Consider the following 70,821-nt stretch of genomic DNA (forward strand, 5'->3'; position numbering starts at 1 on the left):
AATTATGGCGGAAGTACAAATAGCTTCCCCCACAGAATCCCCGGAGAACCATCGCGATGGTTACTTCTGTGTGTACGAGATTTATTTCAAGGGTTGCGGGCTGACCTTTCCTCTTCCCGAAGCCCTAGTTTTATACCTAGCGGCTCTTGAAATCGCTCTTCCTCAATTAACCCCCAATCTTCTCCGTACTATTCTTGGAATTATAACAATCGCGGCGGAGGCCGGTTACGTTATCGGAGTTGCTGAACTAAATGAGCTTCTGAGCGTGAGAAGTTCATCGAAGAAAACGGGGTATTTCTCAGCATATCCTAATGCCAACAGGAACATCATTTCACATCTTCCGAACAAGGATGAAAATTGGCATCATCCTTGGTTTCTAATTAAGAAAACTCCCGCTTCGATTGGAAATCTCGCATATTTTCTCCCTTCGAAGTGGTCTGCGAAACCCGGTAGTGATTAGGTTGCCCGTATCTTTCCCGATTGTTTCTTTATCTTTATTGACTAACACCGTTGTTTCATTTCGCAGCTTTCATCGCTTCCAATCTCCCATCTGAAGAGTTCATCGAATTCTTCAAAATAATTCTTGAAGGGGAAACCCTTTGGAATTCCTTCACTCTTGAACGATTCCTAGAAGCTAACCACAGACTCAGGATGAGTCCGCCTGGTCATCTTCACCAAATTCCTCCCCCTCCCTCAACTCAGGGAATGTCATCTCGGGCCCTTGCGGCCAAGCGTAAGTTGCTTTCCAAGCCGATGGCTGAGGCTTGCGAGGAGAAGAAAAAGTTTCTCGCGACTTCTATAGACAAGAAGGACTACAGTAGAACCTTGCTGGTTGATGATGGCAGCACCGAGGGAGCTCGATCTGTCGCTTCCTTCAGATTAACTCCTCGTCGCGATCGTCGCGACTCACGTTCTCCTCGGAGGGATCAATCTCCTCGCCGTGATTCACCTCGTCCTCCCCGAGATGATTTTAGTAACGAACCAATTAAGAACTTGGTTCGCCGGAAGAGAGACAAGTCCTCTCGCAGCGATTCTTCTCCGCGGAGGGAAAAGTCGAGGGCCCGGACTGACCGCTCACCTCGATCATCCCCTCCTCCTGAACCAATGGGTCCTCCACGACCGGTTGATATGTCTTCCTCCTCCCAGCCTGATAGTGGAAAGACCGCCCGGAGTGCGTCTCCGAAAAAGGGAGATTCTGAATCTCGAGATACTTCCTCGAGGTTAAAACCTGCTCTTGTCCCTCAAGTCAAATCGCTTTCAGGTTTGGTGATTCATACAGTATTCAACGTTTTTTTTTTTTTTATATTTCCATTAAGATTCCGATTTTTACAACTCCTCTTTCTTCGCAGCTATGGAGAAAGAGGGTAGCGTCTTCCGATGCTTCAAGACCCGATCAGGTTCGATCTTGCCAGATTTCGACAAATGGCGCCCTGCGATTCGTGAACGCTATTTGCTTCACGAGCATCACTCATCTCGGGTTAGTTCCGTTTTTTTTTTGCATTGCCATTCTGCGAATTGACTCACCATCCCTGGTTCATGTATAATGCCAGGCTCATAGCGAATTTAACGACATGATCGAACATTACGAAGGGTTGGTCATTGGTCGGGAGAAGGAGATTGACATGTGGAAGAAGAAATTCTCAGCTCTTGAGGCTGACCTCAACTCTTCTGCTGGCTCTAAGCACGATTTGGAGGATAAGGTCGATAGGTTGACGTCGGAGCTGGCGCAGGTAAAGGGGGAACTGCAAGACTACTATGACCGGAATTACAAACTCCAGGACGAACTGTCTGGTGTTCAGGGTAGACTTCATGAATCCGAATCAACCGCCGACACCCTGAACAACCAACTTATCGAGCTTGACGCGAAGTACAAGGCGCTAGCCAAGTTGCGTGATTCTGAGTTGGCAAGGTCGGCATCGAAGGCCAGAAAGGAGGTTAAGGGACGCGGGATGGAATTGATCCAAGGGGCCATTCGCTTCATGCAAACCGAGAAAGCTAGGTCGGACTTGGAGTCAGACATCAAGGAGCACGAAAGCAACCTGATTCTGCTGGATCAAATCCATGAAGCAGATTTCTCCGAGGAGCAAGAAAGGACCGAGCTGTCGACTAACCTTTCTGAAAAACGGAGTCGCTTGGCAGCTCTTCCCACTTCGGCCTTCAACCCGCTTGACTTCGAGGCATTCTTTACTGAATCACCTCCTATAAGTGAATCGGGTTTAGACTGGGCAGGTAACGCTTGGCTCCTGTGGCTTACCTTTTTCTTACCTTGTACCTTTGATTGACTGGAATTATTATTTCTAGGTTCAAGTGAGATGGAAGACGTTGTCCCGCCCGCAGCTCCTATGGTACCAGAGGTCACTCCGGAGGTTGGTTGTACCGCGGAGGGTGGTCAGGGAGCTTCATCTGATCAAGCACCAGTCAAGGAGGTGAATGAAACTTTGGTTGCTGAGCCGGAGTCCGGGGTGGAGATCACTCCGTAGTGGCTGCGTCCACTTTAAATTGGGGATTTTCCCTTTAACTTTAAGACTTAATTTCGAACTTATTTTTGGCCTAAAAAGGCTTTATTGTTTCTTTTGAACAAGATATTTGCCTGAGGAGGCTTTTAAACCTTTCTAGGTTGTGACCCCAGGGGGTTTGGTTAAAATTATATGCGGGTTTGCAAAGTCCGCTTTTAACCTTTTGTGGCCTTGTGGCAATGCTTTCGAGATTTTTAGGCTGATCAGACCTTTCTCTTTAGAATGCGAGAGCTGAGCTCGGCTTAAAGCGAGTTCCCCACTTCGGGTTTAGTCAACTCGGTAAACTTGTTGGGCTTGGGCCTTAGAAACTTTTGTAGTTAATGCGACGGTTGCTCTTTCCCTTCTCAAGGAAAACGGCTCGTCTTTTAATGCAATAATTGCCTTTTCTCGATTTTCCAAAAATGGTTTAACCCACTCGGAAACGCTACCATTAATGGATTTATGGTTCCAAGACAAACCCTAAATCATTATAAATAAAGGCTTACCTACCTCTAGGCTTTATTAAACATGACTCTAGAATCTTACTTGAGAAATATTTTAAGAATGGAAAACGAAATAGTAGCCCCCGTTGATCCCGGCAGTCCACTCTTCTTGTCCGGCGACGGCTTTGAACCGGCCGGCGTTCTCTTCCCTCACGCCGTCTTTCACTTTCCTCCGAAGGAGAAGAAAGAGGCTTGCGATTTTATTGACAAGGTAAATATTAAAGTTTTTGATTTAAAACTTCTTGTTTCGTCTTATTCACTCATTTTTATGCTAGGTCGCCGACAAGCACCGTCGCTTGTGTGAAGAGAGGCAGCGGCTGGGACTCAAAAGGCAGACGCTCGAGGCTCGCATCGCTCGGTGGAAAGGAAGATACGGGCTTTGGAGAGTGATCCCTTTCAATGGGAGTGGCGGAACTTCGATTCCGTTGCTGAGATCCCGAAGATGCTTCGGATGTATCTCCGTGCTAGAGGAGTCCCGGGTCCCGTGAACGCCCCTGTCTTCGCCGTTCCATCCGACAGTGAAGAGGAAGAGGACTTGGAGGAGGAGGCCAGCAACTGCCGGAAACGCGTTCGGGATCGTTCCGAAGTGGATGCCAAAAACAAGGCGTCCACTTCGAAGACTAAACCGGCGATGAAGGAGCCTGTTCCTGAGCCTCTCCCATAAATGTTCTTTAATTTCTTCACTTCTTCTTTTTTTTTTTTTTTAAAACTCGTAATGGGCTTCGGCCCCTTTTTATTTATGGAAATATTTGCTACTTTCCTTTCTTTCCAAATATTCTTGGAGATGCATCTTTTAATGCAAGATCCGTTCGAGGGCATAAATCTCTCCGCGAATCATTCCATTCCTTGGATAGAATCCGCAGCTTGCTAGGGATATGAGGTTCCTATAAATTATAGGTTCAATTCCCCTTTACTCCTCACCACTCTCTTTTTTTTTATTTTAGCAGGTATGGAGTTCAATCTACGCTGTTCAGAATCTATGCCCGACTTCTCCAGAATCGGAATGATGAATGAAGATGTTCCAAATGAGCCCAACAGGCAGCCTCCTCCACTTCGCGGCTTCTTGAGATCTCAAATCCGAGCCCCATGTGCTTTGATCAGGGATCTCCCAATCAGAGACCAAGGAACGGCGACGGCGTTCATAGAGGCGCTCGAGCTTCAACACCGGAAGCTTACGTCGGAAAAGAGGAGACTTCGGAAGAGGATTAACCGGATGCAACGCAGGCTTACTACAGTGTCAAGAAGTCTTCACATCCTTGAATCTCACCCCGGAGAGTGGATTGAGCTTGGAATTTCTGACTTTGCTCGAATTCCGGACTGCATGATGCCGATCCTCGATCTTGCTGGTCAAGGAGTTGAAGTGTTCTGCTCATCAACAAGATTTCCATAATCCGAAGTGTACGATGAAGGACATTCCGTTTTTTTAAATAACGCTCTATTTCCAATCTTTTGTATGTTCGCTTTAGCCGAACCTTCTATTTGCTTCACTTGTTCGCACAGTCGAAACTTTTTCTTTTAATAAAGAAATAAAACAAATTTTATTAATAGCTGAACTCGTTTTCGAGCTGCCTACGTACCCATCTCGGGATCAAGCCACACCGTAGTTCATGAACAATGCATGTAGCTTTAAACATAAAATTTCTTTAGGTTGATCATATTCCAAGGTCGCTTGACTGGATTGTCTTCTAAATCTTTCAACCTGTAAACACCGTTCCGAACCACCTCGGTAATAATGTAAGGTCCTTCCCAATTAATTCCGAGTTTACCGGCACCTTCTTCTTTTCTGTTGTCAAAGACGCGCCTTAATACATAATCTCCCACGAAGAACGGCCTACTTTTAACCTTAGAATTGTAATACCGGGCTGCTGCCTGTTGGTAATTCTGGATCCGAATTAGAGCTTGATCACGCCTTTCGTTTATGGTATCTAGTGAATCATTAAGCATTACTGAATTTTCTTCCTCATTTAATGGTGCTTCTGTTCGGCGAAGTCCGGGCACATTGAGTTCAGCTGGTACTACCGCCTCCATGCCGTAAACCAAAGAGAATGGAGTTTCTCCTGTTGGTCGCCTAGGGGTTGTACGATAAGCCCATAGGACGGGCTGGAGTTCTTCATACCATCCTCCCTTCAGATGACTTAAGCGTTTCTTGAGGTTGCTTAATATTGTCTTGTTCGCGGCTTCAGCTTGACCGTTTCCTTGCGGATATCGTGGAGTAGAATAACTAACTTTGATTCCCCAGTCTGCACAAAAGGCATCAAACTCGTGTGAAATGAATTGTGGTCCATTATCAGTGACTATTTCGTACGGAACTCCATGTCGACATATAATGTTTTTCCAAATAAAGGTCTTCACCGCCGAATCCTTGATACCAACATACGCCTCAGCTTTAATCCATTTCGAAAAGTAGTCCGTAAGGACTAGAAGGTATTGTACACCTCGAGTTGATTTGTGCAATGGTCCAATGATGTCCATTGACCACCTCATAAACGGGTATGGGGCGGAAATGGAGGAGAATAACTCCGACGGCTGATGGATCAATGGTGCATGGAGTTGGCAGCGCTTGCATCTTTGGGCGAACTTAACACTATCTGTGATCATAGTGGGCCAAAAATACCCCATTCTTTTAACTTTAAAAGCCATAGCTCTTCCTGATGAATGACTCCCACATAATCCTTCATGCACCTCACTCATGATGATTTCGACTTCGGGCCCAAAAATGCATAATAGGTAAGGGTCACTGACACCTCGTCTATATAACGCATCCTTTGACAGACAAAATTTTGCGCTAACGACTTTCATTTTCCTGGCCTGCCATTTATTCTTTGGGAGCTCACCCGTCATGATGTAGTGCTTTATTGGCTCCCTCCAGTCAGCCCCCCAGTCTTTAGCCGGAATTTGGCCAACTTTGTGAAATATTCGTGGCTCTGGTTCGGGATGCTCGTTTGGTTCAAGAATATCCTCCTCGATTAATGGCTCGGTTTCTAACATTGTTTCTGGAACCACTTCTTCAGCTAAGACAATTGGTTCCTTGTTAGACGCATTTGATCCCCTTGACTTCCTGCGTTTGTTGGGTGGCGGCTCGATCTCTGGTTCGCCACGGTCGCGTGCCGCTGCTCGAGACCTTGTAACGACGAGGGTTTCCTTGCTGTCTTGAATACTTCGCTCCGAGATGCATTCTACTGGAATAACTCTCTTTAACTCAGGATCTGACGTTGACGCCAATGCGGCAAGTGCATCCGCAGTTGTATTCTCTCCCCGAGGTATGCGGATTAATTCAAATTTCGAGAAATTTTTAGATAGATCCTTCACCACTTCGAGGTACGCTTCCATTCTTGAATCTTTGGCCTCATAGTCTCCATTAAATTGGTTAACTACTAATTGCGAATCGCAATAAGCCATAATTTCCTTAGCTCCAACTCCTTGTGCTAGTCGAAGTCCGGTAATAAGGGCTTCGTATTCTGCCTCGTTGTTGGAGGCATTGAATAACAATCGGAATGATTGTTCTAGAATTTCTGATGTTGGAGATTCCAACTTGATTCCCACTCCGGATCCTTGTTTTGTTGAAGACCCGTCCACGTGTAATTTCCAAGTTTGGTTCTCCGATTGCTCTGTCGTTCCAGGTATTGGTAGTTCGGTCAGGAAGTCTGCTAAGACCTGAGCCTTCATACTGATCCGGCTTTTGAACTCTATGTCGTACTCGCTTAATTCCACCGCCCATTTCGCCAAACGTCCGGACTGACTTGGACTATGAAGTATTGTTCTGAGTGGTTGGTTAGTTAATACTTCGACCGGATGGGACTGAAAATATGGACGCAGCTTCCGAGCTGAAGTTACCACCGCGAGTGCAAGCTTTTCCATCATTGTGTATCTGGTTTCTGGATCCGTCATTGACTTGCTCACGTAGTAAACTGGCTTCTGCTCCCCACGGTCTTCCCGAACCAAGACTCCACTAACCGCGTGGTCTGAAACTGATACGTACAAGTAAAGTTTTTCATCCACTTCTGGTTTGGACAGTATAGGTGGAGTGGTTAAGTATGCCTTAAGCTGCCCAAAAGCTTCCTCACACTTCTCATCCCAAAGGAATCCTTTGTTCCCTTTTAGAATTTGGTAGAAGGGTAACGATTTATCTGTTGATCTTGAGACAAAACGATTCAAAGCCGCAATCCGCCCCGTCAACCGTTGTACTTCTTTGAAGTTTCTTGGGGACGGCATATTTAGAAAGGCGTTAATTTGATTTGGATTGGCTTCAATCCCTCTTTCTGTCACGATATAGCCAAGAAATTCTCCGGATGGGACTCCAAATGTGCACTTCGCCGGGTTCAGCTTCATTTGATATTTATTGAGAATATCAAAACATTCCTCTAAATGCTTAACGTGATCCTCTTTCTTTAATGACTTAACCAACATATCATCTATGTAGACTTCCATTGTTTTCCCGAGATGATTATGGAACATCTTGTTAACCAACCGTTGGTAAGTTGCTCCTGCATTTTTCAAACCAAAAGGCATTACCTTGTAACAATAAATACCTCTATCAGTGATGAATGACGTCTTTTCTTGATCTTCGGGGTTCATCATTATTTGATTATAACCCGAAAAAGCGTCCATGAATGTTAACAGCTCGTTCCCAGCGGTGGACTCTACAAGGCGATCTATATGTGGGAGCGGGAAACTATCTTTGGGGCATGCTTTATTTAGGTCTGTGAAATCGATGCAAACCCTATCTTTCCCATTTTTCTTTTTGACGACGACAGTGTTTGCTATCCATTCCGGGTATTGCACTTCTCTTATGGATCCTATCTTCAAAAGTTTATCTACTTCGTCATTTACTATTTTGGCTCGCTCCACTCCGAGCTTTCTTCTTTTTTGTTTCACCGGTTTGAAGCTTGGATCCACGTTTAGTTCATGACAAATTACACTCGGATTTATGCCAGGCATGTCCGCTGCTGACCATGCAAATGATGCTTTGTTTTTCCTTAAGAGTTCGATCAAAGCTTCTTTTATTTGGCCAGTCAAAGTTGCTCCAATTCGAATTTTCCGATCTGGTTTGTCTTCTTCCAATACCACTTCGACTACCACATCCTCTTTTTCCTGCCCACTAGGAAATTTCTGCCTTAGTCCTTCTTTTGCGGGCTTTGTTAATTGCTATTGGATCTTCAAACGGTGGCTAGCTAAGTAACACGTCCGTGAAACTTCTTGATCTCCCCGAATTGTTTCCACCCCATTTGATGTTGGAAATTTGATACATTGATGATATGTAGAGAGGACTGCTTTCATTCGATAAATCCAGGGAGTCCCGAGGATAATATTGTAAGCTGCGGGCTTATCGAAGACAACAAAGTCCACGATCTTCGATACCTTCTTGGCAAGGACCGGTAGCTTGATTGTTTCGAGAGACATGGCTGACTCGCTTGTGAATGCAACTAACGGAGATGGGGGTCCTACTATGTCTCCTCGGCTGATTCCCATTTTTTCTAGAGTACTTAAAAAGATCAAGTCGACCGAACTGCCTGTATCTATAAGGATCCTTGATACTTCGAAGTTAGCGACATCAAGGGTAATGACTAGAGCATCATCGTGCGGTCTTTCGAGGTGCCGTGTTTCTTCTTCGTTAAATGATATTGAGGCACCTTGAAAATCAATTTCTTCGCTCAAGCTTGCTTTGAGTAAGACATTTCGTCTATGCTTTTTGATGGAACTTATTGAATCTCCGCAAAATCTGGAACCTCCTAGAATCACATTGATCTTACCCTTCGATCTTCTTGGTTCTTCCTCGTTGGATAACCTTGGTCTTTTGGAATCTTGATCTTTGGAGTTTTCCTTTGCTTCGTGGTATTCCTTCACAAAATCTTTTATATCGAATTTAGAAAGATCGCCACTAGCCCAAAGCTTTGCGAGGTGCTTTTTAAGAACGCTGCAATCCTTGGTTAAATGTCCGGTTACTTTATGAATGTCGCAATATAGACTTTCATCACGGACCCAAGTGTTTGATCTTCCTTTCCCTTGGAATTGCTTCCCGACGGTATTGTTGAAGGGTTGCGACCCAAATTTCTTTGGTCCCTTGCTCTCCCTAGGCTCAAACTTCCTGGTAGGGACGGTGATCGCCGACTTTTCTTGTTTATTCCTTTTGGCAAAACTTTCTTTTTCGTCCTCTACCTCCATCCAGTTGTTCGCGCGGAAGAGTGCATCCTGAATTGTGTCTGGTTTATGAAGTATTAAGTCTTCTTTAAACCTTGAATCATGTCGCAATCCTTTTCGTAAGGCAGATAAAGCTGATTGCTGTGAGATTCTTGGGAGTTTTGACAGCACTCCTTTGAATTTGGTGATGAAAACTCGAAGTGACTCATTAGATCCTTGCGTTAAGTTCCAAAGATCGGCATCCGAAACGCTTTTATCCATAAGGATGGAGTATTGCTTTAAGAATACGGCCGATAGTTCGTCGAAATTGCTGATCGAACCCGGCTCTAATTGGGTGAACCACATTAGAGCTTGGCCACATAGATTCTCCGAAAACAGCTTGCAATAGCCTGCGTCCTCATCAGCTTCATCCAATTCGACTCTTCCTGCAGCGATCAGAAAAGTTGCGAGATAGCTTTTTGGATCCTCCAATCCGCTGTAAGGGTCCAATTTGAGTTTCCGGGAATCTTTGATCCTCAAACTCGCAATTCGCGAGATGAAAGGTGTTCGCCTAGCTTCTTCAATGACTCGATTGATGTCTGGCTCTGAACTTGTAGCTTGATGAAATTTTGATTTCATTTCTTTTAATTCCTGGCTAACCTTCCTCATGGTCTCGAACTGGTCGAGGTTCTCCTGCTCATACTGAGCTGCAAGTTGTTCTTCATCCCCGAGCTGCGTCTCTTCCTCCAACGTCTGAGCTACATTATTAGTAGCACCGGGGGTTGTTTGTCCGCTGGTTTCATTTCGTGCAGCGGAACTTGGCGAGTTGAATATCCCTCTTCGGATTCCCACCGGGTTTCCTGCACTTAGAGAGCGAACACGAGTTTGTATAGTATTGACGTTTTGACTAAGAGATACCTGGGATGTTTGCAACGTATCGACGGCCTTTTCCACATCCGAGAACTTTTTTGATATGTCCGACATGGTTTGCTGCATAGCTTTGAGGGTTTCGGCCAATGATGTCTCAGCGGCGTCTCCTCCGGACATTGTTGCTTATCTCGGAAGTGTGATAAAGAAAAAATCTGACCACTCAAGAACCTAATATCCCCACAGACGGCGCCAAAATGTGGATGTCGGATTCACACACTCAAGTATTCTATTAGGTGGGAAAGATTATTCTTGAGGGACAAAAATGAATGTATAAAAACTTGTGAATTGTTACGAAAATTGATATATTCTTTTTCTCTCCAGAGGAAGGGTCCCTTTTACATAGCCATTGACCTCTATATTTATACATAGGGAAACGACATTAAAATGAGTAATTAAGTACAATTATTCCTTCTTAAATGTGTCCGTTTTGATTCTTCGACTTCAATGCTCAACGTTTGAATTTGAGTTGACTCTGATCTTCACGGGCCTCGCCTTTTTGGCCCAAGTGTCCTTGAACCGACTTACCCGTGTCTTCTACTTCGAACTTGTGTCATAGTGCATTCACTTCGGATTCTCGAAGTGGTGACGACCACTTCAACCTTTCCTTCGACTCATGGGTCCATTGGGCTTCGTCCTTTATGGGCCATTATTTTGACTACGTGGCAATCTTTGGTTGGTCGCGGACTTCTGGTGCGGGATCCGACACCAACAGCCATGTCGAGGTAACCATCACTCATTTCCTTGCTTGAAGATGTTTTGTTTATTCGGTTTAAACTAAGTAGAAAGCTACTTACAGTTGGTGAAGAGATTGATCTTGGCTGGAGCCATCTAAGTCTTTTGAATCTTTATTCCCACTCTATTAGAGGAACTAAGCTGAACTATTAGAAGCTTGAAAATTGTAGGTGTGAGCGGACTCCAATGGATGAAGCTATTGGTGCGGAGAAGATGGAGATTATAGATGCTATTAACACAACTGTTGCACAAATGGAACTTGAAAATACCAGAGTGACACGACTTTTCCAAACATCTCCCTCTCGGCATCGTAAATGTGGTGAGCTTTTGTATTGTGAGATTGTTATATAGAAAATGTGTGTTTGCTGGTTTTTTCAGATTCTTGCTTTTGTGTGTTTGATGATGTTTTGAGACGTCAAACTTTATAGTATTTATAGGCTCATAAATTAGGTCACAAATCTCTTGAACGCCAAGCATAATATATTTGATACCGTAACTAATATGGAATCAAATCTATGAAATCATTTTGTGTTTAAGAATATGCTACCGTTTTGATTTTGAAGAGTCATAAATTAGTTTCTAAATAATCGTTTGTTTGCAGATTTGGAGAGAATAAGTCTCGGAAAAGGTATGTGGAAGTAATTAGTTGGGATCACAGCCTAAAGAAGAGATTTTAGAAATAAAGGATCGACATTATTGAGATAGATTTTTGGAACGCAATATCTTTTATTTAATTTTCGATTTTCATAATCCAATTGCGGAAGAAGTTAAGGAAACAGAAAATATTTGGTAATTTAAGAATAAATGTCGTTTTTTTTCTCCTTATTAAAGTTATCTAGATATGGTATCTAGGAGTAATTAGTTAAGATGTTGTAAAGATTCGAAATCATAATTGTAGTCATTAATATGGGCGATTTCTTTTATTACAACATTCCTAAAATTTCTTATCCAAGATCCGGATAGAGTTAAACCCGGGTAAAACCCGGATCCAAATGAATTAATGCAAAAAAACCCTGTAAATATGTATATGTAGATTTTTAGTATATATCCTAATTCTCATAAGAATATGAAAATGAATAATACAAAAAGGAAACTAAAGAGCCATGAATTAGAAAAAACAATAAGAAACTTCCACATCATCACTTTAAAGAACAACTACATAAAGAAGAGAGAGATATATACATAACAAGAACAAGAACAGAGATTATGAGCTAAAACCAAATCGAGAGAAGATCAAAAACCTTCTTCATATTCTTTTTCTTTTGGTCGAATCTTCATATCCATAAAAACAAGAAACATGGGACGATCGATCGTGAAGCCGATGTTTGGAGCAAACCTAACAACGATTGGATCAAACATGGCTGGTTTGTTCTTCGTTTGGTCAACTCTCAAGAGATACTTCCCTCGACAGATTCAGCAACTTCTCTTCAATGCAATCCAACGAATACCCATTTTCAAGAAACTTTCAGACAAGATCCTCGACTTGTTCTCACCTTACGCTCACATCAGATTCAGTGAAATCGAAGGGTTTAGATTCAACTACGCTTATGCAGCTGTTAAGACCTACCTTGGTGCAAAAGTTAACTCTGAAGTGAAGAATCTTAAAGGGAATCAGGTTAAAGAGAACACGTCTTTGGATTTGAAACGAGACGATGTTAAAATCGAAGAAGAGTATGAAGGTGTGAAGATGTGGTGGGATATCTTTAGATGTGTTAAAGGGAAGAAAATCTGTAGGCTTACTTTTCATAGAAGTAATTGGGATGTTGTGACTGGTTCTTACTTAAGCTACGTTGTGGAAGAAGGGAAATCGATTAAGGCCAGGAAGAAGAAGTTATCGGTGTTTATGAATAATCCGAGTTTGCGTTGGAAAACTAATATGAAAGGTCTTTGGACTTGCATTGATTTCGAGCATCCCGCAACGTTTGATACTTTGGCTATGGATATTGACAAGAAAGATGAGATTTTGAGTGATCTTGTGGCGTTTAGAGATGGCAAAGAGTATTATGATAGGATTGGGAAAGCTTGGAAGAGGGGTTACTTGTTGTATGGACCTCCAGGGACTGGTAAGTCTACGATGATCGCCGCTATGGCGAATCTTATGAAGTATAATATCTATGATCTTGAGTTAACTTCGATTGGGAGTAACTGGGAGTTGAAGAAGCTGTTGATAGGGACGACTAGTAAGTCCATCATTGTGATTGAGGATATAGATTGTTCCTTGGACCTCACGGGAGAGAGGAATGTTAAAGACGTGAAAGGTGATGAAGGGAAGAAGAGTAATGCAGTTACACTCTCAGGGTTATTGAACTTTATAGATGGGATTTGGTCAGCTTGTGGGCAAGAGAGGATTCTTGTGTTTACAACGAATCACTTGGGGAAACTTGACCAAGCTTTGATCAGGAGAGGTCGTATGGATATGCATATTGAGCTATCTTATTGTACGTTTGGTGCATTCAAGATTCTTGCCAAGAACTATCTGAATCTCGATTCGCATCACTTGTTTGGAAAGATTGAGTCTTTGCTTAAAGAAACGAAGATAACACCAGCTGATGTTGCGGAGAATTTGATGGTGAAAGATCGGACAGAAGTTGATGGTTCACTCAAGGGTTTGATCCGAGCTTTGGAGAAGATCAAGTGGAGCCAAAAGGTTAAAGCCGAAGAACAACACAACAAGGAGATTAGCCAAATTTAGATATTTCACCAGTGAGATTCTAGTCTTTATATAGGTTAAGATTCTGCTTTGAATTTAATATCTTAGACTTCTAGTCACCAATTCTAGCTTCTGAGATCAAATGTGTTGAATTTAATAGGTACCTTAATATTGATGTCAAAAAAAAAATTCAACAAAACTACAAACACTAATGTATCTACTACTTGAGCCTCTTGTAGATCTTAACAGTGCTTAGATTGTTTTACTTTGGTGAGCCTCAATCACTTGCTTAAGCTTCTCGTAAGTTTTGCTCCCATATTCCATGAACACTTCCTACAATATTAAGATCAAACCAGACCAAATTAGCATATGTTAGTTGTGTATTAGCCCATATAAATGAGGTTTCACTAGTTTCAAACTTCAAGATCAAGCTCTTTGAAGAGATCCTTCACTATAGCAGCGTTTGATTGGTCGGATTTACCATAGTTCTCCTAGGATATCAGAACAAAACCTGTATCAGATTCTACAGAGGATATAAACCTTTTAAAAATATCTTTGTTTGTTCTTCGCTACATGGTTCCAATGCCTTAACTATCAACTAGGAGCATTTGAAATCTTCTATATCTATTCCTATCTGCATTATGAAACACCAATCAAGTGAACTCAGAGTTGCATTCAGATCAGCTTGAAAAACAAAGTGTTTGCCAAGCGCCTCGAGATATCATCCTACACAAAAGAAAGGATATCTATCAACTTCCTCATATTAACCTATCATATACCTCTCGTAAATACTTAACAGCAAACTAGTACCTGCACTTGGAAGTAGATTCCTATGTCAACAAGAACATTCTTCACATCAACATGATTCTTCAAATTTTCGCCCGCTATAATCAACGCACAAGCAACCTGAGTAGAGAAACAAACAGCTCGGGAAAAGGGGATTTTCATACCCGTACAATAATACATTACTCACAGGGAGATAAAATGAGTAATAAGCAGTTTTGTACTAGATAATACTCCGGTGGCTGAATGTTGAAAAACCATTTCATAAGATCAAAACACTTCATCAACCATTAGAACAAACCATTTATGATATTATATGATAATGCCAACACTTGACTCACATTAACAATGAGTACTTAGACAAATCCTTTTCACCTTCCCAAGTTGGTTATTATCAAATCTATCATCTGGCCACAAAGATGTTTGATACTCAACCTAAACAGAGGACAAAATTTCGAATGCTTCAAAACTTAGACAGAGGAAAACTTCTTGCTCGTTGAAGTCATTGCCTTGCTTCAAAAGTTTGAACCTTTCATCAACGGAGAGACCCCAGGAGGGAGATGAGATCGGAGAAGGGTACTTACCAGTTCAAGCCAGAGACGAAATTCATCGGTGAATTCAAAGGAAGGGTCATGAAAGATATCCGACTTGAGAACGGAATAAGCGTGAGAAAGGTTGACTTGAGATCCGCCATTGAAGAAGAGAAAGAAAGCTCGTCACTTTGTATAGAGAAGACGGCGAAGAGATCACTTGAAACTGCAAAGATTCCGACGAGATGGCTTCAGGTCCGTTTTGGTTTGTCGCCGCCGGGGAAAAAGCTTTCGACTAAGTGAGATGGGCTTGGGCCTGGTCCTGGGCCTGGTCTTGGTCTTGGGCCTGGTCTTGGTTTTTGCTTCACTTTTGCGTCTAATTAACGAGTAATAGTTTCCGTAAGTCTAAAACAAAATTGCAAGGTGTATGGTTATTTCTACTTATGATTACATTTTTACATCTAAATAGGATGTTACTTAGCCTAGCTAGCTTTTCTTTGCACATACTTAGGTTAAGTGATCTTTTGGTTATGATTTGTAACATCGTTTGTAGTACTTAGTTTAGTAGGTTAAGTTTAAGTGAACTTTAGGTTATGAATTGTAACATTGTTTGCACTACTTTGTGAATGAAATTGTGTTATATGCATCTAATATCATCAACACCAAAGAAGATCCCACAATGATATTGTCAGATATTCAGAATATTAATGTTCCCACAGATTGTCCACCAGATTGTATGTATTTCATAATCATCAACACTCTTAATAAGACTCATTATGGTGAACCAACAATGATCAGAGCATTAGCAAGGCTCACTAACAAGGTTCCTCTCTAAATGCCGCCTGAGTTTAATATTAAGGAAATCATCTATTTCCATAATATCATTATGGTAAAGAAGATAACCGGTTTGTGAGAAACGAATATCAACGACCATCTTGAAACATTACATGTTGTTGATTGGTGGTGATAATATCTATAGAGAGTAATATAAAAGCTCTCCAAAAAGAAAAGAGCATAAAACGAGTATTGTTTTTTCTACTAAGAATTTTGACTTTTCTTCTTAGATCTTATTATATGAGTTTTTGTTAATCATATAAATACTTTGATATTTAATTCAAGTGGATCTACATATTACAAAATTAATTTTGGTTGTTTTGATTGTAATTTGATTGATTTTGATGGTAAAAAATTAAGCATGAACATGTAAATCTAACTAAACTATCCAAACTAAAGTGGAGTTTTAGGATTATAAACTGTTCAAAAAAAGTACAAGATAGCATCAAAGTATTATTAGTCTTTGACAGCAATATTTTTTTTTTAAAAAAAACTGTATATATTCATTGATGCTACTTTATTAGTTGCTTTGAATTTTTCTCTATTTTTATAAAAATCAAAATTTAGACTTTTAGTCTCAAATTCTAACCAATGTCAGTCCTAAAAATTCTGTACTTTCATTTGGTTCCACTTTGTCTCTACAGAGAAGTGTTTCTCTTGGTATAGTGAGTTGTGTCGACGGCAAACTTGGGACAGAGAATGACCGCCAATGTTTCCAGATTGATTGTGTAAAATCTTGGAGACTCTAGTGGTCTATTGGTTAACATTGATGGTAGATTCATCGGGTTAAACTTCTAAGTCTCAGTCAAATCTACGACGAGATTTGTGGAATAGGGTTTTGGGTTCACAATCAAAATAAATGATGTTCTTCATTTCATCGAGATATACTATGCAAAGAAATGTGAGGACATTGTTGAGTGGGAGTCAAGATGTCAATGTTCCAGAGTTTGCTGAACAAGACATAGAAGTGATCACAACCGATCTTTTGAAAACATTTCCTTAGTCTTATGAATGTTGCTTTTTTGAAAACTATAATGCAATGCTCCCGACATAGTTATGATCTTATGATTCTTTACTTTTTAAGAAGAAAGTAAGAATCTTCAAACATTAACAAGATTATACAAATAGTGGTACAAATTTTTTGACTCTGATTTAAAAAAAAAAAACAAAAAGGTCCAATCAAATACGTTCTCTTTCTCGGTTCAGTGGACCTAAACCAATTCCTCAAATGTCTCAATCCGTGACTGTATTAGTTGGACTTGAGCTTATAATAGTATTAGTAATACTAATAGTCGTCCTACATTAAAAAGACAGACGTCTTCCTGGAAACTGATACACACTATGACACAAACCACGAGAACTCAGCAAAATTGTTTTATTAGATAACATTTCGCTATCATTATAATGGACCAAGATTCTTAAGTTTTCTAATGGATAAATATATATTTTCATGCACGAAAGTGCAGCCCCGGCTCAATATATTTGAGAGCCTTAGGGCAAAAATTTTTTTTTTTGCCTATTATTATATACAAAGAGAAAATTTACTTAATTTTTTTAAATTTTGCGGAGTTTTTATAGTAAAAATTGTTATTTTAAAAATTTTGGGCCTTTTTATACATTTTCTTATAAATAATTAGGCCTCTTAAAATATAATTCTCATATTAATAATATTTTTAAAAAATATTTGGGCCTTTTTTATATGTAAAATTTTTTTATAAAAAAGAAAGCCCCGGGCCGTCGCACCTCCGCCCTACTCATCTGAGCCGGGGCTGCGAAAGTGAATCATCATTAAGAACTAAAAAGAAAAATCTTTAAAACTTACATAGATGCATTTTTAACTTTCAAATGCTTCTTTTTTTTTATAAAGCCCCAAATGCTTAATCTTATTATGATTGATTTCTAATACTTTTTGTGTATTATAAGTTGAGTTATTGATGTTTTGGATAATATATTATCAATTTATTATCCAATCTTAATCTTGTTATTTAAGAAAAAAAAATGAAAATGCTTTTAGTCCACCACTACAAGTTAATGCATGAAATAAAACAATGCAGTACACGTAAGATTCTTTTTGGCATCTACTAAATAGTGGGGTTGATCTATTTGTTTAAAGATTGTCAAATTTTGAGGAAACCATAACAAACTTGACAAACAAGTTTGATTAGCCAATAAAAATCCTTTTGATTTAAATAGATATTATAGACTTATAAAAATTGGGGATCTGCCTTTAGTCAAGTGGTTAAGTCCATTTGACTCCGCATTCCCACCGGAGTTCGACTCTATTAAGTCGCGTTACCCCGCGTAGTAGAGATTGGCTATGTATCGGCCTTGTCGATCCAAAGATGTCAAAAAAAAAAAAAAAAATTGATGGTAGAAAAAGCACACTTGAGCTTTTAATCCGAGCAATTTCCTTCTCTTTTCGACTTTTGTTTTCTTATGCCCTTTTCCATATAAAGTTTCGTCATAAGGTGGCTTCCATGTGATGTCACATATGCATGCGTAGACATAAAATTTAATAATATAACGTTGATAGAGACTTCAATTCTAAATCCCCATAAAACTATCTTTTAGCTCTTGTGTACCAGAACCACAATCTTCTTCCCCAATATCACCCTTCTTCTCTCATCAATATCTCAACTCAAACCTTCCTTAGAGCCCAAGAAATCTCTTCCAAAGCCCTAAAACAAAAGCTTCAAGAGAAAAAATGGCGACGATGGGTCAGTTATGGACTAACACAGGCTCTTCTCTAGCAACACTAATGTTTGTATACACAATCTTCAAACAATTCTTCCCTCACTTCGGAGGCCACTTGGAACCATACCTTCATAGACTCTTTGGTCGCTTTTACCCTTACATCCAAATAACTTTCCATGAATACAGCGGAGAGCATTTCAAGCGAAGCGAGGCTTACTTGGGGATCCAAAGCTATTTAAGCAAAGACTCTTCTGCTCGAGCCAAGAAGCTTAAAGCCAACACAACTAAAGGAAGCAAGTCTCTTGTTCTAAGCATGGATGATAAGGAAGAAATCACCGACGATTTCGAGGGCGTTAGGGTTTGGTGGCAGTCGAAGAAAGAGGGGACTACAAGGCAATCGTTCTCGTTTTACCCTGCAGCTGATGAGAAGAGATTTTACATGTTGAGGTTCCATAGACGTGACCGAGAAGTAATCATAGAGAGGTATCTTGAGCATGTTATGAGAGAAGGGAAGACAATAGAGCTAAAGAACAGAGAGAGGAAGCTTTATTCGAATACTCCGGAACAGAGCCATGGAAACCAGACAAAGTGGAGTCATGTAACGTTTGAGCATCCCGCGACCTTCGATACTCTAGCTATGGAGGAGAATAAGAAGGAAGAGATCAAGAGTGATCTGATTAAGTTTAGTAAGAGTAAAGATTATTACAAGAAGATCGGAAAAGCGTGGAAGAGAGGGTATCTTTTGTTTGGACCACCCGGGACTGGGAAGTCTACCATGATCGCTGCGATGGCGAATTTCTTGGAGTATGATGTTTATGATCTTGAATTGACAACAGTTAAGGATAATACACATCTAAGGAGATTATTGATTGAGACTTCAGCAAAGTCGATTATTGTGATTGAAGATATTGATTGTTCGCTTAATCTCACGGGGCAGAGAAAGAAAAAGGAGGAGGAAGAGGAAGATGGAGACGATAAGAAAACGATTGAGAAGAAGATGATGAAAAATGAAGGTGAGAATAAAGAGAGCAAAGTTACTTTATCAGGGTTACTGAATTTCATTGATGGGTTATGGTCAGCTTGTGGTGGTGAGAGGATCATTGTGTTCACTACAAACTTTGTGGACAAGCTAGATCCGGCTTTGATTCGGAAAGGAAGAATGGATAAGCATATAGAGATGTCATATTGTTTTTTCGAAGCGTTCAAGGTATTGGCTAAGAACTATTTAGATGTGGAGGAGAGTGAGTTGTTTGAGGAGATAAAGAGGTTACTTGAGGTTGAAGAAATCAAGATGACACCGGCAGATGTTGGGGAGAATCTGTTGCCGAAATCCGAAAAGGAAGGAGCTGAGACTTGTTTGAAGAGATTGATCGAAGCGTTGAAGGAAGAGAAGGAGGAAGCGAAGAGGAAGGTCGAGGAAGAGGCGAAAGAGAAGAAGGAAGAGGAAGAAGAGAAGCAGAGGAAAAAGGAAAAGAAAGCAGAGAAAGAGAAGAAGAAAAAGATTGAAGAAAATGGTGAAGAAGATCGTCAAGTTTGAAGGAAATCTGTTGGATTGTATTATTTGGTTGAAGACAATTGTAGTAGTCTTGTCCCATCTTATAAATGTTATGTGTTTCATTTAGCTAATCAGAAAACTCAGAACATTGCTCAGCCTTAGCCTGTTAGCCATGTAGCATGAAGAAAACATATGTATAGCCCAAGAAATAGAGCTGACATGTACATAAGAAACCTAGCATTAAAACCCTAGTTTATAAACGGATATATAAATAGAGAAATAGAGTCTTATGACTCTTATATATATACACGAGATTGCCACTAAAGATCATCGCTTTGAAGCCTAGAAAACATTTCACTGAATCAGTGTGCAAGTTAATGGAAGTAGCTAGTTGAATCTTCTAAATGGGCTTTATGCCTGTTAAGGCCTGGGCCGGATAAGCTCGGCTTGTTTATGCCCGTCTAGAATCCATTTGGCATGTTTAGGACAATTTATAAGTTAGCCCGCATTATATCTAGTTGACCTTTTTTTGTTTTTAACAAATTACCAAAGCTTCAAAATGTCAATCGAATAACGCAATTTAGTATGATAATAGATTAGTATTCTTATGATACACGGGTTAATCGATAAATGTTGTGGTAAAAGTTTAGTACGTTTTATTTTAAAAAGTTAGTAAATTTTATTTTTTTTCACAATTTTATGCAAATATTATGTTGAATTTAGTTTGAACCATCGATTAATAAATCATGATTAAAGTCTCCAATTTTTTTTTTTTTTTTTTCGTTTAGATTTATTATTAATTGCAAATTATGAGAACTGTTACATAGACGATTCTACAACTGACAATTCCTTCCGACCCTTACTAGATTCACGACAGACTACACTTTCTTTTTCTTAATCTTGATGAATATCTTCAATGATCCACGACCTGGCGACACTTCCTTCTCTGCGTAGAATCCTGGCGAACGGCTATAATTGTACATCGCTGGAGATCTCTTGCACACTTGCCTCCATTAATCTGCAAATTTGTTAATAAATCGCAATACATGGGACTCGAACCCCAGACATTTTGGTGTAGAAGCATTAATCAACCCTTGGTCAACCAATGGGCCAAAGAGGCTTCCACAAAAAAATCTCCAGTTTATAGCTAGGTTTTATAATTTAATGGACATATTTCCAATTAAAATTCTCTTGAATATATCTATACTATTATTTTATTTTTTTTGTCAACCGCTATTAATTAAGACTCAAAAGAGCCATTCCTGAGGATTATTGTTTACATACGTGATATGATGCGGTTCGGTACGAACATTTCGTGCCAATTTATCCGCTTTTACATTTGCACTACGAGAAATTAAAGATAAAGAAAAATTTGTGAATTCCTCTTTGTCGCTTTGTAACTCCTCCAAATACGCTGAAAATGCCGGCCATTCGGTTGGAGAAGACACCATTTTCACCAGGTCTAAACAGTCTGTGAAAAAAGCCACATCTTGGTTATCGGCACCTAACATGCACTTCATTGCCCAAAGAAGAGCTTCCACTTCGGTATGTAAGGGAGAGAGACTTCTACGTAGGTTTGCAGCTCCCATGGTTGGCGCCGGGCCGTATGATATCCAGATTTAACTGAATATTTTCCGGATTTTGTGAAATGCCAACCTAGACTATCCTCCTTTGTTGGCGCACCCGGCCCAAATGCAGAGCGCATATCAAAGAGACATCTTCTGGATTAAAGAGCTCATTTAAGAGATCCATCTTCCAAAAATTTGTCCGTGTATCTACAAGATTATTAACTTTTAAAGACGGGTCAATAATTGAACCGTTATTTTTTGCTGGTCTCGGGAATTGAGCTGGAATCCACGGGTCTTCCCAAACTGAGATGGAAGCCCCATATCCGACTCTTTTAATAAGTCCTTTATTAACCAGAGATCTAGCTGAACATATACCACTACAAGAAAACATGCCTTTTGCGACCCCCAATCAAGTCCTTAAACGGTCGCTAATTGCTGTTTTGCGACTTCTTTGCGACTGCACACGTTGGTCGCTAAAAAACGGTCGCTAATTACAATGGTCGCACTGTCGTCGCAAATTTGTGACGCTGTTAAGACTGCTTGTGATGGTCGCAGCTTGTGATGGTCGCAGATTAGCGACGCGGTAGAGACGGACTGTATAGGTCGTAAATTTACGACGTATTAGCTACACCTATTTGTTAGCGACTAATTAGTGACTAACATATCAGTCGTATTATTGAGACTAATTTGGGTTTTGAGATGGATTTAACACTATTCTGTAGTCACAAATAAGCAACATTTTCGCGACGATTACAGTTTTTTAGTAGACATTTTAGTCCCTAATCTACTACCATAAATTGCTTCAAAAAAAAATAGAAATCGAAAACCAAAAAACAAATCTGCGATCATTTAAATTTGTTTCAAAGCCCTAATGTTGGTAACATAGCCTTACATATATAACCTTAAACATTCAAAAGGATCTTCAATGTTCATAACAAAATGAAAAAAAGATGAAGAAAGTACTTAGAATGATGATGAAGAAACTATTGGTGTGGCTGCGACAGTTCCTTGTGGTGCAGTGGCTGGATTGGTTTCTCCTATGGTTTCTTCTGCGTTGTTTTGTGCAGTGGTTGTGGCTGTTGCATTGGCAGTGGCTGTTGCATTGGCGGTTGCATTGGCGGTGCCTAGGATATAGTAGCCACTGTAGAGGGAACACTGGTTTTAACAAGGTTCATAATCATGTGATCACATAAGCTTAATTACATTTGGTTATACTCAGTTGGAAGCAAAAGAGGAAAAACTAGTGTTTACCTTGAGGCGTGATTCTTCAAGTTGCTTGTTCCTGAAATCGCATAACCTTTATTAGGACAATAGAAAGAAAGGAATGAGGGAAGTGTGATATTACTAATTTACCTTTCTCTCTCTCATAGTTATCCAATCTAATAGAAGTGATAGAAACAAGAAAACCAAACTCGCCACCCCAACAAAACCTTGCAGCTCCTATACCAGTTATGCCTTTGTTCTTAAAGGCCTCCACTATTATTGGCTTTGACTCCTTAAAACACGTAATAAAATATAACAATCCACATGAAACCAAAACTTCTAAATTACCTGAGTCACCAACAACCAATACTCGAACTTGGCAACATAATGAAGCTAAGATCTGCTCCTTATTTTTCCTTCCACGTTCCCTTCAAATTCAAAACTTCATTATTGCTTAAGAAACATCAACATATTAGGTAACGAATAAGAAAACCAACACTGTTTTCAATCAACTTCCATACTCCCAATTAGAATCCAAAACGAGAAGAAACAGCTTCCATAAACACTCATAGCAACCTCTGATTCCTCATAATGAAAGAATTTTACGATCTCACCAAGACTAATCAAAAATTTTGGAATCTTATTCTTCACCTTCTATGGAATCAATACCTACGGTTTCTCAAATCAATTAAAAGAAGCAGCAGATCTACGGCTAAAACCTAGGATTTCAGATCAATTACCAACAGAATCAAACTTCTTTAGAAAGGATTCTTCTCAACAAGACCAAACCTTTCTTTATAGTTTGAAAACGCCCAACACTTCTTTAGAAAGAGCTTCAGACTAAGATGAGAGACTCCACTCACTGTTCAAATCCGAGAACACATAGCTTGAAATCTAAATCACGCGAGCTCACCACACAAAGGTGTCATTCGACGAGGAGAAGCGACGACGAGGAGAAGCGGCGACGACAACGACGGCTAGGGTTTTGAGATGAGAGGAGAAGGTATTAAAGCGAAGAGAGGACAAAGAGAGAAGGTATTAAAGCGAAGAGAGGAATCGAAGAAGAAACGAAGAGGAAGAGGAATCGAAGAAGAAACGAAGAAGAAGAGGAATCAAAGATCTACTACCAAATTAATGAAGAAACGAAGAGGAATTGAAGAGAAGAATCGAGGAGGAAAACGAATCAAAAAGAGGAATTGAAGAGAGAAATCGAAGAAGAAACGAAGAGAGGAATCGAAGACTAAAGACTAAAGTGTTTCAGATTCGAGAAATGTGACTTTTCGTTGGTAGTAATAAAAGAATAGGAGTCGCAAACTCGTCCCAACTTGGTCGCAACCAAAAAAACACGAGGGATAATAGCCCGCCTAATCGAAAACCCTAAAAGTTGGTAAAAGTCGGAAAACGGTCCCAAATCGGTCGCAAACGGGTTGTACAAGTTGTCGCAAAAGTCGTCGCAAGTTAGTCACAAACAAGAACAAGAACAAATGTTGTGGCAGAACGGTCGCAAAATACGTAACAAAGTTGTCACTAAAGAGTAGCACATTAGTTGTAAAATTAGACAGTGGCAAAGTAATCGCAAAGAGATAGCTTTTGCGACGTTCGTGTATGAGTCACAAATCAACATTTAAGATTTTTGAACTTTAAGATCTAAATACATTGATATAAGGATTATGTAACACTCCATAGTCCATTTGTGAAGTAAATCATTCATTTTAAGAGGCAAAACAATGATTTGGTAAGTTTATTTTCAAACATACTTAGATTAAGATTAAAACTATATGTAACATCTTCCACATGATAGGTTTTTACAAAGATTAAGTTGTAAACATGTAAAATTAAAACATTAACAAGTAATCTTTCAATGTATTAGTTCAAATCAATGCAAAATATAGTTACTTAACATATTAAACATTCTATTTTATACAATTTCAATTTTAAAACAGAACGAGTCTCTAAAGAGTACCAGAACGGTCGCAAAATACGTAACAAAGTCGTCACAAACGAGTAGCACATTAGTTGTAACATTAGACAGTGGCAAAGTAATCGCAAAGAGATACGCTTTTGCGACGTTCGCGTATGAGTCACAATCAATATTTATGATTTGTGAACTTTAAGATTTAAATACATTGGTATAAGGATTATGTTACACTCCATAGTCCATTTGTGAAGTATATCATTCATTTTAAGAGACAAAACAATGATTTGGTAAGTTTATTTTCAAACTTACTTAGATTAAGATTAAAACTATATGAAACATCTTCCACAAGATAGGTTTTTACAAAGATTTAGTTATAAACATGTAAAATTCAAACATTAACAACTAATCTTTCAATGTATTAGTTAAAATCAATGCAAAATATGGTTACTTAACATATTAAACATTCGATTTGATCTAGTAACAATTTTTAAATCAGGACGAGTCTCCTAAGAGAGGCAAATTAGTTGTACATTTACGACTCTTTTGTGACGATTAAGAAGTTTCACGAAACTTTTTTTTGGATTTCGACAGGGTTGCATAAGTATCGTAAAAGGGTCGCTTATTTATGACCATTCTCTGACTAATCGTTGGCGTCGTAAATTGGCGACAAATATGGGTATACTTTTAACGTAGTCGTTAAAGAGTCACTATCTGGTAACAATATCATCGCAAATATTTGCGACCAACAAAAGAGTCTCCATCCATAGGATGGAGAGTATGATTTAATATTATCCAGAGGATTGGATTTGCGAAAATACCGACCTTTGAAAACTTTCGCAAATAGAGAATCTGGGACTGTAATCAAACGCCATAATTGTTTTGCCAGTAGAGCCGAATTAAAATCATCTACATTTCGAAAACCGAGTCCACCTTCCGACTTACTATTACACAGTTTGTTCCACGCCATCCAATGCATACCTCTAGAATCACTATTTGAACTCCACCAGAATTTTGCGACCGCACTTGTAAGTTTAGAAGTAATTGTTTTCGGTAGTCTGAAGCATGACATAACATAAGTTGGTAATGCCGCAGCTACCGATTTAATCATTACTTCTTTTCCGCCTTTTGATAAAAATTTTGCTGACTAGCCATTTATCCTTGTTTGTAACCTATCTCTAACAAACGAAAATATTTTTGTCTTCGAACCTCCTAGACTTTCCGGTAACCCTAAATATGAGCCCATGCCACCAAGGTTATTAATTCCCAATACTGCTTTTATTTCCGGCTTGATTGCTTCCTCCACTTTATATCTATACTATTAATTGGGAAGCATTTCCTGAAAAATAACTTTAAAAAGTGTAAAAAATTACAAGGAAATGCCATTAGGATTTTTTCATTCTAAGAATAGATAAAAGATTTCGTCCAAGGTTAAACTCGACAATTTAAATATATAAAAAACGCGGATCCTGGGCATTTTGTTCGGATAAACACGCGGACCATATGCTATTGGGGCGGGCTACCACGCGGATCTTGGGCTTCAAATACAGTCCGAGACGCGGATCCTGGAGTCGATCCGTTGGAGTGTTGATTAATGTTGGGATACCAATTATTGCCAATTATTGCACTCCGAGATTTACTACTGTTACATAAATAAATTGCCAAAAATTTTAGATATGATTTAAAGAGATTACTATAATCTGTATAACTAACGAATCTAATTACTTGCGATTACTAATCATTGAAGACGTATACAAAAAAAATAAATAACCAAATATTCGCACGAATGTTTTTAAGAAAGATGCCAAAGAAATCAGAAAATAAAAGGAACACATCCTATTTTGTAGTAACTGTTTTCAATAAGAACTAATCTTAGTTATTATATTTCCCAAATTTAATAATAACAAAAATATTCGAATCCTATCAAATCGAGCATATACGAATAAAGTTTGTTTTAAATTCTGACACACAAATATATACAACTACTATTTTCTTCCACTCACTAATCTTAAACTTTTCGTAATCTTTTGCTCTTTTGTTTTTCTAACTTAGACAGGTTTGTGCTCAAGTCAATTGAAAAATAATTGACAAGAACTTGGTTTATGATATACAAGTGTTTTCTAAATTTACAGATTGAAGATCCAGAGGCATTGGCAGATGCTATCAAGAAGACAAAAACTTAGTTGGAAGGATTTTTCAATCAGTTATTCATATTGAAAAGAATAACACATCTACAGTGGGCATGCTACCTAAGGTTTCTAATTAGGTATGCTTAAGAAAGCGTTGAATATTTGTGTGTTTATCATTAACCATTGTCTTTATCATTTGATTCTATTGTATTTTGTCTAATTGAAGGTAAACTAATTATGTTAAGCTGTTTTATGAAAATTTTCCATATAGATTGACGGTGCTATTCACAGATAAAGAAGAAAACCCTCGAAAATAGGGCAATGAAAGCTGGAAATGTTTCAGATCCTGTATGAGTTATCTTTAGACGAAGTTATGGTTTGACCCATCAATAATCTTAATCTAACCAGATAATTATAAAGAACCTGAACTTTTCAATGCCATGGGAAGTCTCTTTTTCATTTCATAGTATTGAAGACTAAATATAAGAGAATGTTAAGGAAGAAAAAGTAAGGAGTGACCTACTCCCATAATTTTCTGTTTTTTTCTATGATTTTAAATTAGTTTTGACTATTCACCGTCTTTCATATTCTCATTCATCAACACCAACAAAAAAAAATAAAAAATCATAACCAGAGAACACTTACATGATTGATATTGGCGAAGTGAATGAATAGTTTACTTAATAATTCTTTTACTCTTTCACAACTCTTCTAATTGAACCTAAAAACCAAGGCCATAACTCGGATCAGGACCTGATATAGAAAACAACTAATAGTTATCTCATAGATTAATTAGTCTAAAATCAAAGAAAATTTTCATAAGAAAAAAATCAATGACGAATAACATGTAGATCCTCTAAATAATTGGGAAAAGGTGATTCTAAGAAACAAAGGACATCGAATTCAATACAAGCAAGAATAAGATTTTTGTGAGATCATTGGACTTATATAATGTTGATAAACATATATAGATACACACTTACCTTGGCCATATGGAAAGTGAAGAAGCGAGAAAATGCCTTGGAAAAGAATTATAATTCACTTAATTCCCGAGATCGCCACAACAGTGGAACATAAATTTGTAAAAATTCTACATTAACAAAACAGTAAAAACATCAAAAGCCCCAACAAGGAAAGCTTTCAGATATCATATTTTAGTGAAATCCAAACACCAAATGTCCAAATCCAAAGAGCAAAGCTTTAAGTGTAGAACATATGATCCCTAATTTGTAGAATTTATAATCACAGTATCAATCATACCGGGAAACTTCTACCTTAAGAACAACATAAATCCCTAAAATCAAAGCTGATGAATGTCTAAAACCCTAATTTAAACCGGAATCTCAAATTCGCAAAACGCTGTGAATTCAATAATATTCTAGATTCTCAACCCAAATAACTGAGGATACACGTATACGAAAGAAACCAGACCAAAAGGCTGAGGATAGACCATGGGTCCGGGAATGGGTGCTACAAGCACCGTCGAAGAGGATGAAGAAAAAAAAAAACTACAACTGCGGGACTGTGAAAACAAAGTTTAGATATAAAATTGACAATAATTACCCGTAGAAGATCCAGATTCTTGACAATCCTAGGCGAAGATCTCTATTCAAACAGAAAATTTCAAAAGATTGGAAATTGAATCGACATATAAAAAAAATAGTTAAAAGTATAAATTTGATTCAATAATAAACTTACACAGAGTATAACCGGAGACAAAATCACTGAATTATATGAGAATTTCGCCATTGATGATTTGATCGACCGATGTTCTTAATTTTTTTTTGGTGGGCGACCGAAGTTCTTAATTGTATTCGGTGGGTTTTCTTCTTTTGAGATAAGACAACGATTGTTCTAAAAACAATTATATGTCCAAATGAAGAAAGAAAAAAATTCCTTAATATTAAATACAAAACACAAACGAAAATAGAAAATGTATTTCGGCCCAACATCAACATGTATTTCAGCCCAAAAAACAATTATTCGGTTTAAGTTATGGGCCATTTAATTAAACTTTTGGTAAACATTTGGTAGAGAGGTTTTCTGAAATACCAAATATTAATTTATAAACAATAATGTTGCATTACCAAAAATTAATTTTAAACATATTAGAATTACATATTCTTTCAAAATCTTACATTTCTATTATAACTATTACACACCTGACTTCGGTATCTGTTAAAATTATTTAGTATGCACCAAAACCAAACTATTTATTTAAATAAAACACTTAAAAATGATAAAAACAAAAAAAAAATTAATAACTAAAAATTCTATTCAAAATTTATAACTAATCAAACAGAAAATAAGCGTGTTTAACAAAGTTTTTTTAAACATAAAACAAAAATATTGTATGTAAAATATCCTATTATATAATTCACTAACAAAAAAAAAATGTTGATTAAAACTTTCTGCAAACACTATTATTTGTACATTGCACCCCACACGTATGTAACTATTCAAACAGAAAAAACAATTGTGTAACAAAATTTATTTAAAATACAGAAATTAATTTTGCAATTAATTTATAATATTTTGATATCTATACTATAATCTAATTCACTACAAAAACAGAAAACAATTTCTTAAGTACTACTTTCAATAAAAATTGATTCTAAATTTTATACAACATATATCTTAAAATATGAAACCCCGCACGAACGTGCGGGTCTGGATCTAGTATTGTATTGTAAACGGTTATATGAAAAAGAGAAACATATATATTCTAAACCTAGATGCATTCTTACAAATTTGATTCTACGAAACATTCTCCAAGGAAGACTCCACAGAAAAATCTATAAAGCAGAGTCTCTTAGAAGAAGTCTAGGGAGCACTGATACGTCTCTTAACTTTACATTTTGTCTTTTTGATACGAGCTTGTGAAAAGATCATCGACTATTAAGAACGACAAAAAATAACAACAATTAAAATACTAAGAACATGATTATATGCATTCAAAAAAATGAGACAGAAAAAAACTTTAGATTCACTATATGTCTATATCTATTGCAAAATAATTATTTATTTGATCAAATCTATTAATATATTAAGGCATGTTGATTCTCTGCAAAAAAATAGATGTTACAAACTAGAGTTGTAGGATATGAGAACTTACCATGAAGAAAATAAACAAATGGTCAAGATTGAGCCTCTGAAAGAAGATAGAAGTCTCGGACTCGGTTTTTCGCCCAAAAAAAGGTAGATTTTATAGTAAGGTGATGGGAGCTTGATTATGTTTTATTTCTAATGGACCTATATTATGGCTTATGGATGTCAACGACTAATTAAACATAGACATGTAAACCAAACCGAGGTTTAAGAGCTAGACAATGATCAAAATTGGTACAAAATGCCGTCAAAGTATTAATAGTCGTTGATTACAATTTCTTCAACAAAAAATTTTATATATTATTGATGACTGATTATGATCATATACGCTTTTTTGAAAAGCATTCAAATATAATTGATAATTATCATATATATAAAACTCCAAAATGCTCCATAATAAATGTACGATTGAAAATATATATTTTCAGCTGATTATGTCGCCATATTTTAACATATAGAAAGAAATGATAAAAGAAATCTCAAACCATTGTTGATGATAAAAAAAGAAAAAAAATTCTTAAATCATTAAAGATGAAATTCAAATCTATGAGTTAGAAGGAAATAGATGGTTATGATATCAAGTATTGCGTGTCACTCTATTTTTTTTTATCTTTAACTCTTTTTTTTTTTAAATGTCTTGTATTAATTAATCCAAAATAAAACCAGTAGTTCATAGGAACAGAGTACAAAAACAAAAACAGAGTATAACAAACCAGAAAACGATCAAAACCAGACTTATTAGCCTGACCCACCTTGGCCCTTCCGTCTTCGTCACAAACCGATTAACTTCAACCGTGTCGGCGTTCTTCTTCAAGACGATCTTGTAGCCAAGCTGGTCCACCCGAAGCTAGATAAGAATTAAACCGGCCTTCTCGTGTAACGCTACAAGCAATATCCCTAGCCAACGTATTGGCTTTCGGTGAAGAGATCATGAATTTCACATCCCGCATCACCCGTATTACTTGATCTATTTTGATGAGAAGAGACCGGTATTTTGGCCATTGTTGAGGATGATTCAAAGCCCGTACCGCCGCGTTACAATCAGACCAAATTTCACAAGAGTGAATACGTACACTATGGAGACTTCGCAGACACCATAGAATACAGAATAGTTCTGCAGCCACTCGATTAACCATAGGAAGGAAGGCATCACGGGCATGAAGGACAGCATAACCCATATGGTTCCTCAACAGCCAAGCACCGCCACAATGTACAGAGTCTTTAATCCAAGATGCATGAACATTGCACTTAAGTCCTCCCCAGGCTGGTTTAAGCCACGATTTCTCTATGTAAGACACTTGTCTGTTCCCCACTTTCGCTTCCTGAGACATAATCAAGCTTTGTTGAAGCCATTCCTCTGCCTCCTCCAAAGCCGACGCAATGATTATATTCGAGTTACTGGTCTGCCCTACAAAAATAGTCGAATTCCGTGCTTTCCATATACCCCATAACAGCCATGGTAACGCATCACGTATGTTCGCAGGCACTGTCATGTTTTTCATCAGGTTGAAGACGTACAACATGTTATCAGCAATTGATTCTGTGAATCCGTGTACTGGTAATGAAAGTGCTGCATTTTGCCACACAGAGGTTGCGAGAGTACATCCAAACAGAACATGCGAAATCGTTTCCTCCTGCAACTGGCAAATTTGACATGAAGGGTTAATCATTAGGCCATGGCTCCTCATACAATCTGCAACCGCAAGTGCTCCAGACAAAGATCGCCAAAGGAACATTTGTATTTTAGGAGCTGTTTTCAGGAGCCAAATACGATCCTTAATCTTGTTTAACACCTGCAACGCTTCTGTAGTAGTCTCCAACCTGCTAGCAGCGTGAGTCAGTAACCAATTACCACTTTTCACGGAGTACTGTCCATGTTTGGTATAAGCCCAGATATGTCGATCTTCCATACTTGTTACTGGAGGAAATGATCGAATGTGATTAACATCACAAGGTGGAAAAAGCTCATTTAAGAGAGGAAAGTTCCATTCACCATGTATAGTTATCAAGGAGCTGACTTTGAGGCTTATATCCATTAGGGATTCTTTATTCATTGGAAGTCTCGGGGCTCCATCAAACAACCATTTGTCGATCCATACACTTGTACTCTGTCCATTGCCAATCGCTTTCATGAGTCCTTTTTCAAGTAGTTCTTTCCCGAAAATAATGCTTCTCCATGCGTACGAAGGCCGATAACCAGTGGTAGCATCAAGGAAAGGTTTCTGCGGGTAGTACCGTGCTTTGAAGACGCGAGCTAGTAAGGAAGTAGGAGCATCTAATAATCGCCAAGCTTGTTTCGCAAGTAAAGCTTGATTAAAGTGTCCTATGTCCCTAAAACCTAACCCTCCTTGGGTTTTAGACTTACAAATCTTCTCCCATGAAACCCAATGCATTTTATGTTTCTCTTAACTCTCATTCCACCAAAAGTTTGACATAGCACTTGTAATCTTTTGGCATTGGTGCTTTGTCAACCGGAAACACGACATTGCATATACCGGTAATGCTAATGCCACCGATTTGAGGAGTACTTCTTTGCCACCTAGAGATAAGGTCTTCTCATACCAACCACTGAGTCTCGATTTGAATCGGTCCGTTATAAAACCTAAAAGCTCTTTCTTGGATCCGCTAAAACATTCTGGGAGACCAAGGTACTTCCCTGTTCCACCTTCTTGTTCAATTCCTGTAAATAAACCAAGCAATCGTTTCATGTAGGGGTCTAACTTCTTGCCAAAAGTTATCGCAGATTTTTGGAAGTTGATCTCTTGACCCGATGCCCTCCCATATAACCGCAGGCAGCCCAGAAATTCCGTGCATTCCTTGAATGTAGCTTGGCAAATGAATAGGCTATCATCAGCAAATAATAGGTGTTGAATCGATGGGCATAAAGGGGTGAGACGCATTCCCGTTAGCCGCCCTTATTGTTCAGCTTTATTCATGATGTGAACCAAAGCTTCAGCACAAAGAATAAAGAGAAAGGGCGAGAGTGGATCACCTTGACGAATTCCTCTCTTAGGCTTGATAAAACCATATGATGATCCATTCAAAATTATGGAGTATGAAACCGATCTTACACAACTCATAATCCATTGAACCCACCGTATATCGAACCCCAATCGGATTAATAATTCTTCCAAGAAGTTCCATTCAACTCGATCATACGCTTTAGACATATCGGTTTTTATGGCCATGAAATCCTCATCACATCTGGTATTGGTGCGTAAAGCATGTACCATTTCATGTGCCAAGAGAATATTATCGGAGATTAATCTACCCGATACAAAAGCGCCTTGCGTGTCAGAAACAATGACTGGAAGAAAGACCTTCAAACGGGAGCAAAGGATCTTAGAAACAATCTTGTAAATTACCGAACATAAACTGATAGGGCGTAGGTCTGTCATATCTTTAACTCTTTTCATCAAAAAAGTTACCATTCTAAAGTTTTTTCATAAATAAGCCACACAAAAAAAAAAACAAAAATTTTTGGGCATAAGTACAATCATAAGATAGAAATATTTATTGGACCCTTGAATTCTTTTATTTAAAAATGTGCCAGAGACAAAGGTTTTTTTTTTTTTTTGTATGAATGTAAAATTTATTCACCAAAAAAAGACGGTTTTACAATAAATGCAACATCAAGCTGAAAAAATCTGAGTTTTTGAGAGGGATTATAAAGAAGGGAAAACTAGCGACTATGGGTTTGGAACCAATATCGCAGTCCGCCTTCATAAGTGTGTGAGCCCGTCGTAATTAAGGTGCTCAGCCGGTTACGAACGTTCTTGTCGATCAGTTTTGCTAGCATGGATGCTGGGGTTGGTGACTCGCCGTGTCGTCTCCCATTCCGTTCTCGCCATAGACTGTGGATAGATATCTGAAACACATATCTCAAAACAAACAAATGTAGCTTTGAGGTAGATGGAGCCGTGAGTAAAGGAAGCATAGTTTCCCATCGTGTTGTGTAGTGTTGCCCAAGCATGTCTCGTGTGAGGGCTGACCAGACGTGAGACGAATACGGACAGGAGAAAAAGAGGTGTTCTCTTGTTTCTATGTTCCCATCACACAAATTACAATCACCATTTGCTGCAGCATTCCACTGTAACTGTCTATCTCCCGTAGCTAAACGATTACGAATGGCGATCCAAGTGATGAATGAGTACTTAGGCGTTGAGTGGGGGAACCATACACCCTTATACCATTCACACACCGGATTAGTGTCTCGTATCGTATACCAAGTGTCCTTTGAAATGAACGTTCCCTTGAAAGAGCCATTGTTCCTTTTCCATAGTGAAATATCCTTACCCGCTAGAGAATGTGATCGGAGGGAATCCAACTCATCCTCAACTCGGTTTAGCATTTCATTTCGGTGTCTGCGTCGGCGGTGATTTGAGAGGGCTGCAGCAACTGAGCAGTTCGTGGCAATACCCATATCGATACATCCCCGGGGACCTAAAACATCAGCCAATCTCCCAAGAGAACACCAATTATCATGCCAAAAGGAAGTAGCCAGACCTGACCTTACCTCCATCTTATGTAGAGGTTTGGCTTTATCCCGATATTTCAATATTTTCTTCCACATCCATGAACCTGAAGTACTTGTTTGTCGAACTGACCAAAAGGACCCATTTCGTAGCAAATTTGCGTGAACCCAGCTGACCCAAAGAGAGTCCTTAGCGGAGACAAGCCGCCAAACAAGTTTCAAAATACTCACCGTGTTTGCTTCTGATATCGGTCTTAGTCCCAGCCCACCTTCCTTAATTGGCTTACAAACATCCAACCATGCCACTTTTGCCTTCCTTGAGTTGAGTTCTACACCAGACCACAAAAAAGCAGAGAAAAGACTTTCAAGTTCTTTAATACACTTACTTGGCAGCCTAAAAGCTGAGAGCCAAAAGTTAGTGATGCTTGATAGGACAGATTTGATCAGTTGTAGTCTACCCGCGAAAGATAAGAACCGACCCGTCCAAGAGGTGATGCGATTTCTTATTTTCTCAATGAGGGGTAGATAATCGGAGCGAGTCATACTTTTAGTGAGAAGAGGGAGACCGAGATACCGCACTGGAAGAGTTCCCATTTCAAATGGAAAACGCTGGAGTATATCTTCTTTATGAGTAGATGAGAAACCAGCCATGAACAGGGTTGATTTCTCTAGGCTGATTCTGAGTCCCGAGACATCTGCAAACTTATTAAAAACTTGTAGAATACCCGCTATTGATCGTACACTCCCATCTGAAAAAACCAAAATATCATCCGCAAAGCACAAGTGAGTTAGTCCCATGCTTTTACACCGAGGATGGTAACCAATTTTCTGATCCACTGCCGCTTTATCCAGCATTCTAGAGAGAGCGTTCATGCAAATGACGAAAAGATATGGAGAAAGAGAGCATCCTTGTCTTAAACCCCTTTTGCTTTGAAAAAACCCAGCCAACTCCCCATTGACTTGAACAGAGAACGTAGCAGTGCCAATACAGAGCTCAATCCAGCGAATAAAACTTTCCGGAAGATTCATGGCTCTTAGAGCCGTCAGCAAGAAAGGCCATTGCACCGTATCAAAAGCCTTTGATATGTCGATCTTAACAGCACACCTTTTAGAGACTGAAGCTTTATGGTAATCCTTGACTAATTATGAAGCTAACAACAGATTTTCCATCATAAGATGATCCTTAATAAACGCAGACTGGTTTGGGGCTATTGATGCAGGGAGAATTTTCTTCAATCTGTTAGCAAGAATTTTCGATATTACCTTATACATCACATTGCAGCATGATATGGGACGATAATCTTTCATCTCTATAGCTTCATTCTTTTTTGGAATAAGGGCCAGAATTGTGGTATTAACTCCTTTAGGCAAGAAAGTCATCATGAAAAAAGACTGAATTGCAGTGACAAAGTCTTTCCCCAGGATAGGCCATGTTAACTTGAAGAACTCAGCCGTGTAACCATCGGGACCAGGGGCTTTATTTCCCGGCATCTTGAACAACACAGTTCGAATCTCTTCCTCTGTAACAAGACTCACCAACGTGTCCTGTTCTGATAAAGAACATCGAAAATCCAACAATTCTTCAATCTGGTCCGCAGGGACACCCTCATAGTCCGCTGGTTCGTTTGATAAAAACTCCTCAAAGAACCTCACAGCTTCAGTCTTAAGATCTTCTTGTGTTGTAGCTACAGACCCGTCTTGGCATTTTATCTCTCTAATAGCATTCTTGGCCAATCTTGCTTTGACTGCATTGTGAAAATACTTGTTATTTCTATCTCCCACATTAAGCCAATGAAGCTTTGATTTCTGTTTCAGAAAACCTTCTTCAAGTACTGCTACGTGATCCCATATCTTATAAGCCTCGGCTTCCTCCTCCATCAAAGCCGAAGTAGGATTTTCAAGTGTGGCTTGTTGCTTGTCACATAGAACCTCATATGCTGCATCAACTCTAGTCGACAGCTGGTGTAGCTTTCTACGTCCCAAAGACCGCAAAATTGGCTTAAGGGCCTTAAGTTTTTTAGAAAATCTGAAAATAGCAGAGGTGGAATGATAAAGAACACTTGTACTATCCCAGAACTCTTGAACTGTAGGCAGGAAATCCGGCAATGACGCGATGACATTTGAAAATTTGAAAGGACCACGCGGACGACTAGTAGCTGCTGCTATTTTAATCCGACATCGAAGATGATCCGAACAACCGCCAGGTTCAAACACACTATAGGATTCAGGAAATAATCGAGTCCACTCCTCATTAACCAAAACACGATCCAATTTTTTGCATATCAGCTCTTCCTCCCGCTTGTTACACCAAGTGAACTGAGGGCCGTGAGAGCTCATGTCCACAAGAGAACAATACCTCACCATTGCTTGAAAATCCCGCATCCCATGAGAAATAGAAGGAGAGTTCTCATAGTTTGAATGCTCTTCACCGTCGAGAATTTCATTGAAATCTCCCATGATGAGCCAAGGTTTATTCTGAATCAGTGGAGTATCAAAATGATATTTAAGATCTTCCCACAGCTCTTTCCTATCCTCTGGTAGGTTAGCTGCATAAACAAAAGAGACAAAAATCTCCTCTGAGGCACCATCCATCAAAACTGAACATGTTACAAGCTGACCACTCTTGTAGACCGGAGTGACTCGAACATTATTTCTCCAAACTACCCATATGCGGCCCAAACTATTGAATTCATAATTAGTAATAGAAGACCAATCTCGAAAAACAGAGGACAGAATACGAGAAGCCCTGGTTTCTTGTACTCGCGTTTCCAAAAGACACCCAAATTGCAAATTTTCTTCATGTAACCAGTCACTTACTACGGAATGTTTTGTTGATTTATTGAAACCGCGCACATTCCAGAAAAAGCAAGACATTAATGATGTTTTTTGGAGGTTCTTTTGCTCGATACGCTAGGGCGAGCCTTAGCTTGTTGAGAAAAAGATTCCGATGTAGCTTTCTGCGAATTCTTTGTTTGACGGGTAGCTCGGACCGAGCTTGCTTTCTCTACTTCTGTGATGGCCTGCGTCAAACTTGCATGAGTGTTAACACCATTCTCGACATTGTTGTCTAGACTTTCCTTATCTTCTGCCACTTCCCCTTCGATGACTGCATCGTCTAGCTTGGGCTCTTCAATATTATCTAGAACAGAGAATCGAGAAGCAGAGAGAATAGTAACTTGACCATAAGCTAGTGAGCTTTGAACCTTCTCATTACTCATACAGCCTTTCCCTGGGGAAACTAAGGACCAACCATCCTTATCAGCACCTTGTGTTATATTATCTTGCTCCTCATGTGTCTCAGCGGCTCTGTTTTGCTACACTGCATTCGATACGGCCAACGTAGGTGTTTGCGCCTCTTGCACCTCAACTGGAACAGAGGTCTCTGTTTTTTCAGAATCATTTTCTGCTACCAGCTCACCTTCTTCTAAGTCATCTGCCTTTACCTTCACGGGAGACGCTTTTTTGGTCACACAAACATCCTCTGTGTGGCCCCATTTGCTGCACCTTGAGCATCGAGGAGGGAGCCAAGGATAAACAAATTCCACGGTGACTTCCTCCACTTGATTCAACTTGAAACAGAATTTTTGTGGGAGAGACTTTGTTAAATTTACTTCAACGAACACCTTTGCCTCTTCAAAGTTGCTACATAACTCTGTTTCCGGATGAAGTCGAATGGGATCTCCTATTGGACTAGAAAGAAACCCGAGACCCTCCCATGAATACATCGAGTGAGGAACATTTTTCAAAGTGACCCATAAAGGCATTGTCGAGACTTCAGGCTGAGCTTCTTCTGGGATTGGAGACCATTTTGCAAGGATCATGGGAAGCCCTGCAATATTCCACATACCCCTACGCAGTACTCTCAATCTGGTTGCTTGATCTCGAATTCGGAACTTGACTGAAGTGGTGTTATTCTCATACACATCGATTCGGACTGTTTTATCTCCAAGAGACCATATTTTGTTAACAATAACATGGATCTTAGCGACGTGGGGAGCAGTAGACGGAAATCTACCAACAAGAAAATCTTCCCATAGGGGAACGGAATCACTGATAACTGCTGAAGGAACCTCAATCGTTGGAATACCATCAACCAAACTGACTTGAAACTCATGTTTTTTAAGTGACGGACGCTTATTCACTGCTGCTGCATACGAAAGTTGCTTGGATTGAACAGGAGAGGAATCTCCCGGAGGAGACACGGAGCTTACTGGCTCAGACATCGGATCCACCGGTGGTGGCCGCCGCCTAAACCCTAGCGTGATGGAAAAGCTTCAGAAACCCTAATCGCCTTACCAGTCGCCTTCTCTGATGACGTGGATCTTAACAGTTGACTTCAAAGGTTTTTATTTCTCTAACTAACGTAGACACGCAGTTAAATTTAACCATCGATCAATACAATAAAACCAAAATGCATATTTCAGCAGGGACACATCAACTATTGTATGCTATAAAAAAACTCATAAAACATTTAAAACCAATCAAAGTAAAATATATAATATCATCACTTACAAATCCATCCACATTATCGCTTGTATTTACTAAACATTAGAAAGAGCGGCCAAAATCAATTTATTTTTTCTCTGTGAGATTATTCCTTTTCAATTATACGGTCCGTTTTAAGTTAGATAATTTTTATATCTTGTCATTTTAAAGAAAAAAATATTATAATTGTTGGAGCAAAAGCACACAACCTCAAATCATTATCTTCCCAAAGTTAATATGACGATTAACAATATTTAAAGTTTATACACAAATAAAAAGAAGAAGCAAATATTAAGTTTAGGAATTTTAACTAGTTTTCTTTTCCTAACTAAATTGATTTGTTCTTTTTTCTATCAAAGAGTAATAATCATCAAGTTGGTTAAGTGTACTATTTATTATTTAACGAGTGACAGAAGAAATTTACAAAAACCAAATCCGCTAATTTAAATGACATACTCAAACTAATCATTTTACTAGAATTAGTTTATTCGGTTAACTAAGAAATAACAAAGGGCTATGGAGCACAACACAAATTAAAAATAGAGTAGAACGTATGTAATAAGATAGAGTTGAAGTGTAACACGTAGTAGAGACGGTCTAGACGATGTCGATTACATTTTAGAACCGCAGAGATGAATAAACAATGAATTCTAGTTCGTAGAAGTAATCAAGAACACAAAACAAAAGAATAACTCTCTTTTATTACTTAGGAAACTCTCTCAAAACCTAAGCCTCTCTCAATCACTTCTCAAACTCTCTAAAACCACACAAGTCATATCACAACTCGATATGTCCTTATATAACAAACCCTATGACCTAATCATATCTCAATTAGGAAAATACAAAGATCCTTCTAGATAACTCCTAGAGGATTTACATTTATCTTCTCATAAAACCAAAGACTTGCGGTTTAAGTAATCCTCCGGTTAAGCTTCTCTCAAGCTTAAACCAACAATCTCCCCCTTAAGCTTGAGATCCTTGTTCACCACATCTTGCACACCTATAAGCTCCCTCATTTCCTTGAACTTAATCTTCCCAAGGGCCTTTGTTAAGATGTCTGCTCTCTGTTCATTCCCCGGCACATGCTCTACCTCTATCAAGCCGTTTTCGACACATTCTCGTATGAAGTGATATCGTCGATGGATGTGCTTGCTGCGACCATGAAACACAGGGTTCTTAGTGAGTGCAATAGCTGATTTATTGTCGATCCTTATAACAACCTTCTCACTCAAAGTTCCCGTGATCTCGCTTAGTATATCCTGCAACCAAATAGCTTGTTTCGCAGCTTCGGTTCCTCCCATGAACTCTGCTTCACAAGACGACATTGCCACAGTTTCTTGCTTCTGTGAACACCAAGATATAGGACTTTCTCCTAAATAAAACACATGACCAGCTGTACTCCTCCCATCATCTTGATCTACATCATGACTACTATCACTGTACCCTATTAACTTTGGTATACTAGTACACCGGTTGTAAGTTAGGCCAAGATTGGTAGTTCCTTTTAGGTATCTAAGGCACTGTTTCATTGCAGTCTCATGTGACTCTCTAGGACTCTGCATATATCGACTCAAAACTCCCACACAGTATGACAAGTCTGGTCTAGTGTGTAACAAGTATCTGAAGCAACCCACATTGCGTCTAAAAACCGTAGCATCAACTTCTTTCTCCTTTTCAGCTTTTGACAATTTCAATCCTGCTTCCATGGGAATATGAACTGAATTACAATCTCTCATTCCGGCTTCCTCCAAGATCTTAAGAGCATAACGACTCTGATTCAATACTATCCCCTCCTGATGCTGCATTACCTCAATTCCAAGATAATAAGTCAACTTCCCGAGGTCACTCATTTCAAAATTTGAAGACATTTCTCCTTTAAATTTGTTGATGACTTCAAGACTTGTCCATGTAACAAATAGGTCATCCACATACACTGCTATAATAAGGAGATGTCCCTTAACTTCTTTGCGATAGACTGATGGTTCCTTTGAACATTTTGTAAAATGTAGATCAACAAGGATGTGATTTAGCTTGTTGTTCCAAGCTCTTGGCGCTTGCCTTAGACCGTACAATGCTTTGTTTAGTCTATAAACCTTATCTTCACTTCCTTTAACTTCAAATCCTTCTGGTTGATAAACATAAACAGTTTCCTTGAGTTCTCCGTGTAGAAAAGCCGTTTTAACATCAAGATGGTGGATCTCCCACCCATGTGCTGCTGCGAGATCAATAAGGAGTCTGATTGTTTCAATTCGTGCCACTGGAGCGAATACCTCTTCAAAGTCTACTCCATATTTTTGTACATACCCTTTTGCAACAAGACGGGCCTTGTACTTATTAATACTCCCATCAGAATTTCTCTTGAGTTTGAATACCCATTTTAAGCCAATTGGCTTTGTTCCTACTGGCAAGTCAACAAGGTCCCAAGTTTTGAACCTTTCAATAGAACTTAGCTCATCTTCACAAGCGCTTGTCCACTCTTTAAACTGTTTTGCTTCATGAAAGTTTCTTGGTTCATTATTCAGACACATAAGCAATGTTTCTCCTTCTTCTTCTGCAAGTAGGACGTAGTCTTGAAGATATTTAGGTTTATTAATCTGTCTCTGAGTTCTTCTTAAAACGGGTGAATGAGGATCACTTGTTCCTGCAGCCTCATGTTCTGTTTCCTGACCATGCCCTGTTTCGGTACTCTGCTCTTCTTCAGACTCATCATGTTCAATCTCTTCCAGATTTTGTCCTCTTTCTCCAATGTGTTCAGTCTCTCCATGTGTTTCAACAGTCTGTTCTGTTTCTCGAAGTCCATGATTTCCGAAAGCTTCAAACGTAATCTTAAAGCACTACAGGAATATCGGGTATTAATAGCGTCTGAAAAACGCTGTTTAAAGATATAATAGCGTTTTTGAAAGCGCTGTATATACGCCCGCTATAATAGGTAAGTGACTTTAGATAGCGTTTTTCTGTAATGCTATAATATGTTTATATAACATAGCGTTTTATTTTCTGCTATTATAAATTATATAATAGGGTTTTTTGTGTGTTATTAAAAAGTTAAACATTTAGAAAAATTGATATTTGTTGTTTTTTAATATTATATATAATATTGTAATTATATATAATATTAGTACTACATAATATTTTAATATTATATATAATATTATAATTATTGCTTTGACAAAAAAAACTTTAAATCAAACTTAAAATTAAAACTGGATTTAAACCTGTCATTTTAAAAGATCATACAAAGAGTAGTACTACACCATGAGATAGAACAATGTTTTTTGACACAAACTTATGCTCACATGAATACAATATGCTTGTTAGGCCAAGCCACCCAGTTTCCTACTGCATCAGATATTACTTGAATTTCAGAATTTGGTCTCCACACTCGTGCACCATCAATCTTGGAAACCTCTACCCAGATCTTGCTAACATTGGGACCTAAAGGACAGAGATGGACCTTGTCTTCTGGATCAGTGGAACAGACACGACCTATTGCAACTTGCTCCCCAGAATTATCACAATCTAATAGAAAGCAATTCTTTTTGGAGCCTTTGCTTGTACCAGTACTGTTAGTGCCACTCTAGTAGTCCAAATTATAAAAACATTCATCAGAATACCATCACATCAACATCAACATCAACATGCAACAAATATAATTCCCAATCTCATCTAAAAATCTGACTACTTAAACTATTGTCCAACTTAACTACTAGTAGCAGCCAAATCAAAACAAACAAATAGAGAGTTGGTGTTACTGACCTGCAGAGGTGATGATTTTTTCGTTGATTCATCAAGTGTAGACAGAGGTATTTGTATCCTATCAGCAGGCCATGTGATGATCTCATTTAGTGCATCACCCATCAATGATGAACCTTTCATAGTAGGTCTCCATAAATAAGCACCAGGTTTAACCACCTTATCGACATTAATAACTACATCATTTGGTCCCAGAGGAGCATTGTTGACCATTTCTTTAGGGTCAGTTGACAACAATATACCCTCAGCAATCACATTAGTATCCACATTCCAATAATCATACATGTGAACTCTGTGAACTCTTCCTATTGATCCATCTGAAGCCTAATGAGTCATTGAAAGAGTTATACACAATGTATTAGTAATCTAATCCTTATGAATTTAGTTATTTAGAGAAATACAAACTCAATTTTAAATTACCTCGGATCTGTCAGTGTTATGAGGCTCTGTGAAGTTATAATCATCATCCAAAATTATCTTATCACTTGGCCACGGGATTTTAACTCCTACAGCTTCACCAAGTGAGCCAATGGATTGAGTAGGTCTCCAGAGAGATGCTCCTATTACTGATACAGAGTTGACAAGTACAGCAGCAGCATTACGGCCTATAGGAATGCGACCAATCTTGTATGTTGGTTCACAGGAGCAATATTCTCCTTCACCAACAACAATGTCATCTTTCGAACACCAATCTAGTAGCTGGCACCTAATTTCCCCTTTGCTAACATCGCTTAAACCAGACTTAGAAACATCATTACTCTGTTTTAAACACATAAACAAAATGCATATAAGTTGGTATCTAATTAAACAACAAAATTAACTGTGAAACAAAAACAATATAAGTTACCTGTTTAGCAGCTAAGTCACTAACCACAGTTTGCAATTTTTCAAGCTTAGCTTCAAGCTCCTTCACATGTGAGTCTCTGGCCTGTAAAAAAGCCAACTTAGTAATCGTAGCCCCTCTGCCCATCCCCCTAAGTCTTCCTGGTCTGTCTTTTCCTAGGATCTGACTCACAGCATCTTCTATAATATTATTTGTGGATGTGGAGTCCATTTCACTATCAATTGACTTGATCTTTTCCTGAAATAAAGATTTATACTTAATATGGAGAATCTACCTTTAAAAACAATCTGAAGAACAATAAATCAAAATTTAAATCATTCTTACAATAGTTTCTTCGAATTCTGGCCTCACGGGTCTTCCATCAGCATTCGTGTGACCTGCTATCCAAACTTTACTTTTAGTAACTTTACTAGGATCAAGAGCCTTTTGTTTCTACAAGTTCATATAAAGGGTTATACACATATTTGAATTAATATAACAACTAACCAATTCAATACATATACTAGTACATACCATCTCATTAGCTAGCCTATGAAATCCTTTGTGGCTGGTGGTTTGAGGAATTTGAGATTTTCTAAGTTTGCTCATTGTCTCACTTTTTTCCTATTGACACAAATAGACATATATGAATAATCTCATAAACACCATATCAAATAATCAAAACACATGAAATAAATACCTTAAAAGCTGTGCTAGTTTTTTTCTTCACCCAAGCGTTCCAGTCAGATGTAGAAGGGATGTTGCTGGGCCTAATTTGCTGGATTTCAACCTTGCTTTTTGTTGCTCGAACTTTTGTAACCAGCTTTGATTTAGAGGATCGCCATATATGATTCATCTGACCTAATATTGCTTCTTTATGCCAAACTTCATTCAAATTGAATCTCCCCTGTCAAACATTGCCAAGTAAAATCATTAAAACACAATTTGAAATACAAACAAATTACTCATATTCAGTCAAAAGGCTAAAAAACTTAACCTGAACTTCCTCCCACATTCTGTCTTTTGTATTTGCATCAAGATGTCTCCAGTCATCTAGCAGTACTGGGACATGCTCCCTCACAAGTATTCCAAGGAAGGAGGAGAGTGCCGCTGATCCTTTACCAACATGCGCACCTATAGCATTAAATTCAACTTCCAACTTTTCATCTGCATTTTTGGCCACTTTCCTCAACTTAGTTGGACCTCTAGTCTTCTTCTTTTTTATCTCTGATTGTTGTGTTTGTGCTTCAGAAGGGTTAGAACCATTTGTTGTGGAAGCCGGGATTTGTTCATCTTGTACCCGGTGTGACTGTGCTTCTACTTCTTCTGCTGAACCAATATATTCTCCATTATGCAGTGATTCCCTATTAACTTGATCCTCTTCTTCATAAAAATTAGCATCACTCTTCTCTCCTTCCTTCTCCTCTATAACAGGCTTCTTCTGTCTCTTCCGAGGCAGTGATGGTACAGGAGTCACATCTTGGCCTTGTTGGCGCTTACTGCGACGAATTTGTTTAACTTCTTTCTAAACTCAAAGTCTTCTTGGCTGTCTATATCCTCAACTTCATCTACATTCTGCTGCTGAGATGGTTGAGTGCCTTCAGTCGCCATAAAAGCTGTTCTAAACAACTCGTAAGCCTCATTTTCAGATGAATCGACATTAGGTGTCTTCTCATTCATTATATCCCCGTGTAAACTCCAACATTTACTTCTCTTGTACTTCTGATCCATCCCTTTGATGACTAGATGTTCCACCACTGTATCCATTGACTGATGACAAACATTGCGGCAAAGAAGACAAGGACAGAACATTTCTGATGGATTACCCAAATTACTTGCTGATTCAACCACAAACTTAGTTGCTCCTGCTTCATACTCAAGGCTATTCCTACACGTTAACAAATAGTACCCATTACAAACTGAGAACAGTCAATCATAAAATAAAATCAATGCATATATGTAAGAACAAGTTAATACCTTGGCAACCAAACCCAAGCTTTATCCATTTCACAAGAGCTCCGACCAAATGTGCATACAAGTAATTTTCAGAGGCAGTCACTTTCAAAGCCAAAACAACAATACAAGTAATCTGATAGAAGAATCATATACCTGATAGAGTTTGTTCTCTTCTGATTAACTCGAACTACAACAGAAAAAGCAAAAATAGAAATCAATTAAACTCAAATTAATAAATCTACAAATCCAAACAAAAATTAAAAGAAATCGATTTCATTATTAGTCTTTGATTTGGCTCTGTTTACCTTCTCTTGGGTGTTGACTCCTTCAATCTGGAAAAGTGATGTGTTTGGATACTGGTTCGACTACGACCTGAACATTGAAGTAAATGTCAGACCAGATCTAGTTTCAAATTGTTAGGACTCGTTCAAACATAACTCAGTTAACAAGGAAGATGTGAAAGATACACAAAGCAGCTCAAAGCAGTTCAAAGAACATGTAGATACAGTCTCAAATGTGTAAGCGATTCTACCTAAATCCTCAAATCCCTAAATCCCCAAATTCTAAATCCTCAAATCCCTAAATTGACCAAACCCAAACCCAAATCGTCATCTCGCAGCTCTCTCTCTACAAATCAAGAACAAATTTGTGATTAAGTTGGATTTACCTTCGATTTAGTGGGATTCCCAAACAGATCGAGCATACAAGGAAGATGAGAGAACCTAAGGAAGATGCGGAGAGAGCAAAGAGGTTGAAATTTTTCGGAAATTTCTGTTTTGTGTTTGTCGGAGATAGCAAAGAGGAGAGAAAGAGGAAACCCTAAAAATTGAAGACTTAGAAACCAATCACGCTCCGTAAAAAATCTCAATATCGTATTCGTTTAGAAGAGACCTTGTTGTTTTGTTTTATTGCAAGAATTCTAAATTCATGACTTGTAGGGAGGGACTTATGTCAGTCGACAAAGATGAGCTAAGGGGAAAAAGAAAAGAAATGCCCAAAAATATTTCTAAGTGTAGTAGCGGGAATGGGAAATTTTTAGCGCCCAACCCTTTCAATAGCGTTTTAATATGGTAATGCTATTAAATATACTTCCGCGTCATGTAAAAATTGTGAAACACTATCCATAGCGTTTCAACAAGGTAGAAACGCTATTGAAAGTTCAGAGGTCCTCTAACAATAGCAGAATGACTACAAACGCTATTGTATAGTGCTATTAAAACCCGATATTCCTGTAGTGAAGCTTCCATCACTGTTTTGCTCTGTATCATTATGTTTCCAGCTCCATCCCTTTGTTTCATCAAACACGACATCACGACTAACTACTATTTTTCTTGCTTGAGGATCGAGTAATCGATAAGCTTTGGATCCAGGTTCTATTCCTAGGTGAATAAGAACACGTGACCTGTCATCTAATTTCTTCAAGTGATGTTTATCCACCTTTGCATACGCAGCACATCCAAAGACTCGAATATGACTGATTGCTGGCTTCTTGTCTCGAAAATATTCATAAGGAGTTTTATCCTTTAAAGCTCGTGTTGTAACTCTGTTTAAAAGATAGGTAGAATGCCTAATAGCTTCTCCCCATAGGTAATTTGGCATGTGCATATGTTTTAAAATACTTCTCGTCATCTCCATCAAAGTTCTATTCCGTCTTTCAACAACTCCATTTTGTTGTGGAGTATACGGAGCAGTGAGATGCCTTTTGATGCCAGATTCTTCACAAAAAATGTTGAACTCATGAGAAACAAACTCTCCTCCTCTGTCTGTTCTTAGAGTTTGATTCTTGCTTCAGATTCTTTCTCAACAAGGTTCTTGAAGTTTTTAAACTTTTGGAAAGCATCTCCCTTTTCTTTTAACAAAACTGTCCACATGTATCGAGAATAATCATCTATTAGCACGAAGATGTACCTATTTCCAGCACTGGTACTTGGCGTTATTGGTCCACAGAGATCACCATGTATGAGTTCCAGCTTTTTAGTTGCTCTGTAAGTAGATTCTTGTGGGAATGCTGCTCTGGTTTGCTTTCCAAGCAAGCATGAACCACAAATTTCTTTTTCAAGAACAAACGTTGAAGCTCCTTGAACCAATTCCTTGTCTATCATGGCTTTTATGGTCTCTAGACTTACATGTCCCATTCTTGCATGCCATAGGCTTGATTCACTCACAGTTGTCAGATATAAGCAAGTGTTGTCCTTTAAACCCATTTTAACCTTGTATAAACGATTCTTGGACCTCTCTGCTTTTACAAGTAACAACCCATCACGATCATGCATTGTCAAGTAGCCATCTTTCAGTCTTATGTCACATCCTGATTCTGTAGCCTGTCCTAGACTTATTATATTGCTCTTCAGATCAGGTATGAAGTAAACATTGGTCATTACTCTTGATCTTCCGTTTAGGTCTATGAATGCAATCGTCCCCTTTCCTTTAATATCAATGCGTGAGTCGTCTCCAAATCTTACCTTCCCAGTAACAGAGTAATCAAGCTTATCAAAGTATCTTCTATCACCTGTCATGTGGTTGCTAGCTCCATTATCAAGGTACCACACGTTTTCTCCATCAATGTTTGTCTCAAACTTGCTAGGAACGCAACTTTTCTCATTTAAGTAAACAATTTCATGCATCATAAGTTCATCTGCAACTTGAGTATCCTTTTGTTCATTCTCTTGTGCTTCTTGCAATTTTAGTAAGCGGTCAGGACAGTTTGAGGCATAGTGACCGATCTTATCACATCTATAACATGTTATTTGTGATGAATCTCGACCACCATAACGTCCTCGTCCTCTTCCTCTGTAAAAGTTTCTGCCTCCACGTCCTCTGCCCCTGTATTCATTGTTGTAATCTCGGTTTGAGTAGCTGTTTTGAGAATCCATATTGGTGTACAACAGCTTGCTTTGATCCTCATGTGAATCTTCTTCTTCGATGACACGTTCTTCATAGACCTTAAGACGTCCAACTATATCGTCAAAAGTTGTAGTATTAAGATCTAATACTTGTTCTAAAGCAGCCACAATATGGATATATTTTTTCCGAGGAATACTTTTCAAAAATTTCTTAACCAATCTTGATTCTTCAATGTTTACACCTAGGGCAGATGATTTTGATGATATCTCAGATAACTTTCCTGCAAAGTCATCAATCTTCTCAGTATCCTTCATCTTGAGGCGGTCAAATTCAGCCATAAGAGTTTGTAACCTAGCATCCTTGACCCTGTCTGCTCCCACATGCCTTGCTTTAATCGAATCCCATACCTTCTTAGCTGTGTTAAGTTCTCCTATTTGTAGTACTAGGGCTTCAGGAATCGACTGGAAAAGCAAAGCAGTGGCTACATCGTTCTTCTCCACATCAATCGGGTTTGATGGTGTTTCTATAACCTCCCAAGCTTTATGAACTTTGAGTGCTGACCTCATTCTTATGGCCCATACCGTATAATTTGTTGCGTTTAGCATAGGACATTTAATTGAGGAAGATCCTCCTCCTTCTTTGCCTTTTTCGGTCACGGGAATAATATCCCCCATAGCTTCTTCTCGATCTCAAAAAAACTCTCACAAAGCTCTGATACCAAATCTAGTTTGTAGAAGTAATCAAGAACACAAAACAAAAGAATAACTCTCTTTTATTACTTAGGAAACTCTCTCAAAACCTAAGCCTCTCTCAATCACTTCTCAAACTCTCTAAAACCACACAAGTCATATCACAACTCGATATGTCCTTATATAACAAACGCTATGACCTAATCATATCTCAATTAGGAAAATACAAAGATCCTTCTAGATAACTCCTAGAGGATTTACATTTATCTTCTCATAAAACCAAAGACTTGCGGTTTAAGTAATCCTCCGGTTAAGCTTCTCTCAAGCTTAAACCAACATGAATTTAGACAGAAATGAAGATTCAAGGTTCGAAGGACGTGTAACAACGCGTAAACAGTTCCAACTATTTAAAATGTGCGTAAATAAATTAGTTCATACAAATTGGATATTGTTATCTCTATCCGTGGTTTTGTCGGAAAACGTACACACGATATGACCACATTAACATAGAAGTTGTAATGATTTATTGAGTACCTATGAAAGAGTGGTGTGAAATTGGCTTTTCAAAACACGCGCGTTCACATCACACGGTTCTTTATTTCGACAAACACATCTTTAACTTGTTCCATTTTTTTTTTTTTTTTTTTGGGCAAATATCTTGTTCCATAAGTTGTGGAAAAATGTGGACAAATAATAATACTATATACATTTTAATAAAAGCTGATTTTTAAATACGGAAGGTCACATGAAGATATATTGGAGTAGGAAAGTGACAAGGAGAAAGCTCGGAAACTTCGAAAAAGTAAAAGTTAGTCATAAAAAGCTTTGAAACTCTGGTTTTGCTACCCAAACTTTCTAAACACCAATAATATTTCTGTTATGCAACAAAATTGCCTAGGTGGAGATTAGCTAGACTAAAATGATTCTGAGTTATATAAGATGCATTAGTTTGTGAGATATGATATGATGATCATATGAAGATATATATTTGGTTTTTATCTAAAAAAGAAAAGAAAAGAAAGATTATTATTTGGTATGAAATTTGAGAAATGTAATGTCGAGAGCGTGAACATTAATTTTAACCTAATTCCCAAGATATAATCATATAAAATAGACCGACCAAGTTGACTCTATTGTGAACAAATAAATAGTGAACAAAGTGATCCAAAAATATCCTATCCAAATATTAAGAAAACAAATAAATTTTCTATTTTACTCTTTATTAATATATATACTTTCTTATTGACAAATACCTTAAATTCAAAAAGAGATGTGCAGAAAAAGGAAAGTGAATGGATTCAAAAAGTGTATAAGCCTGGGTTATGGCGATTCCTCATTAGTTGAACCAAATAAAGCTTTAACCAATAAACGAAACATAGCCATTAACAAAAAAAAGTTAAAGGAAAGAGATCAATATACGGTACACACCAGCATGAAAATCTTCTAAAAGGTATATAAGAAGTCAAATTATGGCAACTGATAATTATTAATTTGAACCAAATAAAGCTTACTAGAATTATGACAATAATTTGTTGTTGAAAACAAAAAAAAAAACAATAATTTAGAAAATGAATAGTAGTACTAAACTTGGGTCCCAAAGATTCCCTTAGAAATTTCTTCTTTTTTTTTCGAGTAGACACAGCCTTTATTCAAACTATATAATAATATACTCATACCCCCAAATACAACTTATACTCTCACGTCTTAATAACAAGAAAGAAAAAGGGTTTGATCTAAACTATCATCATGATGGGAAATACATTTGGTTCAAGCTTGGCGAGTTTATTCTTCTTGTGGGCAACTATTCAACAAATCTTCCCTAACCACCTCAAGATCGCTATTAAAGAGTTTCTTCTCTCCACAATCCAACAACTCTCATTTTTCCAAAGATTTTCCGACAGATTCATCAACTTCTTCTCTCCTTATGTCGAAATCAACTTCTCTCAATACGAAGATTATCAATTTAACCACGCTTTTGCAGCTATCGAGACTTACCTTGGGGCGAAAGCAACCGATAAAGCCAAGCATCTAAGAGCAAGCCAGGTTAAAGAGAGTAAAGGTTTGGTCTTGAAACGAGACGAGACTAAAGTCCGAGATGAGTATGAAGGAGTTACTGTCTGGTGGGAGATGGAAACCGACTCCACAGGATATAGAACGTTAAAGCTCACTTTCCATAGACGCTCAAGAGATATTGTAACCGATTCTTACATAAAATATGTTGTTGAAGAAGGCAAATCGATTGGAGCCAAGAACAAGCAGATGAAGTTGTTCACAAATAATCCGAGTTCTCACTGGGACTCTAGCAAGAAGAGTTTTTGGAGATATATTGATTTTGAACATCCCGCGAATTTTCAGACGCTAGCTATGGATCCAAAGAAGAAAGAGGAGATCTTGAATGATCTTGCTGCCTTTAGCAATGGTAAAGAGTATTACAAGAAAATTGGGAAAGCTTGGAAGAGGGGTTACTTGCTACATGGACCACCAGGGACCGGTAAATCGACAATGATCGCTGCAATGGCAAATCATTTAAACTACAGTATCTATGATCTTGAACTCACAGCTATAGGGAACAACTCGGAGTTGAGGAAGCTACTCACTGCTACTTCTAGCAAGTCGATCATAGTGATTGAAGATATAGATTGTTCTTTGGATCTTACGGGTAAGAGAAAGAAAGAGAGATACTTGATGACCTCGAGAGAAGATGGAGAACAAGGTAGCGAAGAAGACAAGAGTTTCGTAACACTCTCGGGGCTTTTGAACTTTATTGATGGGATTTGGTCTGCTTGTGGACAAGAGAGGATTATTGTCTTCACGACGAATCACTTTGCGAAACTTGACCCGGCTTTGATCAGGAGAGGGAGAATGGACATGCATATTGAGTTGTCTTACTGTAGTTTCGAGGCGTTCAAGATTCTCGCCAAGAACTATCTGGATCTTGATTCTCATCCTCTGTTCAAGAAGATTGAGTCTTTGATGAAGGAAACAAAGATCGCACCAGCTGATGTAGCTGAGAACTTGATGAAGAAGAATCTTGAAATAGATGCTGATGGATCTCTTAAAGATCTAATTCAAGCTCTGGAGATGAAGAAGAAGAGTCAGGGAGCTCAACTAGATGAACCAAAGGACAAATTTATCAATAAGTTTTATAAAGCATTTCGCATGTCATCTAAAGCATGATTCATGGTTAAATTTTATATTTTAAGTTTTTGACTATCCATAACTGTTCTGTTTATATGCTCCCAGTATGGTGTTATTGAACGTTTTTAAGCATTTCAGAATACAATGTGAATTTCTTAGTCATTCAAAAAGAAAAAAAAAAGTTAAGTTCGACATCTATACAAAAATTGTTGTACTTGTAAATTTTTATAATTAGTAGTATTCATTTTTCGAAAAAAGTAAAAGTTATACAGCTTTAGTCACATAATTCCTAGGTGGAGACTCTTTTTTTTTTTTTGACATCTTTGGATCGACAAGGTCCGATCCATAGCCAATCCCTACTACGCGGGGTAACGCGACTTAGTGGAGTCGAACTTAGGTGGAGACTCTAGATTAATATGATTTTGAGTTATATAATATGCATTAATTTGTGAGATATGAATGAATGATGATCATATGAAGATTGATATTTGGTTTTTATCCAAAAATAAATTAAAAATAAATAAAACAAATTGATATTTAGTATAAATGTTGAGAAACGTGGTATCGAGAGTGTGAATATAGGTTTTAACCTAATCCCCACAATATAAAATAAACCGACCAAGTTGACTCCATTGGACTTGATTAGTCGTCACTTGAAAGTTGTATCATGCACTTTTACGTAACTTTCATCATCATCCACTACTGCAAAATCATAGATTTTTAGAAGACTATGTTCATAAGTGTCTTTAGGAAACTTTTTAACGAAATTTCTATGTGTTCAAGAGTATTACGAAGAGAGGAAATACTATGAAAATCAAACAATTTAATTACATGAGTCTGTTATAAAATTATAACAAAACACATTTACATATGTGTATATATTTGGACCTACCCATGGGACACATTCTCCCCAGGAATTAGTCCTAAACCCCTTCCTAAGTCTAAGGATTTACCCTGAGTTATTAAAAAAAAAAAAAAAGTAATTTGGGGACCAAGGGATCTCGGATAAGATTAAGAAATCTACATATATATATATATATATATATATATATATAATGGGAGAGGTGCCTCTCCATCTAGGGTGTCCACCTCATCATCCAAGTCATCCTATTTTAATTTTTTGTGGACTCCACATATTTTATTTATTAAAAGAAAAAACATTAAAACTATTAACTATAATTAATTCACATATTTTGTAAATATAAAGGAGTTTTTGCTAAAATGCCACTTTTTCAATGCCACTTTTCAAAAATACCCCTTTTTAAAACCTTATAAAAAATGCTCTTAAAAATATAAGATTTACCCAAATATGTATGTAATATTATTAAAACATACACAAACTACATTTCTATGTATCTAAAATCTTATAAATACTTTATAAATACCTTATAAATGCATTTTAAATACGTTTAAAAACCTTTAAAATATCTTGTAAAACCTTTGAAAAACCTTAAAAATCCTTTAAAATAACTTGTAAAACCTTTAAAAATACCTTATAAAACCTTATAAATACTTGGATCGAGTCTTCAAGTAGTAGTTACAATCCATAAGTACCTTATAAACCTAATAAAACTTTATAAAATTTTCAGATTTAAAAAGGGGCATTTTTTAAAATGGACATCTAAAAGGGGCACACCAAAAGGGGTATTTTTAACAATTTCCCTTTATATTATTATATTTCATTAAACAAACACAATAATTTACAAAAGAATAAATTAAATATTAAAAAAAAACAAATTTATAACAAAAATATGAAATTTTTGAATATAGATTGGATAAATATAAAATTAGATAATTATATCTTAACATTTAATGAGTAGATATTCCTAAATGACTAGAGATATGAAAAAAAAAAAAAACTTAACATATAATCATTTTTAAGAGTTACAATTATTTAGTATTATAAAGAAAAATAAGACTTAAAAATATACTAAATTTAAAAGTTTTTACTGAAAATAAAAGTAATTCATTTATGAAAAAAAATAATTTACAAAAGCATAAATTAAATATTAAAACGAAAAAAATAAATTTATAAAACAAAAAATGAAACTTTTGAATATAGATTGGATAAATATAAAATTAGATAATTATATCTTAGAATTTAATGAGTAAATATTCCTAAATGACTAGAGATATCAAAAAAGAAACTTAACATATAATCATGAGTTACAATTATTTAGTAGTATAAAGAAAAATAAGAATTAAAAATATACTAAATTTAAAAGTTTTTACTGAAAATAAAAGTAATTCATTTCTGAAAATACACATTTAAGATTAAGAATAAATTTGTTAATGTTAAAGTATCAATTCATGATACTGATTGAAAATAAGAAGGATTGAGTACATATTATTATTTATAATTATAATATAATATCAATAGTTACATTAATAAAATTTTCTATATTATCAATGTCTTCAAAATTATAAAGTGGTCGTTTTTTTTTTAAAATCAAATAAATATCTAAAAAAGAAAAATTAGATATTAATCAGTATTTATGAAATTTTAACACAGATCAAAAAAATTTAAAGTGAATTGAAAAAAAAAAAAACTATCTTAAACATTACAAATAAAAATAAAATAATCCAATCGAGTAAGAAACTGTGTAATAATAATATTTGCGAATGCTATCTATACTAGTATTTTTGCAACACTTTAGTGACGGGTGGGTAAAAATGCTTCCGGATATATCGGATACCCAACCCGTTTTAAAAATTCCTTCACAAAAAAAACACTTGGATCGGGTTAAATAAAACCCATATATTGCACCGGATATTCTATATTTAATAATTTAGATATTTAGAATTATGATTCTCCTATCATCTTTGTTTGATTTGTTTTTAATTATTTTGAATCATCATATCTTATTATATAAAGTATGATTTTCAAAGTTAATAACTCACGAGATCGTGATACGTGTCTAATATTTCGATCTCAGATTTTGCCATGTGTCAAATAAATTTTCCTTTTACATAAAAAAAAAGTAAAAAGATAATTATAAGAAAATTATAAATATAAACAGTTTTAAAATGTAAAAAGCTAATTATAAAGAAATTGTACATATATTTCCATAAGAGATTTTGCCATCTAGCAACTAAAATTTTTGTTTAAAAAATTAAAAATTGTTAAAACATAATTATAACAAAATTATAAATTTAAACAGTTAGATCATAGTAAGAAAACTATACGTATATTTAAAGAAATCATATGTATATATTCCATAAAAATCAAAATTATTAAATTATGCTAAACATTTTATTTATAAGTTACTAATTGTATAAGAAAAAAAATTTAAAAATAGAAAAAAAGGATTAAGGAAATTATACAATCAGTAATTATTCATATAAAAAAAATGTAGATAATCACCTTTATATAAACAATAAGTTGTCTCATATTTTCTCACCAAGCAAACTAATTTCTTCACACACCACCAATGGTTTAACTTCGTTTTATTGGTAAAACTTTTTTTTTGTTATAAATATTTTTAGGATAATATAAGTAACTAACAATTGACAGAAAAAATAATTAAAGAAATAGCCATGAGTTAAAAAAGTTTTGGAAACTAACGTTTCTCAGATATGTGAAAATTCAAAATGGCTCTCAAACAAAAGACAAACATACAACTGCATATTCTAATTTATAGAAAAAAAAAACATGAAATAAATACTAATAACACGAAAAATCTGAAGAAAAAAAAAATCAAGATTAGAATTCTGACGACGAATTAGAGACATCCAACAATGTCATTTAATAAAATAGTATGTCATACTGAAAGAAATAGGAGTAACATGATCATGTAAAAATGGAGGTGATAATGGTGGTGGCAGATGGTTACGGAGGTGGTGATTGGATGATTTTAAAACATAACATGATCATGTAAAAATTACATGCATTATTATTTGTTGTAAATATATCATGTCAAATATTAAAACAAACACTGTGAATTACGATGGTTTTCTAAAAATATCATGTGATATTTAAAACCAAAAAATATATGGCAATGGAGGCAAATTAAGAATTATGAACGGCGATGGACATAAACTAGAGTTGTTGTCGGGGCTTCGCCTGATGTCGGAGAAGATAAAAAAAAGTGGAGTAATTAGAGAAGTTGGGGAAAAAGGAGAAGAAGCGATTACAGTGGTGTTAGTGTTGATGACGGTTGTTCAAGCTTGGTGGTGGTGGCGGCGATAAATATTGATGAAGATGGTGGATCGAAATTAGCGAGATTCGGTATTGATGGTGGTTGGTAGTGATTGTAACAGTAGTGAGATTCATTTGTGGTGGTGGGTCAGAGTAGTGAGACTAGGTGGTGATGTCCGACGAAGGGAAGAAATGGAGATAGGGGAAAAAAGAGGGAAAGAATGAGAGAGAAAGAGGAGTTCAAGCAAAAATAAGAGAAATCTAATGAGAGAAATAGAAAGATTTGAGAATTTATCGTTGGCGAGCGGAAGGAATAAAGAGAAAACGAAAAATGGGTAATATGAGCCAAAAATTGACAATGTCACGCCTACATTGTCACAGTTTATTTCCATCTCGCCTACATTGAAATTATAAGATGTAAAACAACTCTTCCGAAGGATTTAAATAACTTATTAAAATTCAATAATACAACCTATGAACATTTATGACTTCATAACTTATAATAAGCAAAAAATATATATAATTTTATACATAGGTCAATATTTATATTAGATGATTTAATAATTAGTATAACATAACTACAAATATTGTTTTATACTGCGCAATATGTATTATAAATTTATATTTAAAAAATAATTAAAGTGCTGCATTATCTAAAATATATATGTTTATATAATTTTAGTTATGCTTACAAAAATAAAATTAAAAGTTAAAAATAATAATTTCGACCTGCAACCCGTGCAACGCACGGATCCATATCTAGTAATACATAAAGTAAAAAAAAAAAATCAAATTTTTTTCTGCATATATTGTGATTCGAAATTTTAAAAACGGACATATATTATCCAATTGACGAAAATGTGTGTGTTCAACATTCTACATCGATTAAAATATTTAAACAATGATTCATAATCATATCATAAATAAGATCAACATTAATAAAATAAATGAGTTTTTTAGCCGGACGGGTTTGGCGGGACGGTTTTTTGAATCAACAATAATAAAAAGATTAAATATCACTAATCCGCCGCTTCAATACGATTAAATCCTTTTTTTTTTTTAATACCACCAATATTAGATATATTAAATCAGTCTCATTTAGAAAATATTGTATAAAATCAAAATTGTCCCGTCGTATAACGTTACTTAATAACAATTGTAAACTATAAAATATAAATGTCTTTGAAAACGATACAATTTACAAACTTTTATCTATAATAAATAATCGTTAAATTTTTAAAATTTACTAATATTAGAAAACAAATTACGGGACGGGTTAAGAAATTACAGGACGGGCTATATGGTGGACGAGTTTGAATCAATATTTATAAAATTTTAAAATATCATTAACATGTCGGTTTAATACAGATTCAATTCTTAGTTTATTAAAATATAAATGTCTTAGAGAATGATACAATTTATAAACTTTATATATAATAGAAAATCATTAAATTTTAAAATCACTACTTTTAGAAAACAAATAACAGGACGGGTTAAGAAATTATGGGACGGGTTATATATATTTCGGAACGGATTTATATGGCGAACTGGTTTGAATCAATATTTATAAAAATTTAAAATATCATTAACATGCCGCTTTAATACGAGTTAAATCCTCAGTTTATTATTGTTCCGTGAACTCGTGATATACCGTTACTTGATAATAATTATAAACTATAAAACATAAATATTTTATAAGGAGATACAATTTATAAAATTTTATATATACTAACTTTAAAAAATAAATCATCCCGCGGTGTACCGCGGGTTAAAATCTAGTTTGGAAATTAGAATAGTAATGGTATATTGAAGACTTTTTTAATTAGAAGTAAAAATCAAAGATTAAAAAAAAATATTTTAAAATTAGAATGATTTATATGAGTTCATAATTTACGAATTTTACGAAAATCAACTTTAAGAATACTATATAGAATTGTAATATACGTCAATGTGAATTTGTTTTTTGTATTTTTTAACGGTCAAGATAATGTGCAAAATTTGATGTTGAAATCCAATGTTTGTGAATAGGAATGAGTCCATAAATGAGATTTGTTGTCTATTAAACCAAAAAGCTACATTGATTATTCCCTCCGTTTCAATTTATTTGTAGTTTAGAATAAATTTTTTGTTGCAAAATAAGTGTTATTTTCATCTTTCTATGCAAAAATTAAATGTTTTAAATAGTTTTTGACTAATTATATTTACAATATATTATTTTATTGGTTGAATTAGTTGTAGTAAATAATGTTTTTATGTAAAAGAGATAAATTAAATGAGATTTTTTGTGATTTCTTAACCTATGTGCAAAAACCTTGAACTACAAGTAAATTGAAACAAAGGAAATATATAATAACCAATAAAGGAAAGAAATCAAAACACCAACTAGAAAATCTTATGAAAAAAGGCATATATATTTGGTATTGAAAAGGAAAAACAAATAAAATTGGGACAATAGTAGTACACAACTTGGAGAACAAGGACTTCCAAATTAGAAACACAAAGCTTTGTTCTTGTTTTTTCTTGGAACTCACACAATTACCTTTACAAGTAATACACACTATATATACTCATAGCCAAACACAACCAACTCCTAAAAAACAAGAAAGGTTTTGATCTAAAAAATTATGATGATGGGAAATATGTTTGGTTCAAGCTTGGCGAGTTTGTTCTTCTTGTGGGCAACTATTCAACAAATCTTCCCTAACCACCTCAAGATCGCCATTAAGGAGATTTTTCTCTCTACAATCCAACAACTCTCTTTTTTCCAGAGATTTTCGGACAGATTCATTAACTTTTTCTCTCCTTATGTTGAAATCAACTTCTCTGAATACGAAGATTATCGAATTAATCACGCTTTCGACCCCATCGAGACTTACCTTGGGGCAAAAGCAACTGATAAAGCCAAGCATCTAAGAGCAAGCCAGGTTAGAGAGAGTAAGGGCTTGGTTTTGAAACGAGACGAGACTAAAGTCCGAGATGAGTATGAAGGAATTCGTGTCTGGTGGGAGACTGAGACTGATTCCATAGGATTTAAAACATTGAAGCTCACTTTCCATAGACGCTCGCGAGATATTGTAACCGAATCTTACATAAAATATGTTATTGAAGAAGGCAAATCTATTGAAGCCAAGAACAAGAAGATGAAGTTGTTCACAAATAATCCGAGTTCTCATTGGGGATCCAGCAAGACTAGTCTATGGAGATATATTGACTTTGAGCATCCTGCGAATTTTGAGACATTAGCTATGGATCCGAAGAAGAAAGAGCAGATCTTGAATGATCTTGCTGCGTTTGGCAACGGTAAAGATTATTACAAGAAGATTGGGAAAGCTTGGAAGAGGGGTTACTTGCTCTATGGACCACCGGGGACCGGTAAATCGACAATGATAGCTGCAATGGCGAATCTTTTGAACTATAGTATCTACGATATCGAACTCACGGCTATACAGACCAACTCAGAGCTGAAGAAACTACTCACTGCTACTTCTAATAAGTCGATTATCGTGTTTGAAGACATTGATTGCTCGTTGGATTTTACAGGCAAAAGAAAGAAGAAAGAGAGCAACTTGATGATCTGGAGAGAAGACGGAGAACAAGGCAATGAAGAAAACAAGAGTTCCGTAACACTCTCTGGGCTTTTGAACTTTATTGACGGGATCTGGTCTGCTTGTGGACAAGAGCGGATCATTGTCTTCACGACGAATCACTTGGCAAAACTTGACCCGGCTTTAATCAGGAGTGGGAGAATGGATATGCATATTGAGTTGTCCTACTGTACTTTCGAGGCGTTCAAGATTCTAGCAAAGAACTATCTGGATATTGATTCTCATCCCCTGTTCAAAACGATCGAGTCTTTGCTGAAGGACACGGAAATCGCGCCAGCTGATGTTGCTGAGAACTTGATGAAGAAGAATCGTGAAATAGATGCTGAGGGATCTCTTAAAGATCTGATTCAGTCTCTAAAGAGGAGGAAGAAGGTTCAGAGAGCTCAACTAGATGGACACAACAAATATAGTAACAAGATAGTTAAAGCATTTCACATGTTATTTTAAGCCCTTAATTATGCGTACGTAGCTGTTTCCTAATATACCCTTAATAACAATCTCTAATACATATTAACACCACAAATAATAAGAAAACAAAGAAACCTCTTTTTTCTCTAATCCAAATCAAAGAAACTAAAAAAGGGTTCCAAAGTACCTGAAATTTGTTCGCATGAATGATCTTCAATCCAATCGTTGAATGTAAAATCGCGGTCCTGGCCATCGACAGATCCCTGTTTCAGGTATAGCCAAAGCTAAACATTGTTATCATTTTCGAATTCAAACATGAATGTTTTAATGAAATTTGCAGGAAAGATTGGCTTTAAAAGATTCTTCATACGATTTTGTTTTGATAAGATACATTTTTTTTTGTGAGAGATTTTTGTGTTTTGATACAACAGAACAATAATGGAGATTTTCAAAAAGGCTGAAACCGTGCGTTTACGTAGCTACCACGACAAGTACCTTTTAGCAGAGGAGGACGAAGATTCCGTGAGCCAGGACAGAGATGGGCGGTCTATGAACGCAAGATGGACGGTGGAGATTGTAGAAGTGACAAACGTGATCCGTCTTAAGAGCTGCTTTGGCAAGTACCTAACCGCTTCAAACATCCCAATGTTCCTTGGCATGACCGGGAAGAAGGTAACGCAAACGCTGCCACGACGGCTAGATTCATCAACTGAATGGGAACCTGTTAGAGAAGGCGTTCAGGTTAGGCTTAAGACAAGGTACATGTCTACTTTGATCTCTCTTCTAACGTAATATTCTTCAAAGATCACCACTCCCCTATGTAGTCTTCTTGAATATGAATGGTGTGAGAGAATTTGAATTCAATAGGTATGGACAGTATCTCCGAGCTAATGGGGGTTTACCGCCATGGAGGAACTCGATTACACATGATATACCTCATAGGTCAACCACACAGGACTGGGTTTTATGGGATATTGATATTTTGGAAAGCAGAAAGAAGAAAGCACCTCCAGTGGCTGAACCGGCTTATACGCCTCTCCCGCCTCCCCCACCACCACCAGAGCTTCTGCAGGAAAGAAAAGATGATCATCAAGAGCCCCATTCACCCAAAGGATTCTCTCTCCGGTCCCCAAGGTTTTCCAAATCCGAGGTTTGATCAGTTCTATACTCATCACTAAATAAACAAGTAGTTGTAGCATCTTATCAAAGAGACAAGATTTTTCTGGGCATCAAAGATCACTGACCTATACTTTTTTTTTTTTTTTTTTTTTACATTTTATGATCAGTCTGATGACAGTGTCAGCTCACCGGTTAAGGCAGATGGCAGGCTAATTTATTATAGGATTGGGGACGAAGATGGGAATGTAGATGAAACAACAAAGGAAGAGCTTTTCTGCTTCAAGGGAATGGGACTAGAAGAGCTCAAAGAGAAGCTCAAAGAAGAGACAGGTCTAAGTGACATATCAATCTGTTCCAAAAACCCTTTAAACGGGAAATTATATCCCCTTCGGTTGCATCTCCCTCCCAACAACACAAAGATGCACGTTGTCTTGATCCCCTCGCCTTCAAAAGGTTAGGTTTCTATTTATCAGTTCATACTTTTCCAGCTTACCAAAACCTAAAACAATGGAAAACCAGGAGAAAAATTAGACACTGAGGTCAACAGAACAGTTACAGTTTTGTGGATTCTTCAGTCATGGAAATGTGTGAACAAGATGGTTTTTAATTTTCAGTTAGTTAGTTTCGTTTTTTGGTTAGATTTGAGCTATGGCTTCCCTGAATCATTATTACATAACTGAAGAGCTTGTGGTTTGCGAAAATTTACAGGGGATGCTGCAAGCACTTCTTGAAGACTTGAAGTATGGTTCAAAATTACAGAAACTGTGTTATCCAAGACCAAAAACTTATAGTTTCTGTTATTGTGTAATTTGGTAATACGTTGTACACCAACATGATACTAAGAGAATCTAGCATCAGGCTGTATGTGAAATGCTACCTAAGCAACTAAAACCCAATACTAAGCCAAACATGCAAGAAGATATTGTGTCGGGATTTCGTAAGACTTCCCATCAAGTTCTTGTCAATAAGCTTCTTTCATCTTAGTGAGATGCTAATGAGAGCAAATCATATGAGTGAATTTTTAAACAAGATCCTAAATGTTTAAGTTTTTACATGTCAAGAATAGTTTCTAAGGAGCATAACATAACTTAAGGCAGCAACTGTTAAGCAAGACAAGAGCGTACCTGAGCGAACCATTGTCCCTGAGCGAAGAAAAGATACACACACCCTTATCAATCACTGGTTGCCTGCAGTAACAGATTTGATTACCTAGAATATAGGATTAAGAAAATGGAAAATATATTATAAGTTATGTCTTACGTTATTTATTCAGCTTTTCACTGTAAGAGATTCAATCCTCTCTATTCTCTACATGCTAAATAGGTGTGCCCAAACGCCATGCAAATTTCAACTGTATCTACTGTTTTCTTCATGCACTTCTCTTCCTCTCTCCAAGTCTCCAGATACCATAAAGTTTGAATCAGACACTTCTTTACAACGCTACTCTCAGGGTCCTTCCTGAGAGGCTCATCAATTTCTTCAGGCCTTGCCTAAGTTTCCTGTTCCTGTTTCGGGGGGTCAAATGCTGCATCGTGTCCAGAAGCTCCTGTTGGTCCTTCATAAGTACTCCTCGACTCCATTGCCACATAACCTTTGGACAGCGCTCCAGTGTATATTATGGGTCAGAGGTGCTCAATAGAAAATCTGTAGAAACGAGAGAACTCAAGAGTGTCCTTTGATAAGATTTGCAGGTTCAAGAATGAGTGTTACAAAATCTGCAAGGCATCAACAGATAGGAGATGAATCACTGTGTGAATTTGTAGCAGATTTGGGTGAGACACATCTCCCGAAACAAATTTGGTAACATTTCCATCCACCTCTAACACACTCCATCCTGGTGTCTTTCTTATCCCCCTCTGCTCTATCATTCCACGAACTTTAGATGCCTCGGGATTTCGTTGAACACTAAAGTATATATTAGATAGTTGAACAAGAGCTGCTTCCTCTTCCTCTGCATTTCCTTTCTCCAAGTCAAGAAGATTTTTAACAGCTAGTTCTCCGAGTTCAACATTCTTGTGCGTTCGACAACCATTTAGTAAAGCACCCCAAACAGATGCAAGAGGTTTCATGGGCATTTTTTCGATAAGATCAAGTGCATCATCTAATCTTCCAGCTCTGCACATCAAATCTACTATACAGCTGTAATGCTCATGCTTTGGAGTAATTCCGTATCGAGCTTCCATATTTCCTAACATTGCTCTGCCTTCTTGAAGAAATCCCCCATGAGCACAAGCAGCTAAAACCCCAAGAAGAACTACACTGTCAGGCTTAATACCATCTTCTCGCTCCATCCGGTCCAAACACGTCATAGCTTTCTTTGCATAGCCATAAGCCGCATATCCTCCAATTAAGGCTGCCCATGAGAAAACATTCCTCCTACTCAACTTTTCGAAAACTTCCACAGCCATCTCAATGCAACCACACTTAGCATACATGTCAACCAATGCCGTTCCTACAAACACATCAGACTCAATCCATCTCTTCTTCTTCACAAACTCATGAATCCACTTCCCTTGAGCTAAAGCCCCAACTTGTGCACAAGCAGTTAACGCCGTAGTAACCGAAAACTCATCAGGCTCTACTCCTCGTACCAACATCTCCCTAAACACCTCTAAACCCTCAGAACCTAAACCACATCTAACATATCCATTCATCAAAACATCCCATTTCACAACATCTGGTTTCGGAATTTCATCGAACACTTTGTGGGCATCTAACAAAACTTTATCTTCCACATAAATCCGTAAAATTCCAGTCTGTACATGACCATCCGATAAAAAGACACCATTTTTAACCACCCAACAATGAATTTGCTTACCCACAGAGAATAAACAAGCTTTAAAACAAGCAACAATCAAGAAATAAAACGTGAGATAACTTGGAGCTATATCTTCTTCCTTCACCATTAATCGAAAATATCGTAAACCCAAGTGAGGAAGAGAACTTCGTGAGCAGATTCTTATCATAGTATCGTAAACGAATGAATTACGAATCTGAATCGAATCGAATATAGTGGAAGCGTAGTGAAAGTGTTTGTTTAGATTGGGAAGAAGGAGAAAAGCTGTGAGAAGTTTGCTAATTGCGTAAGTGTTTCGATGGAGGCCATGGATGATGAATAGAGAATGTGTTGATTTGATTTGGTTCACTGTGTTGCAACGTTGACTTGCGAGGATTAAACTCTTCCATGATTTATGGAAGCTTGAGAGAACACTCATCCTCGTTGTTGACGTTCAATGTCATCATCGCTTAAGTTAAAAGGCAAGGGTTATTTAACGGTTCTTTTTTAGAAAAACGGCACGATGTTTGCTTCAAATAGTTCGTAAGTAGTGAAAAAAACGAAGAAGATGAAGGGTAAATTGCTTTTTCATGAGAGGTTTTTAGATTTTTTTTATTTAAACCCGACTCGGACAGTGAACCGGACTACCTTCTGGATCACCAGGTTATTAGATCAACCGAGTTTGCCTATGGATCGATTGATTCAAATTAATTTAATTTATATAATATTTATAAAGATTATATAGTTTTATAAATATAAAAATAAAAATAATCATACAATGTTAACAAAATATGAAATCTAACGATAATAATAAAGTGACTAAAATTTTTTGGTCAACCTAAATCCGTTTGAGAAGAACCAAAGAACTGAAAAAGTTCTAAAATTAATTGAATAGTACACTAAAAGCGTAAAACCTTATATTTTAATCCAAAAGACCAAAATCAAATGAATTTTGTTAAACCAAGATCCGGCCGGTTCAACCGATTCACGGGGTCGCGGATTAATGATGGGTTTTTGTAGGTTTTTATGATTTTGAAATTGTCGGATATTAGCACTAAACCAAAAGTGGAAAAGTGTTTGGGTTGCGGATTAACCTGTCGGACAGGACAGTTAGGGTCGAGCGTGAAAACACTGGTTTTAGCAAATTAATTAGATTGGTTTTACAAGAATATAGTTTTACAAAAATTGAATGGATTGGTTTTACAAAAAATATGATTTTGATACACCAAATGTAACTACACGAGATTTGGTATGCAAAACAAATTGTGACAATAAGGAAACTTGCAATGTACATCCAGTTGCTTTGCATCATTTTAATCTTGGAATTAAAAAGAAAAAAAAAAAGAAAAAGAAAAGATACACAGTAGTTGATCTTATTATTGTCAGGTTCAAACTTTCAAACATTAATTTGAAATTGAATACTCCCTCTATATTCGAATACTTGTCGTTCTACACTTTTTTTTTTTTTGTTAATTAGTTGTCGTTTTGACATTTCAATACAACTTTTGAATAAAACTTCCTAAATTAACCTCAATTATTTGATCACAATTAGTCGGTCTAAATTACCAAGAGACAAATATGAGGTTAAAATAGTCATTTTCAACTTTTCCTTAATAAGCGTAATTATAGTTAAAACGACAACTATTCGAATACAGAGGGAGTAGTAAATTAAGAAACAATATTAGTTGTTGGATTACACCATTAACATGAACACATAAACTGATAAAAGCATGTGTCGTCCCTTCCACAATGGGGGTCTTTTCGTAGTTTTGAGATAATCAGAGAGGTTTTTCTTGTTGACATCGTTGCGTTGCAAGAATGTAGCACTTTTTCTACAGATTTTCTAGAAAACTTGAAAATGACCTCGACTCGCGGTATTTTTACGGACTTGCAAGAAATTGTTGGTATTCCCTCGCAAATCCGTAGCAATATTGCGAGACGAGTGTCTTGATATTTAAAATTAGAAAAGTAGGTTATAAATTTTTCGATCATAGGATGAATTACAAATATATATATATATATATATATATATATATATATATATATATATATATATATATATATATATATATATTCAAAAATTATAAAATTTTATTTAAAATACAAATAAAACTCGAAACTAATTGACTTAATATACATTTAAAGAAATAAAATGCTAAACCTCTTGGAATGTCTGGTTCCTGTTCTGATTCTTATCTCGGTTCCAATTCTGGTTTTGGTCTTGGTTCTGGTTCCGGTTCTGGTTCCATTCTCGATATATATATTCGAAAATTACAAATTTTGAGGGGAATGAGAGTATTGCATGCTTTCTGGAAGAATACTTATTCATAAGAAAAACAAAATACAAAAGCATCAATCTTAGCTTTGTGAGGAGAATGAGAGAATTGCTTTTGGCAGAATACTTTATTCATATGAAAAACAAAATCTTTGCCGTAGGTAAAATTTTAAATTAATTTCTATATATATATATATATACTAGGGGAGGTCCCCGCGCCCAGCGCGGGGTTGTATGTTGATTAAGACCAGAATTAATAATTAATATTTAGGGTTATCAGGTTAGGGATATTTATTGAATTAATTTTGTCAAAAGTCTAATTTTTATAACGCCATTAATATAGAATTATGGTAAAACGCTATAACTTTTGATATATATTATTAGTAATCAATAATTAATAGTGTTTTTGAATCACAAACAATTATTAGTGTTTATATCTTGATATATATAATAGAATTAAATATAAAAAAATCTATATATTTAAACCAACAATATATTAGCAACGCCCTGACCGCCACTGTCCATGGGTTCCCACGTCCAGTCTCGGTCTTTAGGCCCATTTTTTTTGTTTTGTCGTACTCTTGATTTTATGACATATCCATGCTTACTCGTTTCTTTCATATTAGCAACGCCCCGACCGCCACTGCCCGTGGGCTTCCCACGTCCAGTTTCGGTCTTTAGGCCATCTTCTTTGTTTTGTCGTACTCTTAATTTTATGATATATTCATGCTTACTCGTTTCTTTCATATTTGTAATGCCACGACCGCCACTGTCTGTGGGTTCCCACGTCCAGTTTCGTTCTTTGAGCACATCTTCTTGGTTTTGTAGTACTCTTGGTTTTATGACATATTCACGCTTCCTCGTTTCTTTCATATTTGTAACGCTCCGACCGCCACTGTCCGTGGGTTCCCCACGTCCAGTTTCGGACTTTAATTTGGGCCCATCTTCCTGGTTTTTGTTGTATTCTTGATTTTATGACATATTCATGCTTTTAGATTGTATGTCACTGGAGTTTTTCGTAGTTGGAAACAAATATTTGAAAAATATAATCTCTTACCATATCTCTTACCTATCAAGTAAGTCATCTTGCTCTTTGAAGTAGTTATGTACGTAAAATTTCAATGGTATAGAAACAGGCAGCTCCTTTGTATATATCGTGTCATATTTATCGTCCCTATTGTAGTATCTTTGTCTCTACCTTCGCCATTGGTCGCTGCGTAACCCTTCAGTTGATCTCTTGTTTATAAAACCAATATAAAAAGTTGTAAGAAAAATATCATTTTCTTAACTGTATCGTATATGTATTTGTAGTATATTGATCTGAGATTGCAAAGATGTATGCCTATCAAGAAGCTCTTAGCAAAGTAAACACTGAAGATAGGTACTAAAAATGAGAGGGTTACAGAGAGCAAGTATCTATCCCTTAGAAACCACTATGTGCAACTGAGAATAATTCATATATGTACATACATACACATGTATACAACGTATTGAAGCTTTTAAATTTAAATATCGAATGCTACAAAACTGGAAAATTGCTTGTGGAGAAAGCAATATGAACATGGCCACATATATAACAAATAACCGATTATGCTTGTCGTAGATCATTCTCTTTCAAACCAAAAGTTTTACCTAAACAACATATCAAGTGACTCACAAGAGATACATAAGAGCCATATCCTAAAAATATCCGGCAAAGCAAAAACGCTCCAGGTTCGAGAAGGAAGTCATTGGAAAATTTGAGTATATACCAAACTGGAGAGTAATTCGGCTACAAAGAGAGATGTGTTGGCTTTGAAGAAAAAGCTATGTGATGCTCTACCTTTTATTTATGAATTTTATGCTATGAATATATGTTTTTGTTAGGGTTCAACTTCAGTCTCCGGATTAGAGACTTATATTCATCCGACAAACAATTCGATGTCACAATCAACGCTACAAAATTGGTGGGTTCTCTCTATTAACAAACAAAAAAAAATTCTGGGGTATATATATTTTTTTTGTTTTGTTAGATCCATACGACGAAGAACATGACGAAGAACACCAAAAATTCTCATCAATCCGGTACATTTGATCTCATTTTTATTAGTTTAACAATTACGGTTATGTCCGAATCTGAAATAACCATGGCTCCAGACTCCTTCACACCATGGCCACATATCACCGGAGTGGAGACGATTTCAAATTCGGAGCTTCTCTTCGCATATAAAATCATACATATGGTCTCTTTGTTTCGGGTTCCCTCTACAATAATTAGTACATATTTCAAAACTGAGCTACAAAAGAGCACATTGGATTTTGGTAAACATCAAGATTGCTTCCTACCTTCCAAGAAACATGATAGACTAATTCACATCCAAGACCAAACATTAGCCACATAAAGCCTGAATCAAATTAAACGATCTTAGGATGCTCTTCATAATCCGTAAGTTAAAGAGACTCGCATTAATATTGCAAATTAGACTCTAGAGGTCCACAATGGTTAATCAGAGTGTATCAAAGACGACGAATAAAGCATGAATTAGAATATCAGCAGAGGAAGCACACAAATATTCAATAAACGTAATCAATTACTGAGAATAGCATGGACCCAACTTTTGAAAGATTCATAAAAAAGGAAGATTTTTCCTATGCAACAATATTCAAACAATGAGAAGATCAATGATTGATGACTAACCATACAACCGAAGCAAAGCCATAAACAGAAACGAAAGTACTAAAGAGCCACAACAGCAGTGATACGACATTTGTTTCCTCGCACTGGAAACAATGACGTGCTTCCATAAATCCAATCTAGTTTTTATGGAAAACAAACCTGCATTCATAATAAACACTACTATTAATTATTATTTTTTATGCAAGAATTAAATGGCAGTATAAAAAATTCAATGGTTAGTGCCGAAAAAAAAAGCAAGGATTAGTTATGATATCAAATCAAAATTAAATATCAAGCAAGGTATTTACATAAAATTAAGGCAGTGGAGGATCTAAGAATTTTTTATATGACAATATCTACAACTAAACAAAGAAAATTTATATATTTTTAAAACAGAATCATTATTTGTTTTTTGGTAAGATTAAAACCGATTCATTATCATAGTAGTAAAATTATCATTTATTTATTATTATCCACGTTAATTTAAAAGTTTAAGAGAATATCTGCTTTTTTCTCATAAAAGGATGGAATAATAACATAACTCTTTTAGATTTATAACTATATTTGACATTATCATATTAAATCTATTAAGATAAATATATTTTTTTTTGAAAAATATAAATAAAATGATAATATAATTATTATAGATTTACAATTATATTATTATCCATGTCAAAATTTTAAAACATTTTACTTTTTTCTCACATAGGAAGATAGAACAATAACGTAACAGTTTAAGATTTACAACATAAAAATAATATCAGAATTGGAACGCCAAATCATAATCAACACAATTAACACAACTCTAATGGGAAATTAGAGTTATCTTGTGATTAAAATACTAAACAAACAAAACTAACCGAAACAAAACAAAAGTCTTCCTTTCAAAATCATTAACGTGACGGATTGCTGACTGATTAAGTTGAAGTTTTAGGCATTTAAAGATCTAGAAAGATGAATAAGGTTAAACATTTTTATTTATTTTAAACAACGTTTGAATGTTGACAAAAAAAGAAGAAGAGAGTGTTGGGACCATCGGGAGAGACAACGTTGAGCAGCTGCGAAAGAAGCCAACGTTGTCTATTATGTTCCTCACAGTGTTTGATTTGACTTTTGATGACATTACACTCCTGTCCACTTGTTGTCTCGAAAGTTCAAGCAATGGAAAATTATTAAACAAAACAATTTACTTTTATGTATAAATCCTAGGGAAGAACCGATCAAGCTAAGATCAATGGTTGTGGTTTTAGTACCGTATACTTCTCAAATATACCCGTTGAATAACGGAAATCCGCAAGACGGGGAGGAGACGAAGTCAACCTAGCTGGCAAAGGAGCTAACCCAGCTCCTTTGGTCTTATTTATGGTCATATGTATTTAGCAAAATATGGTATACAAACCGAACCAATCAACAACAAAACCTGGTTTTAAATTGTTGTATATTTCTCAAAAGTCAAAACCCATAATAACCAATGGAACAGAAGAAGCTAATGCAGAGCATACTTACGCTTGGAGTAAAGAGTGATGCAAGCTTCCATTGGCACACCCGAAAACGCATCAGAGCATGGAAAGAAACCTAAAAACCAATAAATTAAACAATAATTAAATCTTAGTGCATGGAAAACGAATCCTATACATACCAAAGTCCGAATCTCAGTGCCTTAGAATGACCTCGATACCAAAAACTTTAAGTTACTACTTCCATATATGTAATATTTTAGTTTGGGGAGAGAGATTGGCAACGAAGAGTAATTCCTGAATTTAACAGCCAAGTTTGTTATCCCTAATCTAAAGAGAGGAATATTTAAATTGTATTAACGACAAAAATTAGCCTCCTCTGAAGATTCATCCCTGAAATAAGTCATCTTTCTGACTTTGTGGCAACTGTGTTATCAAAAATTGAGTGTTTCTTCTGAAAAAAGACATATTTGAAAATAATAAGAACATCTTTTTACTACAAAAAAAAACATATCAAACCATCGATGATTACCTTCTCA

General features: G+C 36.6%; 8 protein-coding genes and 2 long non-coding RNA genes across 16 annotated transcripts; 5 read left to right on the forward strand and 5 right to left on the reverse strand.

Annotated features, from left to right (window-relative positions):
- Window positions 1–11,971: 11,971 nt before the first annotated feature.
- On the forward strand, window positions 11,972–13,692 carry LOC110228014 (AAA-ATPase At3g28570, mitochondrial). Its single transcript, XM_021024037.1, has one exon. The coding sequence runs from the start codon at window positions 12,075–12,077 to the stop codon at window positions 13,467–13,469; it is 1,395 nt and encodes a 464-aa protein (XP_020879696.1). The 5' UTR covers window positions 11,972–12,074; the 3' UTR covers window positions 13,470–13,692.
- LOC9311526 (farnesyl pyrophosphate synthase 1, mitochondrial) lies at window positions 13,680–14,375 on the reverse strand. The gene is made up of 3 exons (XM_021025086.1): window positions 14,238–14,375; window positions 13,847–13,918; window positions 13,680–13,760 (listed from the first exon to the last, which is right to left on the reverse strand). Exons 1-3 carry the CDS (start codon window positions 14,373–14,375, stop codon window positions 13,680–13,682), a joined length of 291 nt encoding a protein of 96 aa, XP_020880745.1.
- A 3,771-nt stretch (window positions 14,376–18,146) lies between these two features.
- Window positions 18,147–19,918, forward strand: LOC110228012 (AAA-ATPase At3g28580). The gene has a single exon (XM_021024033.1). The coding sequence runs from the start codon at window positions 18,279–18,281 to the stop codon at window positions 19,803–19,805; it is 1,527 nt and encodes a 508-aa protein (XP_020879692.1). The 5' UTR covers window positions 18,147–18,278; the 3' UTR covers window positions 19,806–19,918.
- Window positions 19,919–22,152: 2,234 nt separating this feature from the next.
- Window positions 22,153–24,096, reverse strand: LOC9313186. 5 transcript variants are annotated; one of them, XR_002331743.1, is made up of 5 exons: window positions 23,324–24,096; window positions 22,883–22,962; window positions 22,685–22,771; window positions 22,583–22,613; window positions 22,153–22,472 (listed from the first exon to the last, which is right to left on the reverse strand). It is a non-coding gene; the product is annotated as an uncharacterized LOC9313186 (long non-coding RNA). The 5 variants fall into 5 exon arrangements; XR_002331742.1 differs by having other exon boundaries at window positions 22,685–22,793; XR_002331740.1 differs by having other exon boundaries at window positions 22,685–22,802.
- A 1,731-nt stretch (window positions 24,097–25,827) lies between these two features.
- On the reverse strand, window positions 25,828–28,830 carry LOC9313187. 3 transcript variants are annotated; one of them, XR_002331685.1, is made up of 4 exons: window positions 28,277–28,830; window positions 28,142–28,183; window positions 27,224–27,668; window positions 25,828–26,091 (listed from the first exon to the last, which is right to left on the reverse strand). It is a non-coding gene; the product is annotated as an uncharacterized LOC9313187 (long non-coding RNA). The 3 variants fall into 3 exon arrangements; XR_002331686.1 differs by lacking the exons at window positions 28,142–28,183; window positions 28,277–28,830 and having other exon boundaries at window positions 27,224–27,331; window positions 27,562–27,780; XR_002331684.1 differs by lacking the exons at window positions 28,142–28,183; window positions 28,277–28,830 and having other exon boundaries at window positions 27,224–27,780.
- A 12,994-nt stretch (window positions 28,831–41,824) lies between these two features.
- Window positions 41,825–42,674, reverse strand: LOC110228433. The gene is made up of 2 exons (XM_021025969.1): window positions 42,402–42,674; window positions 41,825–42,222 (listed from the first exon to the last, which is right to left on the reverse strand). The coding sequence occupies exons 1-2, from the start codon at window positions 42,609–42,611 to the stop codon at window positions 41,938–41,940; spliced, it is 495 nt and encodes a 164-aa protein (XP_020881628.1). The 5' UTR covers window positions 42,612–42,674; the 3' UTR covers window positions 41,825–41,937.
- Window positions 42,675–50,360: 7,686 nt separating this feature from the next.
- LOC9313188 (AAA-ATPase At3g28600) lies at window positions 50,361–51,930 on the forward strand. The gene has a single exon (XM_021026761.1). The coding sequence runs from the start codon at window positions 50,457–50,459 to the stop codon at window positions 51,885–51,887; it is 1,431 nt and encodes a 476-aa protein (XP_020882420.1). The 5' UTR covers window positions 50,361–50,456; the 3' UTR covers window positions 51,888–51,930.
- A 6,495-nt stretch (window positions 51,931–58,425) lies between these two features.
- Window positions 58,426–60,271, forward strand: LOC110228580 (AAA-ATPase At3g28610). Its single transcript, XM_021026276.1, has one exon. It carries the CDS (start codon window positions 58,611–58,613, stop codon window positions 60,036–60,038), a length of 1,428 nt encoding a protein of 475 aa, XP_020881935.1. The 5' UTR covers window positions 58,426–58,610; the 3' UTR covers window positions 60,039–60,271.
- Window positions 60,178–61,982, forward strand: LOC9311527. The gene is made up of 5 exons (XM_021026278.1): window positions 60,178–60,271; window positions 60,431–60,757; window positions 60,867–61,149; window positions 61,286–61,571; window positions 61,827–61,982. The coding sequence occupies exons 2-5, from the start codon at window positions 60,438–60,440 to the stop codon at window positions 61,847–61,849; spliced, it is 912 nt and encodes a 303-aa protein (XP_020881937.1). The 5' UTR covers window positions 60,178–60,271; window positions 60,431–60,437; the 3' UTR covers window positions 61,850–61,982.
- LOC9311528 (putative pentatricopeptide repeat-containing protein At3g28640) lies at window positions 61,476–64,342 on the reverse strand. The gene is made up of 3 exons (XM_021026275.1): window positions 62,379–64,342; window positions 62,243–62,305; window positions 61,476–61,617 (listed from the first exon to the last, which is right to left on the reverse strand). The coding sequence occupies exon 1, from the start codon at window positions 64,331–64,333 to the stop codon at window positions 62,825–62,827; it is 1,509 nt and encodes a 502-aa protein (XP_020881934.1). The 5' UTR covers window positions 64,334–64,342; the 3' UTR covers window positions 61,476–61,617; window positions 62,243–62,305; window positions 62,379–62,824.
- Window positions 64,343–70,821: the final 6,479 nt, after the last annotated feature.

This window comes from Arabidopsis lyrata (genome assembly GCF_000004255.2).
Source record: "Arabidopsis lyrata subsp. lyrata unplaced genomic scaffold ARALYscaffold_5, whole genome shotgun sequence".
NCBI lineage: Eukaryota > Viridiplantae > Streptophyta > Magnoliopsida > Brassicales > Brassicaceae > Arabidopsis > Arabidopsis lyrata.

What these genes read in the sequence shown, in the direction of transcription:
- LOC9311528 (XM_021026275.1), bottom strand. Translation starts at nt 64,333, where the DNA reads ATGAGTGTTCTCTCAAGCTTCCATAAATCATGGAAGAGTTTAATCCTC.
- LOC9313188 (XM_021026761.1), top strand. Translation starts at nt 50,457, where the DNA reads ATGATGGGAAATACATTTGGTTCAAGCTTGGCGAGTTTATTCTTCTTG.
- LOC110228012 (XM_021024033.1), top strand. Translation starts at nt 18,279, where the DNA reads ATGGCGACGATGGGTCAGTTATGGACTAACACAGGCTCTTCTCTAGCA.
- LOC110228014 (XM_021024037.1), top strand. Translation starts at nt 12,075, where the DNA reads ATGGGACGATCGATCGTGAAGCCGATGTTTGGAGCAAACCTAACAACG.
- LOC9311526 (XM_021025086.1), bottom strand. Translation starts at nt 14,375, where the DNA reads ATGAAAATCCCCTTTTCCCGAGCTGTTTGTTTCTCTACTCAGGTTGCT. An exon ending in GAATCTACTTCCAAGTGCAG is followed by an intron (nt 13,919 to 14,237) that starts GTACTAGTTTGC and finishes CTGATATCCTAG; the next exon opens with GAGAACTATGGTAAATCCGA. An exon ending in TCAAAGAGCTTGATCTTGAA is followed by an intron (nt 13,761 to 13,846) that starts GTTTGAAACTAG and finishes TTAATATTGTAG; the next exon opens with GAAGTGTTCATGGAATATGG.
- LOC110228433 (XM_021025969.1), bottom strand. Translation starts at nt 42,611, where the DNA reads ATGGTCAACAATGCTCCTCTGGGACCAAATGATGTAGTTATTAATGTC. An exon ending in AAAAATCATCACCTCTGCAG is followed by an intron (nt 42,223 to 42,401) that starts GTCAGTAACACC and finishes TTGGACTACTAG; the next exon opens with AGTGGCACTAACAGTACTGG.
- LOC110228580 (XM_021026276.1), top strand. Translation starts at nt 58,611, where the DNA reads ATGATGATGGGAAATATGTTTGGTTCAAGCTTGGCGAGTTTGTTCTTC.
- LOC9311527 (XM_021026278.1), top strand. Translation starts at nt 60,438, where the DNA reads ATGGAGATTTTCAAAAAGGCTGAAACCGTGCGTTTACGTAGCTACCAC. An exon ending in CAAGGTTTTCCAAATCCGAG is followed by an intron (nt 61,150 to 61,285) that starts GTTTGATCAGTT and finishes TTTTATGATCAG; the next exon opens with TCTGATGACAGTGTCAGCTC. An exon ending in GATCCCCTCGCCTTCAAAAG is followed by an intron (nt 61,572 to 61,826) that starts GTTAGGTTTCTA and finishes GAAAATTTACAG; the next exon opens with GGGATGCTGCAAGCACTTCT.